This window comes from Balaenoptera borealis (genome assembly GCF_965194805.1).
Source record: "Balaenoptera borealis genome assembly, chromosome: 6".
NCBI lineage: Eukaryota > Metazoa > Chordata > Mammalia > Artiodactyla > Balaenopteridae > Balaenoptera > Balaenoptera borealis.
In genome coordinates, this window is record NC_138863.1 from 104,325,230 (window position 1) to 104,397,318 (window position 72,089).

Genomic DNA, 72,089 nt, shown 5'->3' on the forward strand with positions numbered 1-72,089 from the left:
GTGGGGCAGGCACAGGTCACTCAATTTTCCCATCAGGAAGAAGAATTAACCACAAGCTCAGCCTGTCGCCCGGAACCACAATAGGGCCTGAAGCAATCCTGCGCTTTTGCGGCCAGCTCCCAAGAAAGCGAGTTGAAAAATGGAGCTCAGGGGCACTGCAATTCACAAACCTGCAGAGTTAGAAACGATAACTCTCGTCCACAAATATATTGAGGGAAGGCAACGAAGAGGATTTGAAAGCAAGGCAGAATTGCAGGAAACAGATTTCAGGAGGTAGATTCGAATCGCCTTTAAAGCGCAGGAAAAGCGGGAAAACCTCGACCATGATGCCCTTGGCCAAAAAGGGCGTATGCGTTTTTTCCTGAATATATTCAGGAAAAAACGCATACGCCCTTTTTGGCCAACCAAGCAACCTGGAAAGGCAAATCAGCGCTACAAAGAAGTCTCGCTTCCCATCGGTCAAAAGGGCCATGCTGAATAAAGTGTCAAAACCAGAAATGCAGGACAGGCCATGGAGAAACGGGAGCCTTGCTACGCTGATGGGCGGGATGTAAAGTGCCAACAGCCACTCTGGAGAAGTGTACGGTGTGTCCTGAAACATCTAAAAAACTCAGCTTAGAGAGCATAGGGCACTTCAACTCATGGGCGTATAAATTGGGAAAACTAAAAATCAGCAAGACACAGGCACCCCAAAGTTTAGGGCTGCTCTGTTGACAAGAACCTCCACTTCGTTACACCTTAAATATCCCAGGAAATAGAAAAATGGATAAAGAAGTTGTGCTCCATATGTATAATGGCATATCACTCAGCAATGAAATCAACATCTTAAGGCTAGTAGCAGCATGATGAGAAGATTTAGGTACGACGATTCTAAGTGAAATAAGTCACACAGAAAAAGGCACTTATCATAAGATATCACTTATAGAGGGAATGTAAAAACCGCTACACTTGAACTGAATTACAAAACAGAACAGCGTCACACGTTTAGAAAACACACTATGGCTGCTTAACGGGAAAGGTGAGGTGGGGTGATGCATAAAACAAGGGTTTCAAATTAGCTCAGATACTGTTCCATAAACCCAATATGTAACAGACAAGACCTACTCCTTGCTCAGTGAACTGGATTCAACACCCCCTGTTCACCGCCCAAAAATATATCTGACTAGTAAGACTCTTAAAACCAATGTATTGATATCTCTCTGTAAGTGAGTCAAGTGGGTGTAAAGCGGCATAAACACAGCAGTGAAAAGAAGCTAAACCCCATTATAAAAATCAATTACTTTTAAAAACCCGTGAAACAAAGACAGTGAAAGAGAGAGAAATTCATACAGAATTCGTTCAGGGGCTGGGATGCCACCTTTATTGACCATCTCTAGACCCACAGCTGATTGAGACATAAGGGTGGACACTCTTGGGGTTGAGAGGTTTGGTGAGGTTGGGTGAGCAAACGCAGATCCTTTAAAGTAATACTGCGTGGTACCCATCCCATGGGTCCAAAATCTGCAGGTTCAAGGGCATCTTCCTACATCGAAAACATGCATGAAAAACCCAGAAGATGGTACACCGTGTGATCGGGAAAGGTTTCTAAAACGCACCTCATTTCTCATCTCCTTGTGCTCGGGCTCGCCATTCCAGCCGCTTTACTAGCAATCTCCCTCCTTGGAGAATGAGCACCTTTAACCTCCTGTTCCGTACAGGTTGCAAATTTGTCCTGAGGATGAACGGGAAGAGGGGGAACCAATGAGAGACTAGGTCTAGGTGTGGGGCTAGGCACAGGTCACTCTATTTTCCCATCAGGAAGAAGAATTAACCACAGGCTCAGCCTGCCACCCGGAACTACAATAGGGCCTGAAGCAATCCTGCGCTTTTGGGGCCAGCTTCCAAGAAAGCGAGTTGAAAAATGGAGCTCAGGGGCACTGCAATTCACAAACCTGCAGAGTTAGAAATGATAACTCTCGTCCACAAATATATTGAGGGAAGGCAACGAAGAGGATTTGAAAGCAAGGCAGAATTGCAGGAACCAGCTTTCAGGAGGTAGATTCGAATCGCCTTTAAAGCACAGGAAAAGCGGCAAAACCTCGACCATGATGCCCTTGGCCAAAAAGGGCGTATGCGTTTTTTCCTGAATATAATCAGGAAAAAACGCATACGCCCTTTTTGGCCAACCAAGCAACCTGGAAAGGCAAATCAGCGCTACAAAGAAGTCTCGCTTCCCATCGGTCAAAAGGGCCATGCTGAATAAAGTGTCAAAACCAGAAATGCAGGACAGGCCATGGAGAAACGGGAGCCTTGCTACGCTGATGGGCGGCATGTAAATTGCCAACAGCCACTCTGGAGAAGTGTACGGTGTGTCCTGAAACATCTAAAAAACTCAGCTTAGAGAGCATAGGGCACTTCCACTCATGGGCGTATAAATTGGGAAAACTAAAAATCAGCAAGACACAGGCACCCCAAAGTTTAGGGCTGCTCTGTTGACAAGAACCTCCACTTCATTACACCTTAAATATCCCAGGAAAGAGAAAAATGGATAAAGAAGTTGTGGTCCTTATGTACAATGGAATATCACTCAGGCATGAAATCAACGTCATAAGGCTAGTAGCAGCATGATGAGTGGATTTAGGTACGACGATTCTAAGTGAAATAAGTCACACAGAAAGACACTTATCGTAAGATATCACTTATACAGGGAATGTAAAAACCGCTACACTTGAAATGAATTACAAAACAGAACAGAGTCCCACGTTTAGAAAACACACTATGGCTGCTTAACGGGAACGGTGAGGTGGGGTGACGCATAAAACAAGGGTTTCCAATTAGCTCAGATAGCGTTCCATAAACCCAATATGTAATAGACAAGACCTACTCCTTGCTCAGTGAACTGGACGCAAAAACCCCCTATTCACCGCCCAAGAATATATCTGACTAGGAAGAATCTTCAAAGCTATGTATTGATATCTCTCTGTAAGTGAGTCAAGTGGGTGGAAAGCACCATAAAAACAGCAGTGAAAAGCAGGTAAACCCCATTATAAAAATCAATTACTTTTAAAAACCCGTGAAACAAAGACAGTGAAAGAGAGAGAAATTCTTACAAAATTCGTTCAGTGGCTGGGATGCCACCTGGATTGACCATATCTAGACCCACAGCTGATTGAGACATAAGGGTGGACACTCTTGGGGCTGAGAGGTTTGGTGAGGTTGGGTGAGCAAACGCAGACCCCTTAAAGTAATACTGCGTGGTACCCATCCCATAGGTCCCAAATCTCCAGCTTCAAGGGCATCTTCCTACATCGAAAACATGCATGAGAAACCCAGAAGACGGTACACCATGTGATGGGGAAAGGTTTCTAAAACGCACCTCATTTCTCATCTCCTTGTGCTCGGGCTCGCCATTCCAGCGACTTTACTAGCAATCTCCCTCCTTGTAGAATGAGCACCTTTAACCTCCTGTTCCGTACAGGTTGCAATTTGTCCTGAGGATGAACGTGAAGAGGGGGAACCAATGAGAGACTAGGTCTAGGTGTGGGGACAGGCACAGGTCACTCTATTTTCCCATCAGGAAGAAGAATTAACCACAGGCTCAGCCTGCCGCCCGGAACCACAATAGGGCCTGAAGCAATCCTGCGCTTTTGGGGCCAGCTCCCAAGAAAGCGAGTTGAAAAATGGAGCTCAGGGGCACTGCAATTCACAAACCTGCAGAGTTATAAATGATAACTCTCGTCCACAAATATATTGAGGGAAGGCAACGAGGAGGATTTGAAAGCAAGGCAGAATTGCAGGAAACAGATTTCAGGAGGTAGGTTCGAATCGCCTTTAAAGCACAGGAAAAGCGGCAAAACCTCGACCATGATGCCCTTGGCCAAAAAGGGCGTATGCGTTTTTTCCTGAATATATTCAGGAAAAAACGCATACGCCCTTTTTGGCCAACCAAGCAACCTGGAAAGGCAAATCAGCGCTACAAAGAAGTCTCGCTTCCCATCGGTCAAAAGGGCCATGCTGAATAAAGTGTCAAAACCAGAAATGCAGGACAGGCCATGGAGAAACGGGAGACTTGCTACGCTGATGGGCGGGAGGTAAATTGCCAACAGCCACTCTGGAGAAGTGTACGGTGTGTCCTGAAACATCTAAAAAACTCAGCTTAGAGAGCATAGGGCACTTCCACTCATGGGCGTATAAATTGGGAAAATTAAAAATCAGCAAGACACAGGCACCCCAAAGTTTAGGGCTGCTCTGTTGACAAGAACCTCCACTTCGTTACACCTTAAATATCCCAGGCAATAGAAAAATGGATAAAGAAATTGTGGTCCATATGTATAATGGCATATCACTCAGCAATGAAATCAACATCATAAGGCTAGTAGCAGCATGATGAGAAGATTTAGGTACGACGATTCTAAGTGAAATAAGTCACACAGAAAAAGGCACTTATCATAAGATATCACTAATACAGGGAATGTAAAAACCGCTACACTTGAACTGAATTACAAAACAGAACAGCGTCACACGTTTAGAAAACACATTATGGCTGCTTAACGGGAAAGGTGAGGAGGGGTGATGCATAAAACAAGGCTTCCAAATTAGCTCAGATACTGTTCCATAAACCCAATATGTAACAGACAAGACCTACTCCTTGCTCAGTGAACTGGATTCAACACCCCCTGTTCACCGCCCAAGAATATATCTGACTAGTAAGACTCTTAAAACCAATGTATTGATATCTCTCTGTAAGTGAGTCAAGTGGGTGTAAAGCGGCATAAACACAGCAGTGAAAAGAAGCTAAACCCCATTATAAAAATCAATTACTTTTAAAAACCCGTGAAACAAAGACAGTGAAAGAGAGAGAAATTCATAGAGAATTCGTTCAGGGGCTGGGATGCCACCTTTATTGACCATCTCTAGACCCACAGCTGATTGAGACATAAGGGTGGACACTCTTGGGGCTGAGAGGTTTGGTGAGGTTGGGTGAGCAAACGCAGACCCTTTAAAGTAGTACTTCGTGGTACCCATCCCATGGGTCCAAAATCTCCAGGTTCAAGGGCATCTTCCTACATCGAAAACATGCATGAGAAACCCCAAAGACGGTACACCGTGTGATCGGGAAAGGTTTCTAAAACGCACCTCATTTCTCATCTCCTTGTGCTCGGGCTCGCCATTACAGCCGCTTTACTAGCAATCTCCCTCCTTGGAGAATGAGCACCTTTAACCTCCTGTTCCGTACAGGTTGCAAATTTGTCCTGAGGATGAACGGGAAGAGGGGGAACCAATGAGAGACTAGGTCTAGGTGTGGGGACAGGCACAGGTCACTCTATTTTCCCATCAGGAAGAAGAATTAACCACAGGCTCAGCCTGCCGCCCGGAACCACAATAGGGCCTGAAGCAATCCTGCGCTTTTGCGGCCAGCTCCCAAGAAAGCGAGTTGAAAAATGGAGCTCAGGGGCACTGCAATTCACAAACCTGCAGAGTTAGAAATGATAACTCTCGTCCACAAATATATTGAGGGAAGGCAACGAAGAGGATTTGAAAGCAAGGCAGAATTGCAGGAAACAGATTTCAGGAGGTAGATTCGAATCGCCTTTAAAGCACAGGAAAAGCGGCAAAACCTCGACCATGATGCCCTTGGCCAAAAAGGGCGTATGCGTTTTTTCCTGAATATATTCAGGAAAAAACGCATACGCCCTTTTTGGCCAACCAAGCAACCTGGAAAGGCAAATCAGCGCTACAAAGAAGTCTCGCTTCCCATCGGTCAAAAGGGCCATGCTGAATAAAGTGTCAAAACCAGAAATGCAGCACAGGCCATGGAGAAATGGGAGCCTTGCTATGCTGATGGGCGGCATGTAAATTGCCAACAGCACTCTGGAGAAGTGTACGGTGTGTCCTGAAACCTCTAAAAAACTCAGCTTAGAGAGCATAGGGCACTTCCACTCATGGGCGTATAAATTGGGAAAACTAAAAATCAGCAAGACACAGGCACCCCAAAGTTGAGGGCTGCTCTGTTGACAAGAACCTCCACTTCATTACACCTTAAATATCCCAGGAAAGAGAAAAATGGATAAAGAAGTTGTGGTCCTTATGTACAATGGAATATCACTCAGGCATGAAATCAACATCATAAGGCTAGTAGCAGCATGATGAGAAGATTTAGGTACGACGATTCTAAGTGAAATAAGTCACACAGAAAAAGGCACTTATCATAAGATATCACTTATAGAGGGAATGTAAAAACAGCTACACTTGAACTGAATTACAAAACAGAACAGCGTCACACGTTTAGAAAACACACTATGGCTGCTTAACGGGAAAGGTGAGGTGGGGTGATGCATAAAACAAGGGTTTCCAATTAGCTCAGATAGCGTTCCATAAACCCAATATGTAATAGACAAGACCTACTCCTTGCTCAGTGAACTGGACGCAAAAACCCCCTATTCACCGCCCAAGAATATATCTGACTAGGAAGAATCTTCAAAGCTATGTATTGATATCTCTCTGTAAGTGAGTCAAGTGGGTGTAAAGCACCATAAAAACAGCAGTGAAAAGCAGCTAAACCCCATTATAAAAATCAATTACTTTTAAAAACCCGTGAAACAAAGACAGTGAAAGAGAGAGAAATTCTTACAAAATTCGTTCAGGGGCTGTGATGCCACCTGGATTGACCATATCTAGACCCACAGCTGATTGAGACATAAGGGTGGACACTCTTGGGGCTGAGAGGTTTGGTGAGGTTGGGTGAGCAAACGCAGACCCTTTAAAGTAATACTGCGTGGTACCCATCCCATAGGTCCCAAATCTCCAGCTTCAAGGGCATCTTCCTACATCGAAAACATGCATGAGAAACCCAGAAGACGGTACACCATGTGATCGGGAAAGGTTTCTAAAACGCACCTCATTTCTCATCTCCTTGTGCTCGGGTTCGCCATTCCAGCTGCTTTACTAGAAATCTCCCTCCTTGGAGAATGAGCACCTTAAACCTCCTGTTCCGTACAGGTTGCAATTTGTCCTGAGGATGAACGGGAAGAGGGGGAACCAATGAGAGACTAGGTCTAGGTGTGGGGACAGGCACAGGTCACTCTATTTTCCCATCAGGAAGAAGAATTAACCACAGGCTCAGCCTGCCGCCCGGAACCACAATAGGGCCTGAAGCAATCCTGCGCTTTTGGGGCCAGCTCCCAAGAAAGCGAGTTGAAAAATGGAGCTCAGGGGCACTGCAATTCACAAACCTGCAGAGTTATAAATGTTAACTCTCGTCCACAAATATATTGAGGGAAGACAACGAAGAGGATTTGAAAGCAAGGCAGAATTGCAGGAAACAGATTTCAGGAGGTAGATTCGAAGCGCCTTTAAAGCACAGGAAAAGCGGCAAAACCTCGACCATGATGCCCTTGGCCAAAAAGGGCGTATGCGTTTTTTCCTGAATATATTCAGGAAAAAACGCATACGCCCTTTTTGGCCAACCAAGCAACCTGGAAAGGCAAATCAGCACTACAAAGAACTCTCGCTTCCCATCGGTCAAAAGGGCCATGCTGAATAAAGTGTCAAAACCAGAAATGCAGGATAGGGCATGGAGAAACGGGAGCCTTGCTACGCTGATGGGCGGGATGTAAATTGCCAACAGCCACTCTGGAGAAGTGTACGGTGTGTCCTGAAACATCTAAAAAACTCAGCTTAGAGAGCATAGGGCATTTCCACTCATGGGCGTATAAATTGGGAAAACTAAAAATCAGCAAGACACAGGCACCCCAAAGTTTAGGGCTGCTCTGTTGACAAGAACCTCCACTTCGTTACACCTTAAATATCCCAGGAAATAGAAAAATGGATAAAGAAGTTGTGGTCCATATGTATAATGGCATATCACTCAGCAATGAAATCAACATCATAAGGCTAGTAGCAGCATGATGAGAAGATTGAGGTACGACGATTCTAAGTGAAATAAGTCACAAAGAAAAAGGCACTTATCATAAGATATCACTTATAGAGGGAATGTAAAAACCTCTACACTTGAACTGAATTACAAAACAGAACAGCGTCACACGTTTAGAAAACACACTATGGCTGCTTAACGGGAAAGGTGAGGTGGGGTGATGCATAAAACAAGGGTTTCAAATTAGCTCAGATACTGTTCCATAAACCCAATATGTAACAGACAAGACCTACTCCTTGCTCAGTGAACTGGATTCAACACCCCCTGTTCACCGCCCAAGAATATATCTGACTAGTAAGACTCTTAAAACCAATGTATTGATATCTCTCTGTAAGTGAGTCAAGTGGGTGTAAAGCGGCATAAACACAGCAGTGAAAAGAAGCTAATCCCCATTATAAAAATCAATTACTTTTAAAAACCCGTGAAACAAAGACAGTGAAAGAGAGAGAAATTCATAGAGAATTCGTTCAGGGGCTGCGATGCCACCTTTATTGACCATCTCTAGACCCACAGCTGATTGAGACATAAGGGTGGACACTCTTGGGGCTGAGAGGTTTTGTGAGGTTGGGTGAGCAAACGCAGACCCTTTAAAGTAATACTGCGTGGTACCCATCCGATGGGTCCAAAATCTGCAGGTTCAAGGGCATCTTCCTACATCGAAAACATGCATGAAAAACCCAGAAGATGGTACACCGTGTGATCGGGAAAGGTTTCTAAAACGCACCTCATTTCTCATCTCCTTGTGCTCGGGCTCGCCATTACAGCCGCTTTACTAGCAATCTCCCTCCTTGGAGAATGAGCACCTTTAACCTCCTGTTCCGTACAGGTTGCAAATTTGTCCTGAGGATGAATGGGAAGAGGGGGAACCAATGAGAGACTAGGTCTAGGTGTGGGGCAGGCACAGGTCACTCAATTTTCCCATCAGGAAGAAGAATTAACCACAAGCTCAGCCTGTCGCCCGGAACCACAATAGGGCCTGAAGCAATCCTGCGCTTTTGCGGCCAGCTCCCAAGAAAGCGAGTTGAAAAATGGAGCTCAGGGGCACTGCAATTCACAAACCTGCAGAGTTAGAAACGATAACTCTCGTCCACAAATATATTGAGGGAAGGCAACGAAGAGGATTTGAAAGCAAGGCAGAATTGCAGGAAACAGATTTCAGGAGGTAGATTCGAATCGCCTTTAAAGCGCAGGAAAAGCGGGAAAACCTCGACCATGATGCCCTTGGCCAAAAAGGGCGTATGCGTTTTTTCCTGAATATATTCAGGAAAAAACGCATACGCCCTTTTTGGCCAACCAAGCAACCTGGAAAGGCAAATCAGCGCTACAAAGAAGTCTCGCTTCCCATCGGTCAAAAGGGCCATGCTGAATAAAGTGTCAAAACCAGAAATGCAGGACAGGCCATGGAGAAACGGGAGCCTTGCTACGCTGATGGGCGGGATGTAAAGTGCCAACAGCCACTCTGGAGAAGTGTACGGTGTGTCCTGAAACATCTAAAAAACTCAGCTTAGAGAGCATAGGGCACTTCAACTCATGGGCGTATAAATTGGGAAAACTAAAAATCAGCAAGACACAGGCACCCCAAAGTTTAGGGCTGCTCTGTTGACAAGAACCTCCACTTCGTTACACCTTAAATATCCCAGGAAATAGAAAAATGGATAAAGAAGTTGTGCTCCATATGTATAATGGCATATCACTCAGCAATGAAATCAACATCTTAAGGCTAGTAGCAGCATGATGAGAAGATTTAGGTACGACGATTCTAAGTGAAATAAGTCACACAGAAAAAGGCACTTATCATAAGATATCACTTATAGAGGGAATGTAAAAACCGCTACACTTGAACTGAATTACAAAACAGAACAGCGTCACACGTTTAGAAAACACACTATGGCTGCTTAACGGGAAAGGTGAGGTGGGGTGATGCATAAAACAAGGGTTTCAAATTAGCTCAGATACTGTTCCATAAACCCAATATGTAACAGACAAGACCTACTCCTTGCTCAGTGAACTGGATTCAACACCCCCTGTTCACCGCCCAAAAATATATCTGACTAGTAAGACTCTTAAAACCAATGTATTGATATCTCTCTGTAAGTGAGTCAAGTGGGTGTAAAGCGGCATAAACACAGCAGTGAAAAGCAGCTAAACCCCATTATAAAAATCAATTACTTTTAAAAACCCGTGAAACAAAGACAGTGAAAGAGAGAGAAATTCATAGAGAATTCGTTCAGGGGCTGGGATGCCACCTTTATTGACCATCTCTAGACCCCCAGCTGATTGAGACATAAGGGTGGACACTCTTCGGGCTGAGAGGTTTGGTGAGGTTGGGTGAGCAAACGCAGACCCTTTAAAGTAATACTGCGTGGTACTCATCCCATGGGTCCAAAATCTCCAGGTTCAAGGGCATCTTCCTACATCGAAAACATGCATGAGAAACCCAGAAGATGGTACACCATGTGATCGGGAAAGGTTTCTTAAACGCACCTCATTTCTCATCTCCTTGTGCTCGGGTTCGCCATTCCAGCCGCTTTACTAGCAATCTCCCTCCTTGGAGAATGAGCACCTTTAACCTCCTGTTCCGTACAGGTTGCAAATTTGTCCTGAGGATGAACGGGAAGAGGGGGAACCAATGAGAGACTAGGTCTAGGTGTGGGGACAGGCACAGGTCACTTTATTTTCCATCAGGAAGAAGAATTAACCACAGGCTCAGCCTGCCGCCCGGAACCACAATAGGGCCTGAAGCAATCCTGCGCTTTTGCGGCCAGCTCCCAAGAAAGCGAGTTGAAAAATGGAGCTCAGGGGCACTGCAATTCACAAACCTGCAGAGATAGAAATGATAACTCTCGTCCACAAATATATTGAGGGAAGGCAACGAAGAGGATTTGAAAGCAAGGCAGAATTGCAGGAAACAGATTTCAGGAGGTAGATTCGAATCGCCTTTAAAGCACAGGAAAAGCGGCAAAACCTCGACCATGATGCCCTTGGCCAAAAAGGGCGTATGCGTTTTTTCCTGAATATATTCAGGAAAAAACGCATACGCCCTTTTAGGCCAACCAAGCAACCTGGAAAGGCAAATCAGCGCTACAAAGAAGTCTCACTTCCCATCGGTCAAAAGGGCCATGCTGAATAAATTGTCAAAACCAGAAATGCAGGACAGGCCATGGAGAAACGGGAGCCTTGCTACACTGATGGGCGGGATGTAAATTGCCAACAGCCACTCTGGAGAAGTGTACGGTGTGTCCTGAAACATCTAAAAAACTCAGCTTAGAGAGCATAGGGCACTTCCACTCATGGGTGTATAAATTGGGAAAACTAAAAATCAGCAAGACACAGGCACCCCAAAGTTTAGGGCTGCTCTGTTGACAAGAACCTCCACTTCATTACACCTTAAATATCCCAGGAAAGAGAAAAATGGATAAAGAAGTTGTGGTCCTTATGTACAATGGAATATCACTCAGGCATGAAATCAACGTCATAAGGCTAGTAGCAGCATGATGAGTGGATTTAGGTACGACGATTCTAAGTGAAATGAGTCACACAGAAACACACTTATCGTAAGATATCACTTATAGAGGGAATGTAAAAACCGCTACACTTGAACTGAATTACAAAACAGAACAGAGTCCCACGTTTAGAAAACACACTATGGCTGCTTAACGGGAACGGTGAGGTGGGGTGACGCATAAAACAAGGGTTTCCAATTAGCTCAGATACTGTTCCATAAACCCAATATGTAATAGACAAGACCTACTCCTTGCTCAGTGAACTGGACGCAAAAACCCCCTATTCACCGCCCAAGAATATATCTGACTAGGAAGAATCTTCAAAGCTATGTATTGATATCTCTCTGTAAGTGAGTCAAGTGGGTGTAAAGCACCATAAAAACAGCAGTGAAAAGCAGCTAAACCCCATTATAAAAATCAATTACTTTTAAAAACCCGTGAAACAAAGACAGTGAAAGAGAGAGAAATTCTTACAAAATTCGTTCAGGGGCTGTGATGCCACCTGGATTGACCATATCTAGACCCACAGCTGATTGAGACATAAGGGTGGACACTCTTGGGGCTGAGAGGTTTGGTGAGGTTGGGTGAGCAAACGCAGACCCTTTAAAGTAATACTGCGTGGTACCCATCCCATAGGTCCCAAATCTCCAGCTTCAAGGGCATCTTCCTACATCGAAAACATGCATGAGAAACCCAGAAGATGGTACACCATGTGATCGGGAAAGGTTTCTAAAACGCACCTCATTTCTCATCTCCTTGTGCTCGGGTTCGCCATTCCAGCCGCTTTACTAGAAATCTCCCTCCTTGGAGAATGAGCACCTTTAACCTCCTGTTCCGTACAGGTTGCAATTTGTCCTGAGGATGAACGGGAAGAGGGGGAACCAATGAGAGACTAGGTCTAGGTGTGGGGACAGGCACAGGTCACTCTATTTTCCCATCAGGAAGAAGAATTAACCACAGGCTCAGCCTGCCGCCCGGAACCACAATAGGGCCTGAAGCAATCCTGCGCTTTTGGGGCCAGCTCCCAAGAAAGCGAGTTGAAAAATGGAGCTCAGGGGCACTGCAATTCACAAACCTGCAGAGTTATAAATGTTAACTCTCGTCCACAAATATATTGAGGGAAGAAAACGAAGAGGATTTGAAAGCAAGGCAGAATTGCAGGAAACAGATTTCAGGAGGTAGATTCGAAGCGCCTTTAAAGCACAGGAAAAGCGGCAAAACCTCGACCATGATGCCCTTGGCCAAAAAGGGCGTATGTGTTTTTTCCTGAATATATTCAGGAAAAAACGCATACGCCCTTTTTGGCCAACCAAGCAACCTGGAAAGGCAAATCAGCAAAACAAAGAAGTCTCGCTTCCCATCGGTCAAAAGGGCCATGCTGAATAAAGTGTCAAAACCAGAAATGCAGGACAGGGCATGGAGAAACGGGAGCCTTGCTACGCTGATGGGCGGGATGTAAAGTGCCAACAGCCACTCTGGAGAAGTGTACGGTGTGTCCTGAAACATCTAAAAAACTCAGCTTAGAGAGCATAGGGCACTTCCACTCATGGGCGTATAAATTGGGAAAACTAAAAATCAGCAAGACACAGGCACCCCAAAGTTTAGGGCTGCTCTGTTGACAAGAACCTCCACTTCGTTACACCTTAAATATCCCAGGAAATAGAAAAATGGATAAAGAAGTTGTGGTCCATATGTATAATGGCATATCACTCAGCAATGAAATCAACATCATAAGGCTAGTAGCAGCATGATGAGAAGATTTAGGTACGACGATTCTAAGTGAAATAAGTCACAAAGGAAAAGGCACTTATCATAAGATATCACTTATAGAGGGAATGTAAAAACCTCTACACTTGAACTGAATTACAAAACAGAACAGCGTCACACGTTTAGAAAACACACTATGGCTGCTTAACGGGAAAGGTGAGGTGGGGTGATGCATAAAACAAGGGTTTCAAATTAGCTCAGATACTGTTCCATAAACCCAATATGTAACAGACAAGACCTACTCCTTGCTCAGTGAACTGGATTCAACACCCCCTGTTCACCGCCCAAGAATATATCTGACTAGTAAGACTCTTAAAACCAATGTATTGATATCTCTCTGTAAGTGAGTCAAGTGGGTGTAAAGCGGCATAAACACAGCAGTGAAAAGAAGCTAAACCCCATTATAAAAATCAATTACTTTTAAAAACCCGTGAAACAAAGACAGTGAAAGAGAGAGAAATTCATACAGAATTCGTTCAGGGGCTGGGATGCCACCTTTATTGACCATCTCTAGACCCACAGCTGATTGAGACATAAGGGTGGACACTCTTGGGGCTGAGAGGTTTGGTGAGGTTGGGTGAGCAAACGCAGACCCTTTAAAGTAATACTGCGTGGTACCCATCCCATGGGTCCAAAATCTGCAGGTTCAAGGGCATCTTCCTACATCGAAAACATGCATGAGAAACCCAGAAGATGGTACACCGTGTGATCGCGAAAGGTTTCTAAAACGCACCTCATTTCTCATCTCCTTGTGCTCGGGCTCGCCATTCCAGCCGCTTTACTAGCAATCTCCCTCCTTGGAGAATGAGCACCTTTAACCTCCTGTTCCGTACAGGTTGCAAATTTGTCCTGAGGATGAACGGGAAGAGGGGGAACCAATGAGAGACTAGGTCTAGGTGTGGGGACAGGCACAGGTCACTCTATTTTCCCATCAGGAAGAAGAATTAACCACAGGCTCAGCCTGCCGCCCGGAACCACAATAGGGCCTGAAGCAATCCTGCGCTTTTGCGGCCAACTCCCAAGAAAGCGAGTTGAAAAATGGAGCTCAGGGGCACTGCAATTCACAAACCTGCAGAGTTAGAAACGATAACTCTCGTCCACAAATATATTGAGGGAAGGCAACGAAGAGGATTTGAAAGCAAGGCAGAATTGCAGGAAACAGATTTCAGGAGGTAGATTCGAATCGCCTTTAAAGCAGAGGAAAAGCGGGAAAACCTCGACCATGATGCCCTTGGCCAAAAAGGGCGTATGCGTTTTTTCCTGAATATATTCAGGAAAAAACGCATACGCCCTTTTTGGCCAACCAAGCAACCTGGAAAGGCAAATCAGCGCTACAAAGAAGTCTCGCTTCCCATCGGTCAAAAGGGCCATGCTGAATCAAGTGTCAAAACCAGAAATGCAGGACAGGCCATGGAGAAACGGGAGCCTTGCTACGCTGATGGGCGGGATGTAAAGTGCCAACAGCCACTCTGGAGAAGTGTACGGTGTGTCCTGAAACATCTAAAAAACTCAGCTTAGAGAGCATAGGGCACTTCCACTCATGGGCGTATAAATTGGGAAAACTAAAAATCAGCAAGACACAGGCACCCCAAAGTTTAGGGCTGACTGTTGTCAAGAACCTCCACTTCATTACACCTTAAATATCCCAGGAAAGAGAAAAATGGATAAAGAAGTTGTGGTCCTTATGTACAATGGAATATCACTCAGGCATGAAATCAACGTCATAAGGCTAGTAGCAGCATGATGAGTGGATTTAGGTACGACGATTCTAAGTGAAATAAGTCACACAGAAAGACACTTATCGTAAGATATCACTTATAGAGGGAATGTAAAAACCGCTCCACTTGAACTGAATTACAAAACAGAACAGAGTCCCACGTTTAGAAAACACACTATGGCTGCTTAACGGGAACGGTGAGGTGGGGTGACGCATAAAACAAGGGTTTCAAATTAGCTCAGATAGCGTTCCATAAACCCAATATGTAATAGACAAGACCTACTCCTTGCTCAGTGCACTGGATGCAAAAACCCCCTATTCACCGCCCAAGAATATATCTGACTAGGAAGAATCTTCAAAGCTATGTATTGATATCTCTCTGTAAGTGAGTCAAGTGGGTGTAAAGCAGCATAAACACAGCAGTGAAAAGCAGCTAAACCCCATTATAAAAATCAATTACTTTTAAAAACCCGTGAAACAAAGACAGTGGAAGAGAGAGAAATTCTTACAAAATTCGTTCAGGGGCTGTGATGCCACCTGGATTGACCATATCTAGACCCACAGCTGATTGAGGCATAAGGGTGGACACTCTTGGGGCTGAGAGGTTTGGTGAGGTTGGGTGAGCAAACGCAGACCCTTTAAAGTAATACTGCGTGGTACCCATCCCATAGGTCCCAAATCTCCAGCTTCAAGGGCATCTTCCTACATCGAAAACATGCATGAGAAACCCAGAAGATGGTACACCATGTGATCGGGAAAGGTTTCTAAAACGCACCTCATTTCTCATCTCCTTGTGCTCGGGTTCGCCATTCCAGCCGCTTTACTAGAAATCTCCCTCCTTGGAGAATGAGCACCTTTAACCTCCTGTTCCGTACAGGTTGCAATTTGTCCTGAGGATGAACGGGAAGAGGGGGAACCAATGAGAGACTAGGTCTAGGTGTGGGGACAGGCACAGGTCACTCTATTTTCCCATCAGGAAGAAGAATTAACCACAGGCTCAGCCTGCCGCCCGGAACCACAATAGGGCCTGAAGCAATCCTGCGCTTTTGCGGCCAACTCCCAAGAAAGCGAGTTGAAAAATGGAGCTCAGGGGCACTGCAATTCACAAACCTGCAGAGTTATAAATGTTAACTCTCGTCCACAAATATATTGAGGGAAGAAAACGAAGAGGATTTGAAAGCAAGGCAGAATTGCAGGAAACAGATTTCAGGAGGTAGATTTGAAGCGCCTTTAAAGCACAGGAAAAGCGGCAAAACCTCGACCATGATGCCCTTGGCCAAAAAGGGCGTATGAGTTTTTTCCTGAATATATTCAGGAAAAAACGCATACGCCCTTTTTGGCCAACCAAGCAACCTGGAAAGGCAAATCAGCAAAACAAAGAAGTCTCGCTTCCCATCGGTCAAAAGGGCCATGCTGAATAAAGTGTCAAAGCCAGAAATGCAGGACAGGCCATGGAGAAACGGGAGCCTTGCTACGCTGATGGGCGGGATGTAAAGTGCCAACAGCCACTCTGGAGAAGTGTACGGTGTGTCCTGAAACATCTAAAAAACTCAGCTTAGAGAGCATAGGGCACTTCCACTCATGGGCGTATAAATTGGGAAAACTAAAAATCAGCAAGACACAGGCACCCCAAAGTTTAGGGCTGCTCTGTTGACAAGAACCTCCACTTCGTTACACCTTAAATATCCCAGGAAATAGACAAATGGATAAAGAAGTTGTGGTCCATATGTATAATGGCATATCACTCAGCAATGAAATCAACATCATAAGGCTAGTAGCAGCATGATGAGAAGATTTAGGTACGACGATTCTAAGTGAAATAAGTCACAAAGGAAAAGGCACTTATCATAAGATATCACTTATAGAGGGAATGTAAAAACCTCTACACTTGAACTGAATTACAAAACAGAACAGCGTCACACGTTTAGAAAACACACTATGGCTGCTTAACGGGAAAGGTGAGGTGGGGTGATGCATAAAACAAGGGTTTCAAATTAGCTCAGATACTGTTCCATAAACCCAATATGTAACAGACAAGACCTACTCCTTGCTCAGTGAACTGGATTCAACACCCCCTGTTCACCGCCCAAGAATATATCTGACTAGTAAGACTCTTAAAACCAATGTATTGATATCTCTCTGTAAGTGAGTCAAGTGGGTGTAAAGCGGCATAAACACAGCAGTGAAAAGAAGCTAAACCCCATTATAAAAATCAATTACTTTTAAAAACCCGTGAAACAAAGACAGTGAAAGAGAGAGAAATTCATACAGAATTCGTTCAGGGGCTGGGATGCCACCTGGATTGACCATCTCTAGACCCACAGCTGATTGAGACATAAGGGTGGACACTCTTGGGGCTGAGAGGTTTGGTGAGGTTGGGTGAGCAAACGCAGACCCTTTAAAGTAATACTGCGTGGTACCCATCCCATGGGTCCAAAATCTGCAGGTTCAAGGGCATCTTCCTACATCGAAAACATGCATGAAAAACCCAGAAGATGGTACACCGTGTGATCGGGAAAGGTTTCTAAAACGCACCTCATTTCTCATCTCCTTGTGCTCGGGCTCGCCATTACAGCCGCTTTACTAGCAATCTCCCTCCTTGGAGAATGAGCACCTTTAACCTCCTGTTCCCTACAGATTGTAAATTTGTCCTGAGGATGAACGGTAAGAGGGGGAACCAATGAGAGACTAGGTCTAGGTGTGGGGCAGGCACAGGTCACTCTATTTTCCCATCAGGAAGAAGAATTAACCACAGGCTCAGCCTGCCGCCCGGAACCACAATAGGGCCTGAAGCAATCCTGCGCTTTTGCGGCCAGCTCCCAAGAAAGCGAGTTGAAAAATGGAGCTCAGGGGCACTGCAATTCACAAACCTGCAGAGTTAGAAACGAAAACTCTCGTCCACAAATATATTGAGGGAAGGCAACGAAGAGGATTTGAAAGCAAGGCAGAATTGCAGGAAACAGATTTCAGGAGGTAGATTCGAATCGCCTTTAAAGCACAGGAAAAGGGGCAAAACCTCAACCATGATGCCCTTAGCCAAAAAGGGCGTATGCGTTTTTTCCTGAATATATTCAGGAAAAAACGCATACGCCCTTTTTGGCCAACCAAGCAACCTGGAAAGGCAAATCAGCGCTACAAAGAAGTCTCGCTTCCCATCGGTCAAAAGGGCCATGCTGAATAAAGTGTCAAAACCAGAAATGCAGGACAGGGCATGGAGAAACGGGAGCCTTGCTACGCTGATGGGCGGGATGTAAAGTGCCAACAGCCACTCTGGAGAAGTGTACGGTGTGTCCTGAAACATCTAAAAAACTCAGCTTAGAGAGCATAGGGCACTTCCACTCATGGGCGTATAAATTGGGAAAACTAAAAATCAGCAAGACACAGGCACCCCAAAGTTGAGGGCTGCTCTGTTGACAAGAACCTCCACTTCGTTACACCTTAAATATCCCAGGAAATAGAAAAATGGATAAAGAAGTTGTGGTCCATGTGTATAATGGCATATCACTCAGCAATGAAATCAACATCTTAAGGCTAGTAGCAGCATGATGAGAAGATTTAGGTACGACGATTCTAAGTGAAATAAGTCACACAGAAAAAGACACTTATCATAAGATATCACTTAGAGAGGGAATGTAAAAACCGCTACACTTGAACTGAATTACAAAACAGAACAGCGTCACACGTTTAGAAAACACACTATGGCTGCTTAACAGGAAAGGTGAGGTGGGGTGATGCAGAAAACAAGGGTTTCAAATTAGCTCAGATACTGTTCCATAAACCCAATATGTAACAGACAAGACCTACTCCTTGCTCAGTGAACTGGATTCAACACCCCCTGTTCACCGCCCAAGAATATATCTGACTAGTAAAACTCTTAAAATCAATGTATTGATATCTCTCTGTAAGTGAGTCAAGTGGGTGTAAAGCGGCATAAACACAGCAGTGAAAAGCAGCTAAACCCCATTATAAAAATCAATTACTTTTAAAAACCCGTGAAACAAAGACAGTGAAAGAGAGAGAAATTCATACAGAATTCGTTCAGGGGCTGGGATGCCACCTTTATTGACCATCACTAGACCCACAGCTGATTGAGACATAAGGGTGGACACTCTTGGGGCTGAGAGGTTTGGTGAGGTTGGGTGAGCAAACACAGACCCTTTAAAGTAATACTGCGTGGTACCCATCCCATGGGTCCAAAATCTCCAGGTTCAAGGGCATCTTCCTACATCGAAAACATGCATGAGAAACCCAGAAGATGGTACACCGTGTGATCGGGAAAGGTTTCTAAAACGCACCTCATTTCTCATCTCCTTGTGCTCGGGCTCGCCATTCCAGCCGCTTTACTAGCAATCTCCCTCCTTGGAGAATGAGCACCTTTAACCTCCTGTTCCGTACAGGTTGCAAATTTGTCCTGAGGATGAACGGGAAGAGGGGGAACCAATGAGACACTAGGTCTAGGTGTGGGGACAGGCACAGGTCACTCTATTTTCCCATCAGGAAGAAGAATTAACCACAGGCTCAGCCTGCCGCCCGGAACCACAATAGGGCCTGAAGCAATCCTGCGCTTTTGCGGCCAGCTCCCAAGAAAGCGAGTTGAAAAATGGAGCTCAGGGGCACTGCAATTCACAAACCTGCAGAGTTAGAAACGATAACTCTCGTCCACAAATATATTGAGGGAAGGCAACGAAGAGGATTTGAAAGCAAGGCAGAATTGCAGGAAACAGATTTCAGGAGGTAGATTCGAATCGCCTTTAAAGCACAGGAAAAGCGGCAAAACCTCGACCATGATGCCCTTGGCCAAAAAGGGCGTATGCGTTTTTTCCTGAATATATTCAGGAAAAAACGCATACGCCCTTTTTGGCCAACCAAGCAACCTGGAAAGGCAAATAAGCGCTACAAAGAAGTCTCGCTTCCCATCGGTCAAAAGGGCCATGCTGAATCAAGTGTCAAAACCAGAAATGCAGGACAGGCCATGGAGAAACGGGAGCCTTGCTACGCTGATGGGCGGGATGTAAAGTGCCAACAGCCACTCTGGAGAAGTGTACGGTGTGTCCTGAAACATCTAAAAAACTCAGCTTAGAGAGCATAGGGCACTTCCACTCATGGGCGTATAAATTGGGAAAACTAAAAATCAGCAAGACACAGGCACCCCAAAGTTTAGGGCTGACTGTTGTCAAGAACCTCCACTTCATTACACCTTAAATATCCCAGGAAAGAGAAAAATGGATAAAGAAGTTGTGGTCCTTATGTACAATGGAATATCACTCAGGCATGAAATCAACGTCATAAGGCTAGTAGCAGCATGATGAGTGGATTTAGGTACGACGATTCTAAGTGAAATAAGTCACACAGAAAGACACTTATCGTAAGATATCACTTATAGAGGGAATGTAAAAACCGCTACACTTGAACTGAATTACAAAACAGAACAGAGTCCCACGTTTAGAAAACACACTATGGCTGCTTAACGGGAACGGTGAGGTGGGGTGACGCATAAAACAAGGGTTTCAAATTAGCTCAGATAGCGTTCCATAAACCCAATATGTAATAGAGAAGACCTACTCCTTGCTCAGTGAACTGGACGCAAAAACCCCCTATTCACCGCCCAAGAATATATATGACTAGGAAGAATCTTCAAAGCTATGTATTGATATCTCTCTGTAAGTGAGTCAAGTGGGTGTAAAGCACCATAAAAACAGCAGTGAAAAGCAGCTAAACCCCATTATAAAAATCAATTACTTTTAAAAACCCGTGAAACAAAGACAGTGGAAGAGAGAGAAATTCTTACAAAATTCGTTCAGGGGCTGTGATGCCACCTGGATTGACCATATCTAGACCCACAGCTGATTGAGACATAAGGGTGGACACTCTTGGGGCTGAGAGGTTTGGTGAGGTTGGGTGAGCAAACGCAGACCCTTTAAAGTAATACTGCGTGGTACCCATCCCATAGGTCCCAAATCTCCAGCTTCAAGGGCATCTTCCTACATCGAAAACATGCATGAGAAACCCAGAAGATGGTACACCATGTGATCGGGAAAGTTTCTAAAACGCACCTCATTTCTCATCTCCTTGTGCTCGGGCTCGCCATTACAGCCGCTTTACTAGCAATCTCCCTCCTTGGAGAATGAGCACCTTTAACCTCCTGTTCCGTACAGGTTGCAATTTGTCCTGAGGATGAACGGGAAGAGGGGGAACCAATGAGAGACTAGGTCTAGGTGTGGGGACAGGCACAGGTCACTCTATTTTCCTATCAGGAAGAAGAATTAACCACAGGCTCAGCCTGCCGCCCGGAACCAGAATAGGGCCTGAAGCAATCCTGCGCTTTTGGGGCCAGCTCCCAAGAAAGCGAGTTGAAAAATGGAGCTCAGGGGCACTGCAATTCACAGACCTGCAGAGTTAGAAATGATAACTCTCGTCCACAAATATATTGAGGGAAGGCAACGAAGAGGATTTGAAAGCAAGGCAGAATTGCAGGAAACAGATTTCAGGAGGTAGATTCGAATCGCCTTTAAAGCACAGGAAAAGCGGCAAAACCTCGACCATGATGCCCTTGGCCAAAAAGGGCGTATGCGTTTTTTCCTGAATATATTTAGGAAAAAACGCATACGCCCTTTTTGGCAAACCAAGCAACCTGTAAAGGCAAATCAGCGCTACAAAGAAGGCTCGCTTCCCATCGGTCAAAAGGGACATGCTGAATAAAGTGTCAAAACCAGAAATGCAGGACAGGCCATGGAGAAAAGGGAGCCTTGCTACGCTGATGGGCGGGATGTAAATTGCCAACAGCCACTCTGGAGAAGTGTACGTTGTGTCCTGAAACATCTAAAAAACTCAGCTTAGAGAGCATAGGGCACTTCCACTCATGGGCGTATAAATTGGGAAAACTAAAAATCAGCAAGACACAGGCACCCCAAAGTTTAGGGCTGCTCTGTTGACAAGAACCTCCACTTCGTTACACCTTAAATATCCCAGGAAAGAGAAAAATGGATAAGGAAGTTGTGGTCCTTATGTACAATGGCATATCACTCAGCAATGAAATTAACGTCATAAGGCTAGTAGCAGCATGAGGAGAGGATTTAGGTACGACGATTCTAAGTGAAATAAGTCACACAGAAAAAGGCACTTATCATAAGATATCACTTATAGAGGGAATGTAAAAACCGCTACACTTGAACTGAATTACAAAACAGAACAGCGTCACACGTTTAGAAAACACACTATGGCTGCTTAACGGGAACGGTGAGGTGGGGTGATGCATAAAACAAGGGTTTCCAATTAGCTCAGATAGCGTTCCATAAACCCAATATGTAATAGACAAGACCTACTCCTTGCTCAGTGAACTGGACGCAAAAACCCCCTATTCACCGCCCAAGAATATATCTGACTAGGAAGAATCTTCAAAGCTATGTATTGATATCTCTCTGTAAGTGAGTCAAGTGGGTGTAAAGCAGCATAAACACAGCAGTGAAAAGCAGCTAAACCCCATTATAAAAATCAATTACTTTTAAAAACCCGTGAAACAAAGACAGTGAAAGAGAGAGAAATTCTTACAAAATTCGTTCAGGGGCTGTGATGCCACCTGGATTGACCATATCTAGACCCACAGCTGATTGAGACATAAGGGTGGACACTCTTGGGGCTGAGAGGTTTGGTGAGGTTGGGTGAGCAAACGCAGACCCTTTAAAGTAATACTGCGTGGTACCCATCCCATAGGTCCCAAATCTCCAGCTTCAAGGGCATCTTCCTACATCGAAAACATGCATGAGAAACCCAGAAGATGGTACACCATGTGATCGGGAAAGGTTTCTAAAACGCACCTCATTTCTCATCTCCTTGTGCTCGGGTTCGCCATTCCAGCCGCTTTACTAGAAATCTCCCTCCTTGGAGAATGAGCACCTTAAACCTCCTGTTCCGTACAGGTTGCAATTTGTCCTGAGGATGAACGGGAAGAGGGGGAACCAATGAGAGACTAGGTCTAGGTGTGGGGACAGGCACAGGTCACTCTATTTTCCCATCAGGAAGAAGAATTAACCACAGGCTCAGCCTGCCGCCCGGAACCACAATAGGGCCTGAAGCAATCCTGCGCTTTTGGGGCCAGCTCCCAAGAAAGCGAGTTGAAAAATGGAGCTCAGGGGCACTGCAATTCACAAACCTGCAGAGTTATAAATGTTAACTCTCGTCCACAAATATATTGAGGGAAGAAAACGAAGAGGATTTGAAAGCAAGGCAGAATTGCAGGAAACAGATTTCAGGAGGTAGATTCGAAGCGCCTTTAAAGCACAGGAAAAGCGGCAAAACCTCGACCATGATGCCCTTGGCCAAAAAGGGCGTATGCGTTTTTTCCTGAATATATTCAGGAAAAAACGCATACGCCCTTTTTGGCCAACCAAGCAACCTGGAAAGGCAAATCAGCAAAACAAAGAAGTCTCGCTTCCCATCGGTCAAAAGGGCCATGCTGAATAAAGTGTCAAAACCAGAAATGCAGGACAGGGCATGGAGAAACGGGAGCCTTGCTACGCTGATGGGCGGGATGTAAAGTGCCAACAGCCACTCTGGAGAAGTGTACGGTGTGTCCTGAAACATCTAAAAAACTCAGCTTAGAGAGCATAGGGCACTTCCACTCATGGGCGTATAAATTGGGAAAACTAAAAATCAGCAAGACACAGGCACCCCAAAGTTTAGGGCTGCTCTGTTGACAAGAACCTCCACTTCGTTACACCTTAAATATCCCAGGAAATAGAAAAATGGATAAAGAAGTTGTGGTCCATATGTATAATGGCATATCACTCAGCAATGAAATCAACATCATAAGGCTAGTAGCAGCATGATGAGAAGATTTAGGTACGACGATTCTAAGTGAAATAAGTCACAAAGGAAAAGGCACTTATCATAAGATATCACTTATAGAGGGAATGTAAAAACCTCTACACTTGAACTGAATTACAAAACAGAACAGCGTCACACGTTTAGAAAACACACTATGGCTGCTTAACGGGAAAGGTGAGGTGGGGTGATGCATAAAACAAGGGTTTCAAATTAGCTCAGATACTGTTCCATAAACCCAATATGTAACAGACAAGACCTACTCCTTGCTCAGTGAACTGGATTCAACACCCCCTGTTCACCGCCCAAGAATATATCTGACTAGTAAGACTCTTAAAACCAATGTATTGATATCTCTCTGTAAGTGAGTCAAGTGGGTGTAAAGCGGCATAAACACAGCAGTGAAAAGAAGCTAAACCCCATTATAAAAATCAATTACTTTTAAAAACCCGTGAAACAAAGACAGTGAAAGAGAGAGAAATTCATACAGAATTCGTTCAGGGGCTGGGATGCCACCTTTATTGACCATCTCTAGACCCACAGCTGATTGAGACATAAGGGTGGACACTCTTGGGGCTGAGAGGTTTGGTGAGGTTGGGTGAGCAAACGCAGACCCTTTAAAGTAATACTGCGTGGTACCCATCCCATGGGTCCAAAATCTGCAGGTTCAAGGGCATCTTCCTACATCGAAAACATGCATGAGAAACCCAGAAGATGGTACACCGTGTGATCGGGAAAGGTTTCTAAAACGCACCTCATTTCTCATCTCCTTGTGCTCGGGCTCGCCATTCCAGCCGCTTTACTAGCAATCTCCCTCCTTGGAGAATGAGCACCTTTAACCTCCTGTTCCGTACAGGTTGCAAATTTGTCCTGAGGATGAACGGGAAGAGGGGGAACCAATGAGACACTAGGTCTAGGTGTGGGGACAGGCACAGGTCACTCTATTTTCCCATCAGGAAGAAGAATTAACCACAGGCTCAGCCTGCCGCCCGGAACCACAATAGGGCCTGAAGCAATCCTGCGCTTTTGCGGCCAACTCCCAAGAAAGCGAGTTGAAAAATGGAGCTCAGGGGCACTGCAATTCACAAACCTGCAGAGTTAGAAACGATAACTCTCGTCCACAAATATATTGAGGGAAGGCAACGAAGAGGATTTGAAAGCAAGGCAGAATTGCAGGAAACAGATTTCAGGAGGTAGATTCGAATCGCCTTTAAAGCAGAGGAAAAGCGGGAAAACCTCGACCATGATGCCCTTGGCCAAAAAGGGCGTATGCGTTTTTTCCTGAATATATTCAGGAAAAAACGCATACGCCCTTTTTGGCCAACCAAGCAACCTGGAAAGGCAAATCAGCGCTACAAAGAAGTCTCGCTTCCCATCGGTCAAAAGGGCCATGCTGAATCAAGTGTCAAAACCAGAAATGCAGGACAGGCCATGGAGAAACGGGAGCCTTGCTACGCTGATGGGCGGGATGTAAAGTGCCAACAGCCACTCTGGAGAAGTGTACGGTGTGTCCTGAAACATCTAAAAAACTCAGCTTAGAGAGCATAGGGCACTTCCACTCATGGGCGTATAAATTGGGAAAACTAAAAATCAGCAAGACACAGGCACCCCAAAGTTTAGGGCTGACTGTTGTCAAGAACCTCCACTTCATTACACCTTAAATATCCCAGGAAAGAGAAAAATGGATAAAGAAGTTGTGGTCCTTATGTACAATGGAATATCACTCAGGCATGAAATCAACGTCATAAGGCTAGTAGCAGCATGATGAGTGGATTTAGGTACGACGATTCTAAGTGAAATAAGTCACACAGAAAGACACTTATCGTAAGATATCACTTATAGAGGGAATGTAAAAACCGCTCCACTTGAACTGAATTACAAAACAGAACAGAGTCCCACGTTTAGAAAACACACTATGGCTGCTTAACGGGAACGGTGAGGTGGGGTGACGCATAAAACAAGGGTTTCAAATTAGCTCAGATAGCGTTCCATAAACCCAATATGTAATAGACAAGACCTACTCCTTGCTCAGTGCACTGGATGCAAAAACCCCCTATTCACCGCCCAAGAATATATCTGACTAGGAAGAATCTTCAAAGCTATGTATTGATATCTCTCTGTAAGTGAGTCAAGTGGGTGTAAAGCAGCATAAACACAGCAGTGAAAAGCAGCTAAACCCCATTATAAAAATCAATTACTTTTAAAAACCCGTGAAACAAAGACAGTGGAAGAGAGAAATTCTTACAAAATTCGTTCAGGGGCTGTGATGCCACCTGGATTGACCATATCTAGACCCAAAGCTGATTGAGACATAAGGGTGGACACTCTTGGGGCTGAGAGGTTTGGTGAGGTTGGGTGAGCAAACGCAGACCCTTTAAAGTAATACTGCGTGGTACCCATCCCATAGGTCCCAAATCTCCAGCTTCAAGGGCATCTTCCTACATCGAAAACATGCATGAGAAACCCAGAAGATGGTACACCATGTGATCGGGAAAGGTTTCTAAAACGCACCTCATTTCTCATCTCCTTGTGCTCGGGTTCGCCATTCCAGCCGCTTTACTAGAAATCTCCCTCCTTGGAGAATGAGCACCTTTAACCTCCTGTTCCGTACAGGTTGCAATTTGTCCTGAGGATGAACGGGAAGAGGGGGAACCAATGAGAGACTAGGTCTAGGTGTGGGGACAGGCACAGGTCACTCTATTTTCCCATCAGGAAGAAGAATTAACCACAGGCTCAGCCTGCCGCCCGGAACCACAATAGGGCCTGAAGCAATCCTGCGCTTTTGCGGCCAACTCCCAAGAAAGCGAGTTGAAAAATGGAGCTCAGGGGCACTGCAATTCACAAACCTGCAGAGTTATAAATGTTAACTCTCGTCCACAAATATATTGAGGGAAGAAAACGAAGAGGATTTGAAAGCAAGGCAGAATTGCAGGAAACAGATTTCAGGAGGTAGATTTGAAGCGCCTTTAAAGCACAGGAAAAGCGGCAAAACCTCGACCATGATGCCCTTGGCCAAAAAGGGCGTATGAGTTTTTTCCTGAATATATTCAGGAAAAAACGCATACGCCCTTTTTGGCCAACCAAGCAACCTGGAAAGGCAAATCAGCAAAACAAAGAAGTCTCGCTTCCCATCGGTCAAAAGGGCCATGCTGAATAAAGTGTCAAAGCCAGAAATGCAGGACAGGCCATGGAGAAACGGGAGCCTTGTAAGGCTGATGGGCGGGATGTAAAGTGCCAACAGCCACTCTGGAGAAGTGTACGGTGTGTCCTGAAACATCTAAAAAACTCAGCTTAGAGAGCATAGGGCACTTCCACTCATGGGCGTATAAATTGGGAAAACTAAAAATCAGCAAGACACAGGCACCCCAAAGTTGAGGGCTGCTCTGTTGACAAGAACCTCCACTTCGTTACACCTTAAATATCCCAGGAAATAGAAAAATGGATAAAGAAGTTGTGGTCCATATGTATAATGGCATATCACTCAGCAATGAAATCAACATCATAAGGCTAGTAGCAGCATGATGAGAAGATTTAGGTACGACGATTCTAAGTGAAATAAGTCACAAAGGAAAAGGCACTTATCATAAGATATCACTTATAGAGGGAATGTAAAAACCTCTACACTTGAACTGAATTACAAAACAGAACAGCGTCACACGTTTAGAAAACACACTATGGCTGCTTAACGGGAAAGGTGAGGTGGGGTGATGCATAAAACAAGGGTTTCAAATTAGCTCAGATACTGTTCCATAAACCCAATATGTAACAGACAAGACCTACTCCTTGCTCAGTGAACTGGATTCAACACCCCCTGTTCACCGCCCAAGAATATATCTGACTAGTAAGACTCTTAAAACCAATGTATTGATATCTCTCTGTAAGTGAGTCAAGTGGGTGTAAAGCGGCATAAACACAGCAGTGAAAAGAAGCTAAACCCCATTATAAAAATCAATTACTTTTAAAAACCCGTGAAACAAAGACAGTGAAAAAGAGAGAAATTCATACAGAATTCGTTCAGGGGCTGGGATGCCACCTTTATTGACCATCTCTAGACCCACAGCTGATTGAGACATAAGGGTGGACACTCTTGGGGCTGAGAGGTTTGGTGAGGTTGGGTGAGCAAACGCAGACCCTTTAAAGTAATACTGCGTGGTACCCATCCCATGGGTCCAAAATCTGCAGGTTCAAGGGCATCTTCCTACATCGAAAACATGCATGAGAAACCCAGAAGATGGTACACCGTGTGATCGGGAAAGGTTTCTAAAACGCACCTCATTTCTCATCTCCTTGTGCTCGGGCTCGCCATTCCAGCCGCTTTACTAGCAATCTCCCTCCTTGGAGAATGAGCACCTTTAACCTCCTGTTCCGTACAGGTTGCAAATTTGTCCTGAGGATGAACGGGAAGAGGGGGAACCAATGAGAGACTAGGTCTAGGTGTGGGGACAGGCACAGGTCACTCTATTTTCCCATCAGGAAGAAGAATTAACCACAGGCTCAGCCTGCCGCCCGGAACCACAATAGGGCCTGAAGCAATCCTGCGCTTTTGCGGCCAACTCCCAAGAAAGCGAGTTGAAAAATGGAGCTCAGGGGCACTGCAATTCACAAACCTGCAGAGTTAGAAACGATAACTCTCGTCCACAAATATATTGAGGGAAGGCAACGAAGAGGATTTGAAAGCAAGGCAGAATTGCAGGAAACAGATTTCAGGAGGTAGATTCGAATCGCCTTTAAAGCAGAGGAAAAGCGGGAAAACCTCGACCATGATGCCCTTGGCCAAAAAGGGCGTATGCGTTTTTTCCTGAATATATTCAGGAAAAAACGCATACGCCCTTTTTGGCCAACCAAGCAACCTGGAAAGGCAAATCAGCGCTACAAAGAAGTCTCGCTTCCCATCGGTCAAAAGGGCCATGCTGAATCAAGTGTCAAAACCAGAAATGCAGGACAGGCCATGGAGAAACGGGAGCCTTGCTACGCTGATGGGCGGGATGTAAAGTGCCAACAGCCACTCTGGAGAAGTGTACGGTGTGTCCTGAAACATCTAAAAAACTCAGCTTAGAGAGCATAGGGCACTTCCACTCATGGGCGTATAAATTGGGAAAACTAAAAATCAGCAAGACACAGGCACCCCAAAGTTTAGGGCTGACTGTTGTCAAGAACCTCCACTTCATTACACCTTAAATATCCCAGGAAAGAGAAAAATGGATAAAGAAGTTGTGGTCCTTATGTACAATGGAATATCACTCAGGCATGAAATCAACGTCATAAGGCTAGTAGCAGCATGATGAGTGGATTTAGGTACGACGATTCTAAGTGAAATAAGTCACACAGAAAGACACTTATCGTAAGATATCACTTATAGAGGGAATGTAAAAACCGCTACACTTGAACTGAATTACAAAACAGAACAGAGTCCCACGTTTAGAAAACACACTATGGCTGCTTAACGGGAACGGTGAGGTGGGGTGACGCATAAAACAAGGGTTTCAAATTAGCTCAGATAGCGTTCCATAAACCCAATATGTAATAGAGAAGACCTACTCCTTGCTCAGTGAACTGGACGCAAAAACCCCCTATTCACCGCCCAAGAATATATATGACTAGGAAGAATCTTCAAAGCTATGTATTGATATCTCTCTGTAAGTGAGTCAAGTGGGTGTAAAGCACCATAAAAACAGCAGTGAAAAGCAGCTAAACCCCATTATAAAAATCAATTACTTTTAAAAACCCGTGAAACAAAGACAGTGGAAGAGAGAGAAATTCTTACAAAATTCGTTCAGGGGCTGTGATGCCACCTGGATTGACCATATCTAGACCCACAGCTGATTGAGACATAAGGGTGGACACTCTTGGGGCTGAGAGGTTTGGTGAGGTTGGGTGAGCAAACGCAGACCCTTTAAAGTAATACTGCGTGGTACCCATCCCATAGGTCCCAAATCTCCAGCTTCAAGGGCATCTTCCTACATCGAAAACATGCATGAGAAACCCAGAAGATGGTACACCATGTGATCGGGAAAGGTTTCTAAAACGCACCTCATTTCTCATCTCCTTGTGCTCGGGCTCGCCATTACAGCCGCTTTACTAGCAATCTCCCTCCTTGGAGAATGAGCACCTTTAACCTCCTGTTCCGTACAGGTTGCAATTTGTCCTGAGGATGAACGGGAAGAGGGGGAACCAATGAGAGACTAGGTCTAGGTGTGGGGACAGGCACAGGTCACTCTATTTTCCTATCAGGAAGAAGAATTAACCACAGGCTCAGCCTGCCGCCCGGAACCAAAATAGGGCCTGAAGCAATCCTGCGCTTTTGGGGCCAGCTCCCAAGAAAGCGAGTTGAAAAATGGAGCTCAGGGGCACTGCAATTCACAGACCTGCAGAGTTAGAAATGATAACTCTCGTCCACAAATATATTGAGGGAAGGCAACGAAGAGGATTTGAAAGCAAGGCAGAATTGCAGGAAACAGATTTCAGGAGGTAGATTCGAATCGCCTTTAAAGCACAGGAAAAGCGGCAAAACCTCGACCATGATGCCCTTGGCCAAAAAGGGCGTATGCGTTTTTTCCTGAATATATTTAGGAAAAAACGCATACGCCCTTTTTGGCAAACCAAGCAACCTGTAAAGGCAAATCAGCGCTACAAAGAAGGCTCGCTTCCCATCGGTCAAAAGGGACATGCTGAATAAAGTGTCAAAACCAGAAATGCAGGACAGGCCATGGAGAAACGGGAGCCTTGCTACGCTGATGGGCGGGATGTAAATTGCCAACAGCCACTCTGGAGAAGTTTACGTTGTGTCCTGAAACATCTAAAAAACTCAGCTTAGAGAGCATAGGGCACTTCCACTCATGGGCGTATAAATTGGGAAAACTAAAAATCAGCAAGACACAGGCACCCCAAAGTTTAGGGCTGCTCTGTTGACAAGAACCTCCACTTCGTTACACCTTAAATATCCCAGGAAAGAGAAAAATGGATAAGGAAGTTGTGGTCCTTATGTACAATGGCATATCACTCAGCAATGAAATTAACGTCATAAGGCTAGTAGCAGCATGATGAGAGGATTTAGGTACGACGATTCTAAGTGAAATAAGTCACACAGAAAAAGGCACTTATCATAAGATATCACTTATAGAGGGAATGTAAAAACCGCTACACTTGAACTGAATTACAAAACAGAACAGCGTCACACGTTTAGAAAACACACTATGGCTGCTTAACGGGAACGGTGAGGTGGGGTGATGCATAAAACAAGGGTTTCCAATTAGCTCAGATAGCGTTCCATAAACCCAATATGTAATAGACAAGACCTACTCCTTGCTCAGTGAACTGGACGCAAAAACCCCCTATTCACCGCCCAAGAATATATCTGACTAGGAAGAATCTTCAAAGCTATGTATTGATATCTCTCTGTAAGTGAGTCAAGTGGGTGTAAAGCAGCATAAACACAGCAGTGAAAAGCAGCTAAACCCCATTATAAAAATCAATTACTTTTAAAAACCCGTGAAACAAAGACAGTGAAAGAGAGAGAAATTCTTACAAAATTCGTTCAGGGGCTGTGATGCCACCTGGATTGACCATATCTAGACCCACAGCTGATTGAGACATAAGGGTGGACACTCTTGGGGCTGAGAGGTTTGGTGAGGTTGGGTGAGCAAACGCAGACCCTTTAAAGTAATACTGCGTGGTACCCATCCCATAGGTCCCAAATCTCCAGCTTCAAGGGCATCTTGCTACATCGAAAACATGCATGAGAAACCCAGAAGATGGTACACCATGTGATCGGGAAAGGTTTCTAAAACGCACCTCATTTCTCATCTCCTTGTGCTCGGGTTCGCCATTCCAGCCGCTTTACTAGAAATCTCCCTCCTTGGAGAATGAGCACCTTTAACCTCCTGTTCCGTACAGGTTGCAATTTGTCCTGAGGATGAACGGGAAGAGGGGGAACCAATGAGAGACTAGGTCTAGGTGTGGGGACAGGCACAGGTCACTCTATTTTCCCATCAGGAAGAAGAATTAACCACAGGCTCAGCCTGCCGCCCGGAACCACAATAGGGCCTGAAGCAATCCTGCGCTTTTGGGGCCAGCTCCCAAGAAAGCGAGTTGAAAAATGGAGCTCAGGGGCACTGCAATTCAAAAACCTGCAGAGTTATAAATGTTAACTCTCGTCCACAAATATATTGAGGGAAGACAATGAAGAGGATTTGAAAGCAAGGCAGAATTGCAGGAAACAGATTTCAGGAGGTAGATTCGAAGAGCCTTTAAAGCACAGGAAAAGCGGCAAAACCTCGACCATGATGCCCTTGGCCAAAAACGGCGTATGCGTTTTTTCCTGAATATATTCAGGAAAAAACGCATACGCCCTTTTTGGCCAACCAAGCAACCTGGAAAGGCAAATCAGCACTACAAAGAAGTCTCGCTTCCCATCGGTCAAAAGGGCCATGCTGAATAAAGTGTCAAAACCAGAAATGCAGGATAGGGCATGGAGAAACGGGAGCCTTGCTACGCTGATGGGCGGGATGTAAATTGCCAACAGCCACTCTGGAGAAGTGTACGGTGTGTCCTGAAACATCTAAAAAACTCAGCTTAGAGAGCATAGGGCACTTCCACTCATGGGCGTATAAATTGGGAAAACTAAAAATCAGCAAGACACAGGCACCCCAAAGTTTAGGGCTGCTCTGTTGACAAGAACCTCCACTTCGTTACACCTTAAATATCCCAGGAAATAGAAAAATGGATAAAGAAGTTGTGGTCCATATGTATAATGGCATATCACTCAGCAATGAAATCAACATCATAAGGCTAGTAGCAGCATGATGAGAAGATTTAGGTACGACGATTCTAAGTGAAATAAGTCACACAGAAAAAGACACTTATCATAAGATATCACTTAGAGAGGGAATGTAAAAACCGCTACACTTGAACTGAATTACAAAACAGAACAGCGTCACACGTTTAGAAAACACACTATGGCTGCTTAACGGGAAAGGTGAGGTGGGGTGATGCAGAAAACAAGGGTTTCAAATTAGCTCAGATACTGTTCCATAAACCCAATATGTAACAGACAAGACCTACTCCTTGCTCAGTGAACTGGATTCAACACCCCCTGTTCACCGCCCAAGAATATATCTGAGTAGTAAAACTCTTAAAACCAATGTATTGATATCTCTCTGTAAGTGAGTCAAGTGGGTGTAAAGCGGCATAAACACAGCAGTGAAAAGCAGCTAAACCCCATTATAAAAATCAATTACTTTTAAAAACCCGTGAAACAAAGACAGGGAAAGAGAGAGAAATTCATACAGAATTCGTTCAGGGGCTGGGATGCCACCTTTATTGACCATCACTAGACCCACAGCTGATTGAGACATAAGGGTGGACACTCTTGGGGCTGAGAGGTTTGGTGAGGTTGGGTGAGCAAACACAGACCCTTTAAAGTAATACTGCGTGGTACCCATCCCATGGGTCCAAAATCTCCAGGTTCAAGGGCATCTTCCTACATCGAAAACATGCATGAGAAACCCAGAAGATGGTACACCGTGTGATCGGGAAAGGTTTCTAAAACGCACATCATTTCTCATCTCCTTGTGCTCGGGCTCGCCATTCCAGCCGCTTTACTAGCAATCTCCCTCCTTGGAGAATGAGCACCTTTAACCTCCTGTTCCGTACAGGTTGCAAATTTGTCCTGAGGATGAACGGGAAGAGGGGGAACCAATGAGACACTAGGTCTAGGTGTGGGGACAGGCACAGGTCACTCTATTTTCCCATCAGGAAGAAGAATTAACCACAGGCTCAGCCTGCCGCCCGGAACCACAATAGGGCCTGAAGCAATCCTGCGCTTTTGCGGCCAGCTCCCAAGAAAGCGAGTTGAAAAATGGAGCTCAGGGGCACTGCAATTCACAAACCTGCAGAGTTAGAAACGATAACTCTCGTCCACAAATATATTGAGGGAAGGCAACGAAGAGGATTTGAAAGCAAGGCAGAATTGCAGGAAACAGATTTCAGGAGGTAGATTCGAATCGCCTTTAAAGCACAGGAAAAGCGGCAAAACCTCGACCATGATGCCCTTGGCCAAAAAGGGCGTATGCGTTTTTTCCTGAATATATTCAGGAAAAAACGCATACGCCCTTTTTGGCCAACCAAGCAACCTGGAAAGGCAAATCAGCGCTACAAAGAAGTCTCGCTTCCCATCGGTCAAAAGGGCCATGCTGAATAAAGTGTCAAAACCAGAAATGCAGGACAGGCCATGGAGAAACGGGAGCCTTGCTACGCTGATGGGCGGGATGTAAAGTGCCAACAGCCACTCTGGAGAAGTGTACGGTGTGTCCTGAAACATCTAAAAAACTCAGCTTAGAGAGCATAGGGCACTTCCACTCATGGGCGTATAAATTGGGAAAACTAAAAATCAGCAAGACACAGGCACCCCAAAGTTTAGGGCTGACTGTTGTCAAGAACCTCCACTTCATTACACCTTAAATATCCCAGGAAAGAGAAAAATGGATAAAGAAGTTGTGGTCCTTATGTACAATGGAATATCACTCAGGCATGAAATCAACGTCATAAGGCTAGTAGCAGCATGATGAGTGGATTTAGGTACGACGATTCTAAGTGAAATAAGTCACACAGAAAGACACTTATCGTAAGATATCACTTATACAGGGAATGTAAAAACCGCTACACTTGAAATGAATTACAAAACAGAACAGAGTCCCACGTGTAGAAAACACACTATGGCTGCTTAACGGGAACGGTGAGGTGGGGTGACGCATAAAACAAGGGTTTCAAATTAGCTCAGATAGCGTTCCATAAACCCAATATGTAATAGACAAGACCTACTCCTTGCTCAGTGAACTGGACGCAAAAACCCCCTATTCACCGCCCAAGAATATATATGACTAGGAAGAATCTTCAAAGCTATGTATTGATATCTCTCTGTAAGTGAGTCAAGTGGGTGTAAAGCACCATAAAAAAAGCAGTGAAAAGCAGCTAAACCCCATTATAAAAATCAATTACTTTTAAAAACCCGTGAAACAAAGACAGTGGAAGAGAGAGAAATTCTTACAAAATTCGTTCAGGGGCTGTGATGCCACCTGGATTGACCATATCTAGACCCACAGCTGATTGAGACATAAGGGTGGACACTCTTGGGGCTGAGAGGTTTGGTGAGGTTGGGTGAGCAAACGCAGACCCTTTAAAGAAATACTGCGTGGTACCCATCCCATAGGTCCCAAATCTCCAGCTTCAAGGGCATCTTCCTACATCGAAAACATGCATGAGAAACCCAGAAGATGGTACACCATGTGATCGGGAAAGGTTTCTAAAACGCACCTCATTTCTCATCTCCTTGTGCTCGGGTTCGCCATTCCAGCCGCTTTACTAGAAATCTCCCTCCTTGGAGAATGAGCACCTTTAACCTCCTGTTCCGTACAGGTTGCAATTTGTCCTGAGGATGAACGGGAAGAGGGGGAACCAATGAGAGACTAGGTCTAGGTGTGGGGACAGGCACAGGTCACTCTATTTTCCCATCAGGAAGAAGAATTAACCACAGGCTCAGCCTGCCGCCCGGAACCACAATAGGGCCTGAAGCAATCCTGCGCTTTTGGGGCCAGCTCCCAAGAAAGCGAGTTGAAAAATGGAGCTCAGGGGCACTGCAATTCACAAACCTGCAGAGTTATAAATGTTAACTCTCGTCCACAAATATATTGAGGGAAGACAACGAAGAGGATTTGAAAGCAAGGCAGAATTGCAGGAAACAGATTTCAGGAGGTAGATTCGAAGCGCCTTTAAAGCACAGGAAAAGCGGCAAAACCTCGACCATGATGCCCTTGGCCAAAAAGGGCGTATGCGTTTTTTCCTGAATATATTCAGGAAAAACGCATACGCCCTTTTTGGCCAACCAAGCAACCTGGAAAGGCAAATCTGCACTACAAAGAAGTCTCGCTTCCCATCGGTCAAAAGGGCCATGCTGAATCAAGTGTCAAAACCAGAAATGCAGGATAGGGCATGGAGAAACGGGAGCCTTGCTACGCTGATGGGCGGGATGTAAAGTGCCAACAGCCACTCTGGAGAAGTGTACGGTGTGTCCTGAAACATCTAAAAAACTCAGCTTAGAGAGCATAGGGCACTTCCACTCATGGGCGTATAAATTGGGAAAACTAAAAATCAGCAAGACACAGGCACCCCAAAGTTTAGGGCTGCTCTGTTGACAAGAACCTCCACTTCGTTACACCTTAAATATCCCAGGAAATAGAAAAATGGATAAAGAAGTTGTGGTCCATATGTATAATGGCATATCACTCAGCAATGAAATCAACATCATAAGGCTAGTAGCAGCATGATGAGAAGATTTAGGTACGACGATTCTAAGTGAAATAAGTCACAAAGAAAAAGGCACTTATCATAAGATATCACTTATAGAGGGAATGTAAAAACCTCTACACTTGAACTGAATTACAAAACAGAACAGCGTCACACGTTTAGAAAACACACTATGGCTGCTTAACGGGAAAGGTGAGGTGGGGTGATGCATAAAACAAGGGTTTCAAATTAGCTCAGATACTGTTCCATAAACCCAATATGTAACAGACAAGACCTACTCCTTGCTCAGTGAACTGGATTCAACACCCCCTGTTCACCGCCCAAGAATATATCTGACTAGTAAGACTCTTAAAACCAATGTATTGATATCTCTCTGTAAGTGAGTCAAGTGGTTGTAAAGCGGCATAAACACAGCAGTGAAAAGAAGCTAAACCCCATTATAAAAATCAATTACTTTTAAAAACCCGTGAAACAAAGACAGTGAAAGAGAGAGAAATTCATACAGAATTCGTTCAGGGGCTGGGATGCCACCTGGATTGACCATCTCTAGACCCACAGCTGATTGAGACATAAGGGTGGACACTCTTGGGGCTGAGAGGTTTGGTGAGGTTGGGTGAGCAAACGCAGACCCTTTAAAGTAATACTGCGTGGTACCCATCCCATGGGTCCAAAATCTGCAGGTTCAAGGGCATCTTCCTACATCGAAAACATGCATGAAAAACCCAGAAGATTGTACACCGTGTGATCGGGAAAGGTTTCTAAAACGCACCTCATTTCTCATCTCCTTCTGCTCGGGCTCGCCATTACAGCCGCTTTACTAGCAATCTCCCTCCTTGGAGAATGAGCACCTTTAACCTCCTGTTCCCTACAGGTTGCAAATTTGTCCTGAGGATGAACGGTAAGAGGGGGAACCAATGAGAGACTAGGTCTAGGTGTGGGGCAGGCACAGGTCACTCTATTTTCCCATCAGGAAGAAGAATTAACCACAGGCTCAGCCTGCCGCCCGGAACCACAATAGGGCCTGAAGCAATCCTGCGCTTTTGCGGCCAGCTCCCAAGAAAGCGAGTTGAAAAATGGAGCTCAGGGGCACTGCAATTCACAAACCTGCAGAGTTAGAAACGATAACTCTCGTCCACAAATATATTGAGGGAAGGCAACGAAGAGGATTTGAAAGCAAGGCAGAATTGCAGGAAACAGATTTCAGGAGGTAGATTCGAATCTCCTTTAAAGCACAGGAAAAGCGGCAAAACCTCGACCATGATGCCCTTGGCCAAAAAGGGCGTATGCGTTTTTTCCTGAATATATTCAGGAAAAAACGCATACGCCCTTTTTGGCCAACCAAGCAACCTGGAAAGGCAAATCAGCGCTACAAAGAAGTCTCGCTTCCCATCGGTCAAAAGGGCCATGCTGAATAAAGTGTCAAAACCAGAAATGCAGGACAGGCCATGGAGAAACGGGAGCCTTGCTACGCTGATGGGCGGGATGTAAAGTGCCAACAGCCACTCTGGAGAAGTGTACGGTGTGTCCTGAAACATCTAAAAAACTCAGCTTAGAGAGCATAGGGCACTTCCACTCATGGGCGTATAAATTGGGAAAACTAAAAATCAGCAAGACACAGGCACCCCAAAGTTGAGGGCTGCTCTGTTGACAAGAACCTCCACTTCGTTACACCTTAAATATCCCAGGAAAGAGAAAAATGGATAAAGAAGTTGTGGTCCATGTGTATAATGGCATATCACTCAGCAATGAAATCAACATCTTAAGGCTAGTAGCAGCATGATAAGAAGATTTAGGTACGACGATTCTAAGTGAAATAAGTCACACAGAAACAGACACTTATCATAAGATATCACTTAGAGAGGGAATGTAAAAACCGCTACACTTGAACTGAATTACAAAACAGAACAGCGTCACACGTTTAGAAAACACACTATGGCTGCTTAACGGGAAAGGTGAGGTGGGGTGATGCAGAAAACAAGGGTTTCAAATTAGCTCAGATACTGTTCCATAAACCCAATATGTAACAGACAAGACCTACTCCTTGCTCAGTGAACTGGATTCAACACCCCCTGTTCACCGCCCAAGAATATATCTGACTAGTAAAACTCTTAAAACCAATGTATTGATATCTCTCTGTAAGTGAGTCAAGTGGGTGTAAAGCGGCATAAACACAGCAGTGAAAAGCAGCTAAACCCCATTATAAAAATCAATTACTTTTAAAAACCCGTGAAACAAAGACAGGGAAAGAGAGAGAAATTCATACAGAATTCGTTCAGGGGCTGGGATGCCACCTTTATTGACCATCACTAGACCCACAGCTGATTGAGACATAAGGGTGGACACTCTTGGGGCTGAGAGGTTTGGTGAGGTTGGGTGAGCAAACACAGACCCTTTAAAGTAATACTGCGTGGTACCCATCCCATGGGTCCAAAATCTCCAGGTTCAAGGGCATCTTCCTACATCGAAAACATGCATGAGAAACCCAGAAGATGGTACACCGTGTGATCGGGAAAGGTTTCTAAAACGCACCTCATTTCTCATCTCCTTGTGCTCGGGCTCGCCATTCCAGCCGCTTTACTAGCAATCTCCCTCCTTGGAGAATGAGCACCTTTAACCTCCTGTTCCGTACAGGTTGCAAATTTGTCCTGAGGATGAACGGGAAGAGGGGGAACCAATGAGACACTAGGTCTAGGTGTGGGGACAGGCACAGGTCACTCTATTTTCCCATCAGGAAGAAGAATTAACCACAGGCTCAGCCTGCCGCCCGGAACCACAATAGGGCCTGAAGCAATCCTGCGCTTTTGCGGCCAGCTCCCAAGAAAGCGAGTTGAAAAATGGAGCTCAGGGGCACTGCAATTCACAAACCTGCAGAGTTAGAAACGATAACTCTCGTCCACAAATATATTGAGGGAAGGCAACGAAGAGGATTTGAAAGCAAGGCAGAATTGCAGGAAACAGATTTCAGGAGGTAGATTCGAATCGCCTTTAAAGCACAGGAAAAGCGGCAAAACCTCGACCATGATGCCCTTGGCCAAAAAGGGCGTATGCGTTTTTTCCTGAATATATTCAGGAAAAAACGCATACGCCCTTTTTGGCCAACCAAGCAACCTGGAAAGGCAAATCAGCGCTACAAAGAAGTCTCGCTTCCCATCGGTCAAAAGGGCCATGCTGAATAAAGTGTCAAAACCAGAAATGCAGGACAGGCCATGGAGAAACGGGAGCCTTGCTACGCTGATGGGCGGGATGTAAAGTGCCAACAGCCACTCTGGAGAAGTGTACGGTGTGTCCTGAAACATCTAAAAAACTCAGCTTAGAGAGCATAGGGCACTTCCACTCATGGGCGTATAAATTGGGAAAACTAAAAATCAGCAAGACACAGGCACCCCAAAGTTTAGGGCTGACTGTTGTCAAGAACCTCCACTTCATTACACCTTAAATATCCCAGGAAAGAGAAAAATGGATAAAGAAGTTGTGGTCCTTATGTACAATGGAATATCACTCAGGCATGAAATCAACGTCATAAGGCTAGTAGCAGCATGATGAGTGGATTTAGGTACGACGATTCTAAGTGAAATAAGTCACACAGAAAGACACTTATCGTAAGATATCACTTATAGAGGGAATGTAAAAACCGCTACACTTGAACTGAATTACAAAACAGAACAGAGTCCCACGTTTAGAAAACACACTATGGCTGCTTAACGGGAACGGTGAGGTGGGGTGACGCATAAAACAAGGGTTTCAAATTAGCTCAGATAGCGTTCCATAAACCCAATATGTAATAGACAAGACCTACTCCTTGCTCAGTGAACTGGACGCAAAAACCCCCTATTCACCGCCCAAGAATATATATGACTAGGAAGAATCTTCAAAGCTATGTATTGATATCTCTCTGTAAGTGAGTCAAGTGGGTGTAAAGCACCATAAAAACAGCAGTGAAAAGCAGCTAAACCCCATTATAAAAATCAATTACTTTTAAAAACCCGTGAAACAAAGACAGTGGAAGAGAGAGAAATTCTTACAAAATTCGTTCAGGGGCTGTGATGCCACCTGGATTGACCATATCTAGACCCACAGCTGATTGAGACATAAGGGTGGACACTCTTGGGGCTGAGAGGTTTGGTGAGGTTGGGTGAGCAAACGCAGACCCTTTAAAGTAATACTGCGTGGTACCCATCCCATAGGTCCCAAATCTCCAGCTTCAAGGGCATCTTCCTACATCGAAAACATGCATGAGAAACCCAGAAGATGGTACACCATGTGATCGGGAAAGGTTTCTAAAACGCACCTCATTTCTCATCTCCTTGTGCTCGGGCTCGCCATTACAGCCGCTTTACTAGCAATCTCCCTCCTTGGAGAATGAGCACCTTTAACCTCCTGTTCCGTACAGGTTGCAATTTGTCCTGAGGATGAACGGGAAGAGGGGGAACCAATGAGAGACTAGGTCTAGGTGTGGGGACAGGCACAGGTCACTCTATTTTCCTATCAGGAAGAAGAATTAACCACAGGCTCAGCCTGCCGCCCGGAACCAGAATAGGGCCTGAAGCAATCCTGCGCTTTTGGGGCCAGCTCCCAAGAAAGCGAGTTGAAAAATGGAGCTCAGGGGCACTGCAATTCACAGACCTGCAGAGTTAGAAATGATAACTCTCGTCCACAAATATATTGAGGGAAGGCAACGAAGAGGATTTGAAAGCAAGGCAGAATTGCAGGAAACAGATTTCAGGAGGTAGATTCGAATCGCCTTTAAAGCACAGGAAAAGCGGCAAAACCTCGACCATGATGCCCTTGGCCAAAAAGGGCGTATGCGTTTTTTCCTGAATATATTTAGGAAAAAACGCATACGCCCTTTTTGGCAAACCAAGCAACCTGTAAAGGCAAATCAGCGCTACAAAGAAGGCTCGCTTCCCATCGGTCAAAAGGGACATGCTGAATAAAGTGTCAAAACCAGAAATGCAGGACAGGCCATGGAGAAACGGGAGCCTTGCTACGCTGATGGGCGGGATGTAAATTGCCAACAGCCACTCTGGAGAAGTGTACGTTGTGTCCTGAAACATCTAAAAAACTCAGCTTAGAGAGCATAGGGCACTTCCACTCATGGGCGTATAAATTGGGAAAACTAAAAATCAGCAAGACACAGGCACCCCAAATTTTAGGGCTGCTCTATTGACAAGAACCTCCACTTCGTTACACCTTAAATATCCCAGGAAAGAGAAAAATGGATAAGGAAGTTGTGGTCCTTATGTACAATGGCATATCACTCAGCAATGAAATTAACGTCATAAGGCTAGTAGCAGCATGATGAGAGGATTTAGGTACGACGATTCTAAGTGAAATAAGTCACACAGAAAAAGGCACTTATCATAAGATATCACTTATAGAGGGAATGTAAAAACCGCTACACTTGAACTGAATTACAAAACAGAACAGCGTCACACGTTTAGAAAACACACTATGGCTGCTTAACGGGAACGGTGAGGTGGGGTGACGCATAAAACAAGGGTTTCCAATTAGCTCAGATAGCGTTCCATAAACCCAATATGTAATAGACAAGACCTACTCCTTGCTCAGTGAACTGGACGCAAAAACCCCCTATTCACCGCCCAAGAATATATCTGACTAGGAAGAATCTTCAAAGCTATGTATTGATATCTCTCTGTAAGTGAGTCAAGTGGGTGTAAAGCAGCATAAACACAGCAGTGAAAAGCAGCTAAACCCCATTATAAAAATCAATTACTTTTAAAAACCCGTGAAACAAAGACAGTGAAAGAGAGAGAAATTCTTACAAAATTCGTTCAGGGGCTGTGATGCCACCTGGATTGACCATATCTAGACCCACAGCTGATTGAGACATAAGGGTGGACACTCTTGGGGCTGAGAGGTTTGGTGAGGTTGGGTGAGCAAACGCAGACCCTTTAAAGAAATACTGCGTGGTACCCATCCCATAGGTCCCAAATCTCCAGCTTCAAGGGCATCTTGCTACATCGAAAACATGCATGAGAAACCCAGAAGATGGTACACCATGTGATCGGGAAAGGTTTCTAAAACGCACCTCATTTCTCATCTCCTTGTGCTCGGGTTCGCCATTCCAGCCGCTTTACTAGAAATCTCCCTCCTTGGAGAATGAGCACCTTTAACCTCCTGTTCCGTACAGGTTGCAATTTGTCCTGAGGATGAACGGGAAGAGGGGGAACCAATGAGAGACTAGGTCTAGGTGTGGGGACAGGCACAGGTCACTCTATTTTCCCATCAGGAAGAAGAATTAACCACAGGCTCAGCCTGCCGCCCGGAACCACAATAGGGCCTGAAGCAATCCTGCGCTTTTGGGGCCAGCTCCCAAGAAAGCGAGTTGAAAAATGGAGCTCAGGGGCACTGCAATTCACAAACCTGCAGAGTTATAAATGTTAACTCTCGTCCACAAATATATTGAGGGAAGACAACGAAGAGGATTTGAAAGCAAGGCAGAATTGCAGGAAACAGATTTCAGGAGGTAGATTCGAAGCGCCTTTAAAGCACAGGAAAAGCGGCAAAACCTCGACCATGATGCCCTTGGCCAAAAAGGGCGTATGCGTTTTTTCCTGAATATATTCAGGAAAAAACGCATACGCCCTTTTTGGCCAACCAAGCAACCTGGAAAGGCAAATCAGCGCTACAAAGAAGTCTCGCTTCCCATCGGTCAAAAGGGCCATGCTGAATAAAGTGTCAAAACCAGAAATGCAGGACAGGCCATGGAGAAACGGGAGCCTTGCTACGCTGATGGGCGGGATGTAAAGTGCCAACAGCCACTCTGGAGAAGTGTACGGTGTGTCCTGAAACATCTAAAAAACTCAGCTTAGAGAGCATAGGGCACTTCCACTCATGGGCGTATAAATTGGGAAAACTAAAAATCAGCAAGACACAGGCACCCCAAAGTTGAGGGCTGCTCTGTTGACAAGAACCTCCACTTCGTTACACCTTAAATATCCCAGGAAATAGAAAAATGGATAAAGAAGTTGTGGTCCATGTGTATAATGGCATATCACTCAGCAATGAAATCAACATCTTAAGGCTAGTAGCAGCATGATGAGAAGATTTAGGTACGACGATTCTAAGTGAAATAAGTCACACAGAAAAAGACACTTATCATAAGATATCACTTAGAGAGGGAATGTAAAAACCGCTACACTTGAACTGAATTACAAAACAGAACAGCGTCACACGTTTAGAAAACACACTATGGCTGCTTAACGGGAAAGGTGAGGTGGGGTGATGCAGAAAACAAGGGTTTCAAATTAGCTCAGATACTGTTCCATAAACCCAATATGTAACAGACAAGACCTACTCCTTGCTCAGTGAACTGGATGCAACACCCCCTGTTCACCGCCCAAGAATATATCTGACTAGTAAAACTCTTAAAACCAATGTATTGATATCTCTCTGTAAGTGAGTCAAGTGGGTGTAAAGCGGCATAAACACAGCAGTGAAAAGCAGCTAAACCCCATTATAAAAATCAATTACTTTTAAAAACCCGTGAAACAAAGACAGTGAAAGAGAGAGAAATTCATACAGAATTCGTTCAGGGGCTGGGATGCCACCTTTATTGACCATCACTAGACCCACAGCTGATTGAGACATAAGGGTGGACACTCTTGGGGCTGAGAGGTTTGGTGAGGTTGGGTGAGCAAACACAGACCCTTTAAAGTAATACTGCGTGGTACCCATCCCATGGGTCCAAAATCTCCAGGTTCAAGGGCATCTTCCTACATCGAAAACATGCATGAGAAACCCAGAAGATGGTACACCGTGTGATCGGGAAAGGTTTCTAAAACGCACCTCATTTCTCATCTCCTTGTGCTCGGGCTCGCCATTCCAGCCGCTTTACTAGCAATCTCCCTCCTTGGAGAATGAGCACCTTTAACCTCCTGTTCCGTACAGGTTGCAAATTTGTCCTGAGGATGAACGGGAAGAGGGGGAACCAATGAGACACTAGGTCTAGGTGTGGGGACAGGCACAGGTCACTCTATTTTCCCATCAGGAAGAAGAATTAACCACAGGCTCAGCCTGCCGCCCGGAACCACAATAGGGCCTGAAGCAATCCTGCGCTTTTGCGGCCAGCTCCCAAGAAAGCGAGTTGAAAAATGGAGCTCAGGGGCACTGCAATTCACAAACCTGCAGAGTTAGAAACGATAACTCTCGTCCACAAATATATTGAGGGAAGGCAACGAAGAGGATTTGAAAGCAAGGCAGAATTGCAGGAAACAGATTTCAGGAGGTAGATTCGAATCGCCTTTAAAGCACAGGAAAAGCGGCAAAACCTCGACCATGATGCCCTTGGCCAAAAAGGGCGTATGCGTTTTTTCCTGAATATATTCAGGAAAAAACGCATACGCCCTTTTTGGCCAACCAAGCAACCTGGAAAGGCAAATCAGCGCTACAAAGAAGTCTCGCTTCCCATCGGTCAAAAGGGCCATGCTGAATAAAGTGTCAAAACCAGAAATGCAGGACAGGCCATGGAGAAACGGGAGCCTTGCTACGCTGATGGGCGGGATGTAAATTGCCAACAGCCACTCTGGAGAAGTGTACGGTGTGTCCTGAAACATCTAAAAAACTCAGCTTAGAGAGCATAGGGCACTTCCACTCATGGGCGTATAAATTGGGAAAACTAAAAATCAGCAAGACACAGGCACCCCAAAGTTTAGGGCTGCTCTGTTGACAAGAACCTCCACTTCGTTATACCTTAAATATCCCAGGAAAGAGAAAAATGGATAAGGAAGTTGTGGTCCTTATGTACAATGGCATATCACTCAGCAATGAAATTAACGTCATAAGGCTAGTAGCAGCATGATGAGAGGATTTAGGTACGACGATTCTAAGTGAAATAAGTCACACAGAAAAAGGCACTTATCATAAGATATCACTTATAGAGGGAATGTAAAAACCGCTACACTTGATCTGAATTACAAAACAGAACAGCGTCACACGTTTAGAAAACACACTATGGCTGCTTAACGGGAACGGTGAGGTGGGGTGATGCATAAAACAAGGGTTTCCAATTAGCTCAGATAGCGTTCCATAAACCCAATATGTAATAGACAAGACCTACTCCTTGCTCAGTGAACTGGACGCAAAAACCCCCTATTCACCGCCCAAGAATATATCTGACTAGGAAGAATCTTCAAAGCTATGTATTGATATCTCTCTGTAAGTGAGTCAAGTGGGTGTAAAGCAGCATAAACACAGCAGTGAAAAGCAGCTAAACCCCATTATAAAAATCAATTACTTTTAAAAACCCGTGAAACAAAGACAGTGAAAGAAAGAGAAATTCTTACAAAATTCGTTCAGGGGCTGTGATGCCACCTGGATTGACCATATCTAGACCCACAGCTGATTGAGACATAAGGGTGGACACTCTTGGGGCTGAGAGGTTTGGTGAGGTTGGGTGAGCAAACGCAGACCCTTTAAAGTAATACTGCGTGGTACCCATCCCATAGGTCCCAAATCTCCAGCTTCAAGGGCATCTTCCTACATCGAAAACATGCATGAGAAACCCAGAAGATGGTACACCATGTGATCGGGAAAGGTTTCTAAAACGCACCTCATTTCTCATCTCCTTGTGCTCGGGTTCGCCATTCCAGCCGCTTTACTAGAAATCTCCCTCCTTGGAGAATGAGCACCTTTAACCTCCTGTTCCGTACAGGTTGCAATTTGTCCTGAGGATGAACGGGAAGAGGGGGAACCAATGAGAGACTAGGTCTAGGTGTGGGGACAGGCACAGGTCACTCTATTTTCCCATCAGGAAGAAGAATTAACCACAGGCTCAGCCTGCCGCCCGGAACCACAATAGGGCCTGAAGCAATCCTGCGCTTTTGGGGCCAGCTCCCAAGAAAGCAAGTTGAAAAATGGAGCTCAGGGGCACTGCAATTCAAAAACCTGCAGAGTTATAAATGTTGACTCTCGTCCACAAATATATTGAGGGAAGACAATGAAGAGGATTTGAAAGCAAGGCAGAATTGCAGGAAACAGATTTCAGGAGGTAGATTCGAATCGCCTTTAAAGCACAGGAAAAGCGGCAAAACCTCGACCATGATGCCCTTGGCCAAAAAGGGCGTATGCGTTTTTTCCTGAATATATTCAGGAAAAAACGCATACGCCCTTTTTGGCCAACCAAGCAACCTGGAAAGGCAAATCAGCGCTACAAAGAAGTCTCGCTTCCCATCGGTCAAAAGGGCCATGCTGAATAAAGTGTCAAAACCAGAAATGCAGGACAGGCCATGGAGAAACGGGAGCCTTGCTACGCTGATGGGCGGGATGTAAATTGCCAACAGCCACTCTGGAGAAGTGTACGGTGTGTCCTGAAACATCTAAAAAACTCAGCTTAGAGAGCATAGGGCACTTCCACTCATGGGCGTATAAATTGGGAAAACTAAAAATCAGCAAGACACAGGCACCCCAAAGTTTAGGGCTGCTCTGTTGACAAGAACCTCCACTTCGTTATACCTTAAATATCCCAGGAAAGAGAAAAATGGATAAGGAAGTTGTGGTCCTTATGTACAATGGCATATCACTCAGCAATGAAATTAACGTCATAAGGCTAGTAGCAGCATGATGAGAGGATTTAGGTACGACGATTCTAAGTGAAATAAGTCACACAGAAAAAGGCACTTATCATAAGATATCACTTATAGAGGGAATGTAAAAACCGCTACACTTGATCTGAATTACAAAACAGAACAGCGTCACACGTTTAGAAAACACACTATGGCTGCTTAACGGGAACGGTGAGGTGGGGTGATGCATAAAACAAGGGTTTCCAATTAGCTCAGATAGCGTTCCATAAACCCAATATGTAATAGACAAGACCTACTCCTTGCTCAGTGAACTGGACGCAAAAACCCCCTATTCACCGCCCAAGAATATATCTGACTAGGAAGAATCTTCAAAGCTATGTATTGATATCTCTCTGTAAGTGAGTCAAGTGGGTGTAAAGCAGCATAAACACAGCAGTGAAAAGCAGCTAAACCCCATTATAAAAATCAATTACTTTTAAAAACCCGTGAAACAAAGACAGTGAAAGAAAGAGAAATTCTTACAAAATTCGTTCAGGGGCTGTGATGCCACCTGGATTGACCATATCTAGACCCACAGCTGATTGAGACATAAGGGTGGACACTCTTGGGGCTGAGAGGTTTGGTGAGGTTGGGTGAGCAAACGCAGACCCTTTAAAGTAATACTGCGTGGTACCCATCCCATAGGTCCCAAATCTCCAGCTTCAAGGGCATCTTCCTACATCGAAAACATGCATGAGAAACCCAGAAGATGGTACACCATGTGATCGGGAAAGGTTTCTAAAACGCACCTCATTTCTCATCTCCTTGTGCTCGGGTTCGCCATTCCAGCCGCTTTACTAGAAATCTCCCTCCTTGGAGAATGAGCACCTTTAACCTCCTGTTCCGTACAGGTTGCAATTTGTCCTGAGGATGAACGGGAAGAGGGGGAACCAATGAGAGACTAGGTCTAGGTGTGGGGACAGGCACAGGTCACTCTATTTTCCCATCAGGAAGAAGAATTAACCACAGGCTCAGCCTGCCGCCCGGAACCACAATAGGGCCTGAAGCAATCCTGCGCTTTTGGGGCCAGCTCCCAAGAAAGCAAGTTGAAAAATGGAGCTCAGGGGCACTGCAATTCAAAAACCTGCAGAGTTATAAATGTTGACTCTCGTCCACAAATATATTGAGGGAAGACAATGAAGAGGATTTGAAAGCAAGGCAGAATTGCAGGAAACAGATTTCAGGAGGTAGATTCGAAGCGCCTTTAAAGCACAGGAAAAGCGGCAAAACCTCGACCATGATGCCCTTGGCCAAAAAGGGCGTATGCGTTTTTTCCTGAATATATTCAGGAAAAAACGCATACGCCCTTTTTGGCCAACCAAGCAACCTGGAAAGGCAAATCAGCACTACAAAGAAGTCTCGCTTCCCATCGGTCAAAAGGGCCATGCTGAATAAAGTGTCAAAACCAGAAATGCAGGATAGGGCATGGAGAAACGGGAGCCTTGCTACGCTGATGGGCGGGATGTAAATTGCCAACAGCCACTCTGGAGAAGTGTACGGTGTGTCCTGAAACATCTAAAAAACTCAGCTTAGAGAGCATAGGGCACTTCCACTCATGGGCGTATAAATTGGGAAAACTAAAAATCAGCAAGACACAGGCACCCCAAAGTTTAGGGCTGCTCTGTTGACAAGAACCTCCACTTCGTTATACCTTAAATATCCCAGGAAAGAGAAAAATGGATAAGGAAGTTGTGGTCCTTATGTACAATGGCATATCACTCAGCAATGAAATTAACGTCATAAGGCTAGTAGCAGCATGATGAGAGGATTTAGGTACGACGATTCTAAGTGAAATAAGTCACACAGAAAAAGGCACTTATCATAAGATATCACTTATAGAGGGAATGTAAAAACCGCTACACTTGAACTGAATTACAAAACAGAACAGCGTCACACGGTTAGAAAACACACTATGGCTGCTTAACGGGAACGGTGAGGTGGGGTGACGCATAAAACAAGGGTTTCAAATTAGCTCAGATAGCGTTCCATAAACCCAATATGTAATAGAGAAGACCTACTCCTTGCTCAGTGAACTGGACGCAAAAACCCCCTATTCACCGCCCAAGAATATATATGACTAGGAAGAATCTTCAAAGCTATGTATTGATATCTCTCTGTAAGTGAGTCAAGTGGGTGTAAAGCACCATAAAAACAGCAGTGAAAAGCAGCTAAACCCCATTATAAAAATCAATTACTTTTAAAAACCCGTGAAACAAAGACAGTGGAAGAGAGAGAAATTCTTACAAAATTCGTTCAGGGGCTGTGATGCCACCTGGATTGACCATATCTAGACCCACAGCTGATTGAGACATAAGGGTGGACACTCTTGGGGCTGAGAGGTTTGGTGAGGTTGGGTGAGCAAACGCAGACCCTTTAAAGTAATACTGCGTGGTACCCATCCCATAGGTCCCAAATCTCCAGCTTCAAGGGCATCTTCCTACATCGAAAACATGCATGAGAAACCCAGAAGATGGTACACCATGTGATCGGGAAAGGTTTCTAAAACGGACCTCATTTCTCATCTCCTTGTGCTCGGGCTCGCCATTACAGCCGCTTTACTAGCAATCTCCCTCCTTGGAGAATGAGCACCTTTAACCTCCTGTTCCGTACAGGTTGCAATTTGTCCTGAGGATGAACGGGAAGAGGGGGAACCAATGAGAGACTAGGTCTAGGTGTGGGGACAGGCACAGGTCACTCTATTTTCCTATCAGGAAGAAGAATTAACCACAGGCTCAGCCTGCCGCCCGGAACCAAAATAGGGCCTGAAGCAATCCTGCGCTTTTGGGGCCAGCTCCCAAGAAAGCGAGTTGAAAAATGGAGCTCAGGGGCACTGCAATTCACAGACCTGCAGAGTTAGAAATGATAACTCTCGTCCACAAATATATTGAGGGAAGGCAACGAAGAGGATTTGAAAGCAAGGCAGAATTGCAGGAAACAGATTTCAGGAGGTAGATTCGAATCGCCTTTAAAGCACAGGAAAAGCGGCAAAACCTCGACCATGATGCCCTTGGCCAAAAAGGGCGTATGCGTTTTTTCCTGAATATATTTAGGAAAAAACGCATACGCCCTTTTTGGCAAACCAAGCAACCTGTAAAGGCAAATCAGCGCTACAAAGAAGGCTCGCTTCCCATCGGTCAAAAGGGACATGCTGAATAAAGTGTCAAAACCAGAAATGCAGGACAGGCCATGGAGAAACGGGAGCCTTGCTACGCTGATGGGCGGGATGTAAATTGCCAACAGCCACTCTGGAGAAGTTTACGTTGTGTCCTGAAACATCTAAAAAACTCAGCTTAGAGAGCATAGGGCACTTCCACTCATGGGCGTATAAATTGGGAAAACTAAAAATCAGCAAGACACAGGCACCCCAAAGTTTAGGGCTGCTCTGTTGACAAGAACCTCCACTTCGTTACACCTTAAATATCCCAGGAAAGAGAAAAATGGATAAGGAAGTTGTGGTCCTTATGTACAATGGCATATCACTCAGCAATGAAATTAACGTCATAAGGCTAGTAGCAGCATGATGAGAGGATTTAGGTACGACGATTCTAAGTGAAATAAGTCACACAGAAAAAGGCACTTATCATAAGATATCACTTATAGAGGGAATGTAAAAACCGCTACACTTGAACTGAATTACAAAACAGAACAGCGTCACACGTTTAGAAAACACACTATGGCTGCTTAACGGGAACGGTGAGGTGGGGTGATGCATAAAACAAGGGTTTCCAATTAGCTCAGATAGCGTTCCATAAACCCAATATGTAATAGACAAGACCTACTCCTTGCTCAGTGAACTGGACGCAAAAACCCCCTATTCACCGCCCAAGAATATATCTGACTAGGAAGAATCTTCAAAGCTATGTATTGATATCTCTCTGTAAGTGAGTCAAGTGGGTGTAAAGCAGCATAAACACAGCAGTGAAAAGCAGCTAAACCCCATTATAAAAATCAATTACTTTTAAAAACCCGTGAAACAAAGACAGTGAAAGAGAGAGAAATTCTTACAAAATTCGTTCAGGGGCTGTGATGCCACCTGGATTGACCATATCTAGACCCACAGCTGATTGAGACATAAGGGTGGACACTCTTGGGGCTGAGAGGTTTGGTGAGGTTGGGTGAGCAAACGCAGACCCTTTAAAGTAATACTGCGTGGTACCCATCCCATAGGTCCCAAATCTCCAGCTTCAAGGGCATCTTGCTACATCGAAAACATGCATGAGAAACCCAGAAGATGGTACACCATGTGATCGGGAAAGGTTTCTAAAACGCACCTCATTTCTCATCTCCTTGTGCTCGGGTTCGCCATTCCAGCCGCTTTACTAGAAATCTCCCTCCTTGGAGAATGAGCACCTTTAACCTCCTGTTCCGTACAGGTTGCAATTTGTCCTGAGGATGAACGGGAAGAGGGGGAACCAATGAGAGACTAGGTCTAGGTGTGGGGACAGGCACAGGTCACTCTATTTTCCCATCAGGAAGAAGAATTAACCACAGGCTCAGCCTGCCGCCCGGAACCACAATAGGGCCTGAAGCAATCCTGCGCTTTTGGGGCCAGCTCCCAAGAAAGCGAGTTGAAAAATGGAGCTCAGGGGCACTGCAATTCAAAAACCTGCAGAGTTATAAATGTTAACTCTCGTCCACAAATATATTGAGGGAAGACAATGAAGAGGATTTGAAAGCAAGGCAGAATTGCAGGAAACAGATTTCAGGAGGTAGATTCGAAGAGCCTTTAAAGCACAGGAAAAGCGGCAAAACCTCGACCATGATGCCCTTGGCCAAAAACGGCGTATGCGTTTTTTCCTGAATATATTCAGGAAAAAACGCATACGCCCTTTTTGGCCAACCAAGCAACCTGGAAAGGCAAATCAGCACTACAAAGAAGTCTCGCTTCCCATCGGTCAAAAGGGCCATGCTGAATAAAGTGTCAAAACCAGAAATGCAGGATAGGGCATGGAGAAACGGGAGCCTTGCTACGCTGATGGGCGGGATGTAAATTGCCAACAGCCACTCTGGAGAAGTGTACGGTGTGTCCTGAAACATCTAAAAAACTCAGCTTAGAGAGCATAGGGCACTTCCACTCATGGGCGTATAAATTGGGAAAACTAAAAATCAGCAAGACACAGGCACCCCAAAGTTTAGGGCTGCTCTGTTGACAAGAACCTCCACTTCGTTACACCTTAAATATCCCAGGAAATAGAAAAATGGATAAAGAAGTTGTGGTCCATATGTATAATGGCATATCACTCAGCAATGAAATCAACATCATAAGGCTAGTAGCAGCATGATGAGAAGATTTAGGTACGACGATTCTAAGTGAAATAAGTCACACAGAAAAAGACACTTATCATAAGATATCACTTAGAGAGGGAATGTAAAAACCGCTACACTTGAACTGAATTACAAAACAGAACAGCGTCACACGTTTAGAAAACACACTATGGCTGCTTAACGGGAAAGGTGAGGTGGGGTGATGCAGAAAACAAGGGTTTCAAATTAGCTCAGATACTGTTCCATAAACCCAATATGTAACAGACAAGACCTACTCCTTGCTCAGTGAACTGGATTCAACACCCCCTGTTCACCGCCCAAGAATATATCTGACTAGTAAAACTCTTAAAACCAATGTATTGATATCTCTCTGTAAGTGAGTCAAGTGGGTGTAAAGCGGCATAAACACAGCAGTGAAAAGCAGCTAAACCCCATTATAAAAATCAATTACTTTTAAAAACCCGTGAAACAAAGACAGGGAAAGAGAGAGAAATTCATACAGAATTCGTTCAGGGGCTGGGATGCCACCTTTATTGACCATCACTAGACCCACAGCTGATTGAGACATAAGGGTGGACACTCTTGGGGCTGAGAGGTTTGGTGAGGTTGGGTGAGCAAACACAGACCCTTTAAAGTAATACTGCGTGGTACCCATCCCATGGGTCCAAAATCTCCAGGTTCAAGGGCATCTTCCTACATCGAAAACATGCATGAGAAACCCAGAAGATGGTACACCGTGTGATCGGGAAAGGTTTCTAAAACGCACATCATTTCTCATCTCCTTGTGCTCGGGCTCGCCATTCCAGCCGCTTTACTAGCAATCTCCCTCCTTGGAGAATGAGCACCTTTAACCTCCTGTTCCGTACAGGTTGCAAATTTGTCCTGAGGATGAACGGGAAGAGGGGGAACCAATGAGACACTAGGTCTAGGTGTGGGGACAGGCACAGGTCACTCTATTTTCCCATCAGGAAGAAGAATTAACCACAGGCTCAGCCTGCCGCCCGGAACCACAATAGGGCCTGAAGCAATCCTGCGCTTTTGCGGCCAGCTCCCAAGAAAGCGAGTTGAAAAATGGAGCTCAGGGGCACTGCAATTCACAAACCTGCAGAGTTAGAAACGATAACTCTCGTCCACAAATATATTGAGGGAAGGCAACGAAGAGGATTTGAAAGCAAGGCAGAATTGCAGGAAACAGATTTCAGGAGGTAGATTCGAATCGCCTTTAAAGCACAGGAAAAGCGGCAAAACCTCGACCATGATGCCCTTGGCCAAAAAGGGCGTATGCGTTTTTTCCTGAATATATTCAGGAAAAAACGCATACGCCCTTTTTGGCCAACCAAGCAACCTGGAAAGGCAAATCAGCGCTACAAAGAAGTCTCGCTTCCCATCGGTCAAAAGGGCCATGCTGAATAAAGTGTCAAAACCAGAAATGCAGGACAGGCCATGGAGAAACGGGAGCCTTGCTACGCTGATGGGCGGGATGTAAAGTGCCAACAGCCACTCTGGAGAAGTGTACGGTGTGTCCTGAAACATCTAAAAAACTCAGCTTAGAGAGCATAGGGCACTTCCACTCATGGGCGTATAAATTGGGAAAACTAAAAATCAGCAAGACACAGGCACCCCAAAGTTTAGGGCTGACTGTTGTCAAGAACCTCCACTTCATTACACCTTAAATATCCCAGGAAAGAGAAAAATGGATAAAGAAGTTGTGGTCCTTATGTACAATGGAATATCACTCAGGCATGAAATCAACGTCATAAGGCTAGTAGCAGCATGATGAGTGGATTTAGGTACGACGATTCTAAGTGAAATAAGTCACACAGAAAGACACTTATCGTAAGATATCACTTATACAGGGAATGTAAAAACCGCTACACTTGAAATGAATTACAAAACAGAACAGAGTCCCACGTGTAGAAAACACACTATGGCTGCTTAACGGGAACGGTGAGGTGGGGTGACGCATAAAACAAGGGTTTCAAATTAGCTCAGATAGCGTTCCATAAACCCAATATGTAATAGACAAGACCTACTCCTTGCTCAGTGAACTGGACGCAAAAACCCCCTATTCACCGCCCAAGAATATATATGACTAGGAAGAATCTTCAAAGCTATGTATTGATATCTCTCTGTAAGTGAGTCAAGTGGGTGTAAAGCACCATAAAAAAAGCAGTGAAAAGCAGCTAAACCCCATTATAAAAATCAATTACTTTTAAAAACCCGTGAAACAAAGACAGTGGAAGAGAGAGAAATTCTTACAAAATTCGTTCAGGGGCTGTGATGCCACCTGGATTGACCATATCTAGACCCACAGCTGATTGAGACATAAGGGTGGACACTCTTGGGGCTGAGAGGTTTGGTGAGGTTGGGTGAGCAAACGCAGACCCTTTAAAGAAATACTGCGTGGTACCCATCCCATAGGTCCCAAATCTCCAGCTTCAAGGGCATCTTCCTACATCGAAAACATGCATGAGAAACCCAGAAGATGGTACACCATGTGATCGGGAAAGGTTTCTAAAACGCACCTCATTTCTCATCTCCTTGTGCTCGGGTTCGCCATTCCAGCCGCTTTACTAGAAATCTCCCTCCTTGGAGAATGAGCACCTTTAACCTCCTGTTCCGTACAGGTTGCAATTTGTCCTGAGGATGAACGGGAAGAGGGGGAACCAATGAGAGACTAGGTCTAGGTGTGGGGACAGGCACAGGTCACTCTATTTTCCTATCAGGAAGAAGAATTAACCACAGGCTCAGCCTGCCGCCCGGAACCAAAATAGGGCCTGAAGCAATCCTGCGCTTTTGGGGCCAGCTCCCAAGAAAGCGAGTTGAAAAATGGAGCTCAGGGGCACTGCAATTCACAGACCTGCAGAGTTAGAAATGATAACTCTCGTCCACAAATATATTGAGGGAAGGCAACGAAGAGGATTTGAAAGCAAGGCAGAATTGCAGGAAACAGATTTCAGGAGGTAGATTCGAATCGCCTTTAAAGCACAGGAAAAGCGGCAAAACCTCGACCATGATGCCCTTGGCCAAAAAGGGCGTATGCGTTTTTTCCTGAATATATTTAGGAAAAAACGCATACGCCCTTTTTGGCAAACCAAGCAACCTGTAAAGGCAAATCAGCGCTACAAAGAAGGCTCGCTTCCCATCGGTCAAAAGGGACATGCTGAATAAAGTGTCAAAACCAGAAATGCAGGACAGGCCATGGAGAAACGGGAGCCTTGCTACGCTGATGGGCGGGATGTAAATTGCCAACAGCCACTCTGGAGAAGTTTACGTTGTGTCCTGAAACATCTAAAAAACTCAGCTTAGAGAGCATAGGGCACTTCCACTCATGGGCGTATAAATTGGGAAAACTAAAAATCAGCAAGACACAGGCACCCCAAAGTTTAGGGCTGCTCTGTTGACAAGAACCTCCACTTCGTTACACCTTAAATATCCCAGGAAAGAGAAAAATGGATAAGGAAGTTGTGGTCCTTATGTACAATGGCATATCACTCAGCAATGAAATTAACGTCATAAGGCTAGTAGCAGCATGATGAGAGGATTTAGGTACGACGATTCTAAGTGAAATAAGTCACACAGAAAAAGGCACTTATCATAAGATATCACTTATAGAGGGAATGTAAAAACCGCTACACTTGAACTGAATTACAAAACAGAACAGCGTCACACGTTTAGAAAACACACTATGGCTGCTTAACGGGAACGGTGAGGTGGGGTGATGCATAAAACAAGGGTTTCCAATTAGCTCAGATAGCGTTCCATAAACCCAATATGTAATAGACAAGACCTACTCCTTGCTCAGTGAACTGGACGCAAAAACCCCCTATTCACCGCCCAAGAATATATCTGACTAGGAAGAATCTTCAAAGCTATGTATTGATATCTCTCTGTAAGTGAGTCAAGTGGGTGTAAAGCAGCATAAACACAGCAGTGAAAAGCAGCTAAACCCCATTATAAAAATCAATTACTTTTAAAAACCCGTGAAACAAAGACAGTGAAAGAGAGAGAAATTCTTACAAAATTCGTTCAGGGGCTGTGATGCCACCTGGATTGACCATATCTAGACCCACAGCTGATTGAGACATAAGGGTGGACACTCTTGGGGCTGAGAGGTTTGGTGAGGTTGGGTGAGCAAACGCAGACCCTTTAAAGTAATACTGCGTGGTACCCATCCCATAGGTCCCAAATCTCCAGCTTCAAGGGCATCTTGCTACATCGAAAACATGCATGAGAAACCCAGAAGATGGTACACCATGTGATCGGGAAAGGTTTCTAAAACGCACCTCATTTCTCATCTCCTTGTGCTCGGGTTCGCCATTCCAGCCGCTTTACTAGAAATCTCCCTCCTTGGAGAATGAGCACCTTTAACCTCCTGTTCCGTACAGGTTGCAATTTGTCCTGAGGATGAACGGGAAGAGGGGGAACCAATGAGAGACTAGGTCTAGGTGTGGGGACAGGCACAGGTCACTCTATTTTCCCATCAGGAAGAAGAATTAACCACAGGCTCAGCCTGCCGCCCGGAACCACAATAGGGCCTGAAGCAATCCTGCGCTTTTGGGGCCAGCTCCCAAGAAAGCGAGTTGAAAAATGGAGCTCAGGGGCACTGCAATTCAAAAACCTGCAGAGTTATAAATGTTAACTCTCGTCCACAAATATATTGAGGGAAGACAATGAAGAGGATTTGAAAGCAAGGCAGAATTGCAGGAAACAGATTTCAGGAGGTAGATTCGAAGAGCCTTTAAAGCACAGGAAAAGCGGCAAAACCTCGACCATGATGCCCTTGGCCAAAAACGGCGTATGCGTTTTTTCCTGAATATATTCAGGAAAAAACGCATACGCCCTTTTTGGCCAACCAAGCAACCTGGAAAGGCAAATCAGCACTACAAAGAAGTCTCGCTTCCCATCGGTCAAAAGGGCCATGCTGAATAAAGTGTCAAAACCAGAAATGCAGGATAGGGCATGGAGAAACGGGAGCCTTGCTACGCTGATGGGCGGGATGTAAATTGCCAACAGCCACTCTGGAGAAGTGTACGGTGTGTCCTGAAACATCTAAAAAACTCAGCTTAGAGAGCATAGGGCACTTCCACTCATGGGCGTATAAATTGGGAAAACTAAAAATCAGCAAGACACAGGCACCCCAAAGTTTAGGGCTGCTCTGTTGACAAGAACCTCCACTTCGTTACACCTTAAATATCCCAGGAAATAGAAAAATGGATAAAGAAGTTGTGGTCCATATGTATAATGGCATATCACTCAGCAATGAAATCAACATCATAAGGCTAGTAGCAGCATGATGAGAAGATTTAGGTACGACGATTCTAAGTGAAATAAGTCACACAGAAAAAGACACTTATCATAAGATATCACTTAGAGAGGGAATGTAAAAACCGCTACACTTGAACTGAATTACAAAACAGAACAGCGTCACACGTTTAGAAAACACACTATGGCTGCTTAACGGGAAAGGTGAGGTGGGGTGATGCAGAAAACAAGGGTTTCAAATTAGCTCAGATACTGTTCCATAAACCCAATATGTAACAGACAAGACCTACTCCTTGCTCAGTGAACTGGATTCAACACCCCCTGTTCACCGCCCAAGAATATATCTGACTAGTAAAACTCTTAAAACCAATGTATTGATATCTCTCTGTAAGTGAGTCAAGTGGGTGTAAAGCGGCATAAACACAGCAGTGAAAAGCAGCTAAACCCCATTATAAAAATCAATTACTTTTAAAAACCCGTGAAACAAAGACAGGGAAAGAGAGAGAAATTCATACAGAATTCGTTCAGGGGCTGGGATGCCACCTTTATTGACCATCACTAGACCCACAGCTGATTGAGACATAAGGGTGGACACTCTTGGGGCTGAGAGGTTTGGTGAGGTTGGGTGAGCAAACACAGACCCTTTAAAGTAATACTGCGTGGTACCCATCCCATGGGTCCAAAATCTCCAGGTTCAAGGGCATCTTCCTACATCGAAAACATGCATGAGAAACCCAGAAGATGGTACACCGTGTGATCGGGAAAGGTTTCTAAAACGCACCTCATTTCTCATCTCCTTGTGCTCGGGCTCGCCATTCCAGCCGCTTTACTAGCAATCTCCCTCCTTGGAGAATGAGCACCTTTAACCTCCTGTTCCGTACAGGTTGCAAATTTGTCCTGAGGATGAACGGGAAGAGGGGGAACCAATGAGACACTAGGTCTAGGTGTGGGGACAGGCACAGGTCACTCTATTTTCCCATCAGGAAGAAGAATTAACCACAGGCTCAGCCTGCCGCCCGGAACCACAATAGGGCCTGAAGCAATCCTGCGCTTTTGCGGCCAGCTCCCAAGAAAGCGAGTTGAAAAATGGAGCTCAGGGGCACTGCAATTCACAAACCTGCAGAGTTAGAAACGATAACTCTCGTCCACAAATATATTGAGGGAAGGCAACGAAGAGGATTTGAAAGCAAGGCAGAATTGCAGGAAACAGATTTCAGGAGGTAGATTCGAATCGCCTTTAAAGCACAGGAAAAGCGGCAAAACCTCGACCATGATGCCCTTGGCCAAAAAGGGCGTATGCGTTTTTTCCTGAATATATTCAGGAAAAAACGCATACGCCCTTTTTGGCCAACCAAGCAACCTGGAAAGGCAAATCAGCGCTACAAAGAAGTCTCGCTTCCCATCGGTCAAAAGGGCCATGCTGAATAAAGTGTCAAAACCAGAAATGCAGGACAGGCCATGGAGAAACGGGAGCCTTGCTACGCTGATGGGCGGGATGTAAAGTGCCAACAGCCACTCTGGAGAAGTGTACGGTGTGTCCTGAAACATCTAAAAAACTCAGCTTAGAGAGCATAGGGCACTTCCACTCATGGGCGTATAAATTGGGAAAACTAAAAATCAGCAAGACACAGGCACCCCAAAGTTTAGGGCTGCTCTGTTGACAAGAACCTCCACTTCGTTACACCTTAAATATCCCAGGAAATAGAAAAATGGATAAAGAAGTTGTGGTCCTTATGTACAATGGAATATCACTCAGGCATGAAATCAACGTCATAAGGCTAGTAGCAGCATGATGAGTGGATTTAGGTACGACGATTCTAAGTGAAATAAGTCACACAGAAAGACACTTATCGTAAGATATCACTTATAGAGGGAATGTAAAAACCGCTACACTTGAACTGAATTACAAAACAGAACAGAGTCCCACGTGTAGAAAACACACTATGGCTGCTTAACGGGAACGGTGAGGTGGGGTGACGCATAAAACAAGGGTTTCAAATTAGCTCAGATAGCGTTCCATAAACCCAATATGTAATAGACAAGACCTACTCCTTGCTCAGTGAACTGGACGCAAAAACCCCCTATTCACCGCCCAAGAATATATATGACTAGGAAGAATCTTCAAAGCTATGTATTGATATCTCTCTGTAAGTGAGTCAAGTGGGTGTAAAGCACCATAAAAACAGCAGTGAAAAGCAGCTAAACCCCATTATAAAAATCAATTACTTTTAAAAACCCGTGAAACAAAGACAGTGGAAGAGAGAGAAATTCTTACAAAATTCGTTCAGGGGCTGTGATGCCACCTGGATTGACCATATCTAGACCCACAGCTGATTGAGACATAAGGGTGGACACTCTTGGGGCTGAGAGGTTTGGTGAGGTTGGGTGAGCAAACGCAGACCCTTTAAAGTAATACTGCGTGGTACCCATCCCATAGGTCCCAAATCTCCAGCTTCAAGGGCATCTTCCTACATCGAAAACATGCATGAGAAACCCAGAAGATGGTACACCATGTGATCGGGAAAGGTTTCTAAAACGCACCTCATTTCTCATCTCCTTGTGCTCGGGCTCGCCATTACAGCCGCTTTACTAGCAATCTCCCTCCTTGGAGAATGAGCACCTTTAACCTCCTGTTCCGTACAGGTTGCAATTTGTCCTGAGGATGAACGGGAAGAGGGGGAACCAATGAGAGACTAGGTCTAGGTGTGGGGACAGGCACAGGTCACTCTATTTTCCTATCAGGAAGAAGAATTAACCACAGGCTCAGCCTGCCGCCCGGAACCAGAATAGGGCCTGAAGCAATCCTGCGCTTTTGGGGCCAGCTCCCAAGAAAGCGAGTTGAAAAATGGAGCTCAGGGGCACTGCAATTCACAGACCTGCAGAGTTAGAAATGATAACTCTCGTCCACAAATATATTGAGGGAAGGCAACGAAGAGGATTTGAAAGCAAGGCAGAATTGCAGGAAACAGATTTCAGGAGGTAGATTCGAATCGCCTTTAAAGCACAGGAAAAGCGGTAAAACCTCGACCATGATGCCCTTGGCCAAAAAGGGCGTATGCGTTTTTTCCTGAATATATTTAGGAAAAAACGCATACGCCCTTTTTGGCAAACCAAGCAACCTGTAAAGGCAAATCAGCGCTACAAAGAAGGCTCGCTTCCCATCGGTCAAAAGGGACATGCTGAATAAAGTGTCAAAACCAGAAATGCAGGACAGGCCATGGAGAAACGGGAGCCTTGCTACGCTGATGGGCGGGATGTAAATTGCCAACAGCCACTCTGGAGAAGTGTACGTTGTGTCCTGAAACATCTAAAAAACTCAGCTTAGAGAGCATAGGGCACTTCCACTCATGGGCGTATAAATTGGGAAAACTAAAAATCAGCAAGACACAGGCACCCCAAATTTTAGGGCTGCTCTATTGACAAGAACCTCCACTTCGTTACACCTTAAATATCCCAGGAAAGAGAAAAATGGATAAGGAAGTTGTGGTCCTTATGTACAATGGCATATCACTCAGCAATGAAATTAACGTCATAAGGCTAGTAGCAGCATGATGAGAGGATTTAGGTACGACGATTCTAAGTGAAATAAGTCACACAGAAAAAGGCACTTATCATAAGATATCACTTATAGAGGGAATGTAAAAACCGCTACACTTGAACTGAATTACAAAACAGAACAGCGTCACACGTTTAGAAAACACACTATGGCTGCTTAACGGGAACGGTGAGGTGGGGTGACGCATAAAACAAGGGTTTCCAATTAGCTCAGATAGCGTTCCATAAACCCAATATGTAATAGACAAGACCTACTCCTTGCTCAGTGAACTGGACGCAAAAACCCCCTATTCACCGCCCAAGAATATATCTGACTAGGAAGAATCTTCAAAGCTATGTATTGATATCTCTCTGTAAGTGAGTCAAGTGGGTGTAAAGCAGCATAAACACAGCAGTGAAAAGCAGCTAAACCCCATTATAAAAATCAATTACTTTTAAAAACCCGTGAAACAAAGACAGTGAAAGAGAGAGAAATTCTTACAAAATTCGTTCAGGGGCTGTGATGCCACCTGGATTGACCATATCTAGACCCACAGCTGATTGAGACATAAGGGTGGACACTCTTGGGGCTGAGAGGTTTGGTGAGGTTGGGTGAGCAAACGCAGACCCTTTAAAGAAATACTGCGTGGTACCCATCCCATAGGTCCCAAATCTCCAGCTTCAAGGGCATCTTGCTACATCGAAAACATGCATGAGAAACCCAGAAGATGGTACACCATGTGATCGGGAAAGGTTTCTAAAACGCACCTCATTTCTCATCTCCTTGTGCTCGGGTTCGCCATTCCAGCCGCTTTACTAGAAATCTCCCTCCTTGGAGAATGAGCACCTTTAACCTCCTGTTCCGTACAGGTTGCAATTTGTCCTGAGGATGAACGGGAAGAGGGGGAACCAATGAGAGACTAGGTCTAGGTGTGGGGACAGGCACAGGTCACTCTATTTTCCCATCAGGAAGAAGAATTAACCACAGGCTCAGCCTGCCGCCCGGAACCACAATAGGGCCTGAAGCAATCCTGCGCTTTTGGGGCCAGCTCCCAAGAAAGCGAGTTGAAAAATGGAGCTCAGGGGCACTGCAATTCACAAACCTGCAGAGTTATAAATGTTAACTCTCGTCCACAAATATATTGAGGGAAGACAACGAAGAGGATTTGAAAGCAAGGCAGAATTGCAGGAAACAGATTTCAGGAGGTAGATTCGAAGCGCCTTTAAAGCACAGGAAAAGCGGCAAAACCTCGACCATGATGCCCTTGGCCAAAAACGGCGTATGCGTTTTTTCCTGAATATATTCAGGAAAAAACGCATACGCCCTTTTTGGCCAACCAAGCAACCTGGAAAGGCAAATCAGCACTACAAAGAAGTCTCGCTTCCCATCGGTCAAAAGGGCCATGCTGAATAAAGTGTCAAAACCAGAAATGCAGGATAGGGCATGGAGAAACGGGAGCCTTGCTACGCTGATGGGCGGGATGTAAATTGCCAACAGCCACTCTGGAGAAGTGTACGGTGTGTCCTGAAACATCTAAAAAACTCAGCTTAGAGAGCATAGGGCACTTCCACTCATGGGCGTATAAATTGGGAAAACTAAAAATCAGCAAGACACAGTCACCCCAAAGTTGAGGGCTGCTCTGTTGACAAGAACCTCCACTTCGTTACACCTTAAATATCCCAGGAAATAGAAAAATGGATAAAGAAGTTGTGGTCCATATGTATAATGGCATATCACTCAGCAATGAAATCAACATCATAAGGCTAGTAGCAGCATGATGAGAAGATTTAGGTACGACGATTCTAAGTGAAATAAGTCACACAGAAAAAGACACTTATCATAAGATATCACTTAGAGAGGGAATGTAAAAACCGCTACACTTGAACTGAATTACAAAACAGAACAGCGTCACACGTTTAGAAAACACACTATGGCTGCTTAACGGGAAAGGTGAGGTGGGGTGATGCAGAAAACAAGGGTTTCAAATTAGCTCAGATACTGTTCCATAAACCCAATATGTAACAGACAAGACCTACTCCTTGCTCAGTGAACTGGATTCAACACCCCCTGTTCACCGCCCAAGAATATATCTGACTAGTAAGACTCTTAAAACCAATGTATTGATATCTCTCTGTAAGTGAGTCAAGTGGGTGTAAAGCGGCATAAACACAGCAGTGAAAAGCAGCTAAACCCCATTATAAAAATCAATTACTTTTAAAAACCCGTGAAACAAAGACAGTGAAAGAGAGAGAAATTCTTACAAAATTCGTTCAGGGGCTGGGATGCCACCTGGATTGACCATCTCTAGACCCACAGCTGATTGAGACATAAGGGTGGACACTCTTGGGGCTGAGAGGTTTGGTGAGGTTGGGTGAGCAAACACAGACCCTTTAAAGTAATACTGCGTGGTACCCATCCCATGGGTCCAAAATCTGCAGGTTCAAGGGCATCTTCCTACATCGAAAACATGCATGAAAAACCCAGAAGATTGTACACCGTGTGATCGGGAAAGGTTTCTAAAACGCACCTCATTTCTCATCTCCTTGTGCTCGGGCTCGCCATTACAGCCGCTTTACTAGCAATCTCCCTCCTTGGAGAATGAGCACCTTTAACCTCCTGTTCCCTACAGGTTGCAAATTTGTCCTGAGGATGAACGGTAAGAGGGGGAACCAATGAGAGACTAGGTCTAGGTGTGGGGACAGGCACAGGTCACTCTATTTTCCCATCAGGAAGAAGAATTAACCACAGGCTCAGCCTGCCACCCGGAACCACAATAGGGCCTGAAGCAATCCTGCGCTTTTGCGGCCAGCTCCCAAGAAAGCGAGTTGAAAAATGGAGCTCAGGGGCACTGCAATTCACAAACCTGCAGAGTTAGAAACGATAACTCTCGTCCACAAATATATTGAGGGAAGGCAACGAAGAGGATTTGAAAGCAAGGCAGAATTGCAGGAAACAGATTTCAGGAGGTAGATTCGAATCTCCTTTAAAGCACAGGAAAAGCGGCAAAACCTCGACCATGATGCCCTTGGCCAAAAAGGGCGTATGCGTTTTTTCCTGAATATATTCAGGAAAAAACGCATACGCCCTTTTTGGCCAACCAAGCAACCTGGAAAGGCAAATCAGCGCTACAAAGAAGTCTCGCTTCCCATCGGTCAAAAGGGCCATGCTGAATAAAGTGTCAAAACCAGAAATGCAGGACAGGCCATGGAGAAACGGGAGCCTTGCTACGCTGATGGGCGGGATGTAAAGTGCCAACAGCCACTCTGGAGAAGTGTACGGTGTGTCCTGAAACATCTAAAAAACTCAGCTTAGAGAGCATAGGGCACTTCCACTCATGGGCGTATAAATTGGGAAAACTAAAAATCAGCAAGACACAGGCACCCCAAAGTTGAGGGCTGCTCTGTTGACAAGAACCTCCACTTCGTTACACCTTAAATATCCCAGGAAATAGAAAAATGGATAAAGAAGTTGTGGTCCATGTGTATAATGGCATATCACTCAGCAATGAAATCAACATCTTAAGGCTAGTAGCAGCATGATGAGAAGATTTAGGTACGACGATTCTAAGTGAAATAAGTCACACAGAAAAAGACACTTATCATAAGATATCACTTAGAGAGGGAATGTAAAAACCGCTACACTTGAACTGAATTACAAAACAGAACAGCGTCACACGTTTAGAAAACACACTATGGCTGCTTAACGGGAAAGGTGAGGTGGGGTGATGCAGAAAACAAGGGTTTCAAATTAGCTCAGATACTGTTCCATAAACCCAATATGTAACAGACAAGACCTACTCCTTGCTCAGTGAACTGGATGCAACACCCCCTGTTCACCGCCCAAGAATATATCTGACTAGTAAAACTCTTAAAACCAATGTATTGATATCTCTCTGTAAGTGAGTCAAGTGGGTGTAAAGCGGCATAAACACAGCAGTGAAAAGCAGCTAAACCCCATTATAAAAATCAATTACTTTTAAAAACCCGTGAAACAAAGACAGTGGAAGAGAGAGAAATTCTTACAAAATTCGTTCAGGGGCTGTGATGCCACCTGGATTGACCATATCTAGACCCACAGCTGATTGAGACATAAGGGTGGACACTCTTGGGGCTGAGAGGTTTGGTGAGGTTGGGTGAGCAAACGCAGACCCTTTAAAGTAATACTGCGTGGTACCCATCCCATAGGTCCCAAATCTCCAGCTTCAAGGGCATCTTCCTACATCGAAAACATGCATGAGAAACCCAGAAGATGGTACACCATGTGATCGGGAAAGGTTTCTAAAACGCACCTCATTTCTCATCTCCTTGTGCTCGGGCTCGCCATTACAGCCGCTTTACTAGCAATCTCCCTCCTTGGAGAATGAGCACCTTTAACCTCCTGTTCCGTACAGGTTGCAATTTGTCCTGAGGATGAACGGGAAGAGGGGGAACCAATGAGAGACTAGGTCTAGGTGTGGGGACAGGCACAGGTCACTCTATTTTCCTATCAGGAAGAAGAATTAACCACAGGCTCAGCCTGCCGCCCGGAACCAGAATAGGGCCTGAAGCAATCCTGCGCTTTTGGGGCCAGCTCCCAAGAAAGCGAGTTGAAAAATGGAGCTCAGGGGCACTGCAATTCACAGACCTGCAGAGTTAGAAATGATAACTCTCGTCCACAAATATATTGAGGGAAGGCAACGAAGAGGATTTGAAAGCAAGGCAGAATTGCAGGAAACAGATTTCAGGAGGTAGATTCGAATCGCCTTTAAAGCACAGGAAAAGCGGCAAAACCTCGACCATGATGCCCTTGGCCAAAAAGGGCGTATGCGTTTTTTCCTGAATATATTTAGGAAAAAACGCATACGCCCTTTTTGGCAAACCAAGCAACCTGGAAAGGCAAATCAGCGCTACAAAGAAGGCTTGCTTCCCATCGGTCAAAAGGGACATGCTGAATAAAGTGTCAAAACCAGAAATGCAGGACAGGCCATGGAGAAACGGGAGCCTTGCTACGCTGATGGGCGGGATGTAAATTGCCAACAGCCACTCTGGAGAAGTGTACGGTGTGTCCTGAAACATCTAAAAAACTCAGCTTAGAGAGCATAGGGCACTTCCACTCATGGGCGTATAAATTGGGAAAACTAAAAATCAGCAAGACACAGGCACCCCAAAGTTTAGGGCTGCTCTGTTGACAAGAACCTCCACTTCGTTATACCTTAAATATCCCAGGAAAGAGAAAAATGGATAAGGAAGTTGTGGTCCTTATGTACAATGGCATATCACTCAGCAATGAAATTAACGTCATAAGGCTAGTAGCAGCATGATGAGAGGATTTAGGTACGACGATTCTAAGTGAAATAAGTCACACAGAAAAAGGCACTTATCATAAGATATCACTTATAGAGGGAATGTAAAAACCGCTACACTTGATCTGAATTACAAAACAGAACAGCGTCACACGTTTAGAAAACACACTATGGCTGCTTAACGGGAACGGTGAGGTGGGGTGATGCATAAAACAAGGGTTTCCAATTAGCTCAGATAGCGTTCCATAAACCCAATATGTAATAGACAAGACCTACTCCTTGCTCAGTGAACTGGACGCAAAAACCCCCTATTCACCGCCCAAGAATATATCTGACTAGGAAGAATCTTCAAAGCTATGTATTGATATCTCTCTGTAAGTGAGTCAAGTGGGTGTAAAGCAGCATAAACACAGCAGTGAAAAGCAGCTAAACCCCATTATAAAAATCAATTACTTTTAAAAACCCGTGAAACAAAGACAGTGAAAGAGAGAGAAATTCTTACAAAATTCGTTCAGGGGCTGTGATGCCACCTGGATTGACCATATCTAGACCCACAGCTGATTGAGACATAAGGGTGGACACTCTTGGGGCTGAGAGGTTTGGTGAGGTTGGGTGAGCAAACGCAGACCCTTTAAAGTAATACTGCGTGGTACCCATCCCATAGGTCCCAAATCTCCAGCTTCAAGGGCATCTTCCTACATCGAAAACATGCATGAGAAACCCAGAAGATGGTACACCATGTGATCGGGAAAGGTTTCTAAAACGCACCTCATTTCTCATCTCCTTGTGCTCGGGTTCGCCATTCCAGCCGCTTTACTAGAAATCTCCCTCCTTGGAGAATGAGCACCTTTAACCTCCTGTTCCGTACAGGTTGCAATTTGTCCTGAGGATGAACGGGAAGAGGGGGAACCAATGAGAGACTAGGTCTAGGTGTGGGGACAGGCACAGGTCACTCTATTTTCCCATCAGGAAGAAGAATTAACCACAGGCTCAGCCTGCCGCCCGGAACCACAATAGGGCCTGAAGCAATCCTGCGCTTTTGGGGCCAGCTCCCAAGAAAGCAAGTTGAAAAATGGAGCTCAGGGGCACTGCAATTCAAAAACCTGCAGAGTTATAAATGTTGACTCTCGTCCACAAATATATTGAGGGAAGACAATGAAGAGGATTTGAAAGCAAGGCAGAATTGCAGGAAACAGATTTCAGGAGGTAGATTCGAAGCGCCTTTAAAGCACAGGAAAAGCGGCAAAACCTCGACCATGATGCCCTTGGCCAAAAAGGGCGTATGCGTTTTTTCCTGAATATATTCAGGAAAAAACGCATACGCCCTTTTTGGCCAACCAAGCAACCTGGAAAGGCAAATCAGCACTACAAAGAAGTCTCGCTTCCCATCGGTCAAAAGGGCCATGCTGAATAAAGTGTCAAAACCAGAAATGCAGGATAGGGCATGGAGAAACGGGAGCCTTGCTACGCTGATGGGCGGGATGTAAATTGCCAACAGCCACTCTGGAGAAGTGTACGGTGTGTCCTGAAACATCTAAAAAACTCAGCTTAGAGAGCATAGGGCACTTCCACTCATGGGCGTATAAATTGGGAAAACTAAAAATCAGCAAGACACAGGCACCCCAAAGTTTAGGGCTGCTCTGTTGACAAGAACCTCCACTTCGTTATACCTTAAATATCCCAGGAAAGAGAAAAATGGATAAGGAAGTTGTGGTCCTTATGTACAATGGCATATCACTCAGCAATGAAATTAACGTCATAAGGCTAGTAGCAGCATGATGAGAGGATTTAGGTACGACGATTCTAAGTGAAATAAGTCACACAGAAAAAGGCACTTATCATAAGATATCACTTATAGAGGGAATGTAAAAACCGCTACACTTGATCTGAATTACAAAACAGAACAGCGTCACACGTTTAGAAAACACACTATGGCTGCTTAACGGGAACGGTGAGGTGGGGTGATGCATAAAACAAGGGTTTCCAATTAGCTCAGATAGCGTTCCATAAACCCAATATGTAATAGACAAGACCTACTCCTTGCTCAGTGAACTGGACGCAAAAACCCCCTATTCACCGCCCAAGAATATATCTGACTAGGAAGAATCTTCAAAGCTATGTATTGATATCTCTCTGTAAGTGAGTCAAGTGGGTGTAAAGCAGCATAAACACAGCAGTGAAAAGCAGCTAAACCCCATTATAAAAATCAATTACTTTTAAAAACCCGTGAAACAAAGACAGTGAAAGAGAGAGAAATTCTTACAAAATTCGTTCAGGGGCTGGGATGCCACCTGGATTGACCATCTCTAGACCCACAGCTGATTGAGACATAAGGGTGGACACTCTTGGGGCTGAGAGGTTTGGTGAGGTTGGGTGAGCAAACACAGACCCTTTAAAGTAATACTGCGTGGTACCCATCCCATGGGTCCAAAATCTGCAGGTTCAAGGGCATCTTCCTACATCGAAAACATGCATGAAAAACCCAGAAGATTGTACACCGTGTGATCGGGAAAGGTTTCTAAAACGCACCTCATTTCTCATCTCCTTGTGCTCGGGCTCGCCATTACAGCCGCTTTACTAGCAATCTCCCTCCTTGGAGAATGAGCACCTTTAACCTCCTGTTCCCTACAGGTTGCAAATTTGTCCTGAGGATGAACGGTAAGAGGGGGAACCAATGAGAGACTAGGTCTAGGTGTGGGGACAGGCACAGGTCACTCTATTTTCCCATCAGGAAGAAGAATTAACCACAGGCTCAGCCTGCCACCCGGAACCACAATAGGGCCTGAAGCAATCCTGCGCTTTTGCGGCCAGCTCCCAAGAAAGCGAGTTGAAAAATGGAGCTCAGGGGCACTGCAATTCACAAACCTGCAGAGTTAGAAACGATAACTCTCGTCCACAAATATATTGAGGGAAGGCAACGAAGAGGATTTGAAAGCAAGGCAGAATTGCAGGAAACAGATTTCAGGAGGTAGATTCGAATCTCCTTTAAAGCACAGGAAAAGCGGCAAAACCTCGACCATGATGCCCTTGGCCAAAAAGGGCGTATGCGTTTTTTCCTGAATATATTCAGGAAAAAACGCATACGCCCTTTTTGGCCAACCAAGCAACCTGGAAAGGCAAATCAGCGCTACAAAGAAGTCTCGCTTCCCATCGGTCAAAAGGGCCATGCTGAATAAAGTGTCAAAACCAGAAATGCAGGACAGGCCATGGAGAAACGGGAGCCTTGCTACGCTGATGGGCGGGATGTAAAGTGCCAACAGCCACTCTGGAGAAGTGTACGGTGTGTCCTGAAACATCTAAAAAACTCAGCTTAGAGAGCATAGGGCACTTCCACTCATGGGCGTATAAATTGGGAAAACTAAAAATCAGCAAGACACAGGCACCCCAAAGTTGAGGGCTGCTCTGTTGACAAGAACCTCCACTTCGTTACACCTTAAATATCCCAGGAAATAGAAAAATGGATAAAGAAGTTGTGGTCCATGTGTATAATGGCATATCACTCAGCAATGAAATCAACATCTTAAGGCTAGTAGCAGCATGATGAGAAGATTTAGGTACGACGATTCTAAGTGAAATAAGTCACACAGAAAAAGACACTTATCATAAGATATCACTTAGAGAGGGAATGTAAAAACCGCTACACTTGAACTGAATTACAAAACAGAACAGCGTCACACGTTTAGAAAACACACTATGGCTGCTTAACGGGAAAGGTGAGGTGGGGTGATGCAGAAAACAAGGGTTTCAAATTAGCTCAGATACTGTTCCATAAACCCAATATGTAACAGACAAGACCTACTCCTTGCTCAGTGAACTGGATGCAACACCCCCTGTTCACCGCCCAAGAATATATCTGACTAGTAAAACTCTTAAAACCAATGTATTGATATCTCTCTGTAAGTGAGTCAAGTGGGTGTAAAGCGGCATAAACACAGCAGTGAAAAGCAGCTAAACCCCATTATAAAAATCAATTACTTTTAAAAACCCGTGAAACAAAGACAGTGGAAGAGAGAGAAATTCTTACAAAATTCGTTCAGGGGCTGTGATGCCACCTGGATTGACCATATCTAGACCCACAGCTGATTGAGACATAAGGGTGGACACTCTTGGGGCTGAGAGGTTTGGTGAGGTTGGGTGAGCAAACGCAGACCCTTTAAAGTAATACTGCGTGGTACCCATCCCATAGGTCCCAAATCTCCAGCTTCAAGGGCATCTTCCTACATCGAAAACATGCATGAGAAACCCAGAAGATGGTACACCATGTGATCGGGAAAGGTTTCTAAAACGCACCTCATTTCTCATCTCCTTGTGCTCGGGCTCGCCATTACAGCCGCTTTACTAGCAATCTCCCTCCTTGGAGAATGAGCACCTTTAACCTCCTGTTCCGTACAGGTTGCAATTTGTCCTGAGGATGAACGGGAAGAGGGGGAACCAATGAGAGACTAGGTCTAGGTGTGGGGACAGGCACAGGTCACTCTATTTTCCTATCAGGAAGAAGAATTAACCACAGGCTCAGCCTGCCGCCCGGAACCAGAATAGGGCCTGAAGCAATCCTGCGCTTTTGGGGCCAGCTCCCAAGAAAGCGAGTTGAAAAATGGAGCTCAGGGGCACTGCAATTCACAGACCTGCAGAGTTAGAAATGATAACTCTCGTCCACAAATATATTGAGGGAAGGCAACGAAGAGGATTTGAAAGCAAGGCAGAATTGCAGGAAACAGATTTCAGGAGGTAGATTCGAATCGCCTTTAAAGCACAGGAAAAGCGGCAAAACCTCGACCATGATGCCCTTGGCCAAAAAGGGCGTATGCGTTTTTTCCTGAATATATTTAGGAAAAAACGCATACGCCCTTTTTGGCAAACCAAGCAACCTGGAAAGGCAAATCAGCGCTACAAAGAAGGCTTGCTTCCCATCGGTCAAAAGGGACATGCTGAATAAAGTGTCAAAACCAGAAATGCAGGACAGGCCATGGAGAAACGGGAGCCTTGCTACGCTGATGGGCGGGATGTAAATTGCCAACAGCCACTCTGGAGAAGTGTACGGTGTGTCCTGAAACATCTAAAAAACTCAGCTTAGAGAGCATAGGGCACTTCCACTCATGGGCGTATAAATTGGGAAAACTAAAAATCAGCAAGACACAGGCACCCCAAAGTTTAGGGCTGCTCTGTTGACAAGAACCTCCACTTCGTTATACCTTAAATATCCCAGGAAAGAGAAAAATGGATAAGGAAGTTGTGGTCCTTATGTACAATGGCATATCACTCAGCAATGAAATTAACGTCATAAGGCTAGTAGCAGCATGATGAGAGGATTTAGGTACGACGATTCTAAGTGAAATAAGTCACACAGAAAAAGGCACTTATCATAAGATATCACTTATAGAGGGAATGTAAAAACCGCTACACTTGATCTGAATTACAAAACAGAACAGCGTCACACGTTTAGAAAACACACTATGGCTGCTTAACGGGAACGGTGAGGTGGGGTGATGCATAAAACAAGGGTTTCCAATTAGCTCAGATAGCGTTCCATAAACCCAATATGTAATAGACAAGACCTACTCCTTGCTCAGTGAACTGGACGCAAAAACCCCCTATTCACCGCCCAAGAATATATCTGACTAGGAAGAATCTTCAAAGCTATGTATTGATATCTCTCTGTAAGTGAGTCAAGTGGGTGTAAAGCAGCATAAACACAGCAGTGAAAAGCAGCTAAACCCCATTATAAAAATCAATTACTTTTAAAAACCCGTGAAACAAAGACAGTGAAAGAGAGAGAAATTCTTACAAAATTCGTTCAGGGGCTGTGATGCCACCTGGATTGACCATATCTAGACCCACAGCTGATTGAGACATAAGGGTGGACACTCTTGGGGCTGAGAGGTTTGGTGAGGTTGGGTGAGCAAACGCAGACCCTTTAAAGTAATACTGCGTGGTACCCATCCCATAGGTCCCAAATCTCCAGCTTCAAGGGCATCTTCCTACATCGAAAACATGCATGAGAAACCCAGAAGATGGTACACCATGTGATCGGGAAAGGTTTCTAAAACGCACCTCATTTCTCATCTCCTTGTGCTCGGGTTCGCCATTCCAGCCGCTTTACTAGAAATCTCCCTCCTTGGAGAATGAGCACCTTTAACCTCC